At 50.1% G+C, this 69,787-nt stretch overlaps 2 protein-coding genes across 34 annotated transcripts; both read right to left on the bottom strand.

Moving 5' to 3' along the window:
- Window positions 1-3,150: 3,150 nt before the first annotated feature.
- Window positions 3,151-28,812, bottom strand: ZNF384 (zinc finger protein 384). 33 transcript variants are annotated; one of them, XM_054188669.1, is made up of 13 exons: window positions 28,480-28,812; window positions 27,897-27,945; window positions 27,107-27,202; window positions 26,778-26,967; window positions 23,994-24,060; window positions 23,600-23,840; window positions 22,923-23,253; window positions 17,971-18,051; window positions 10,336-10,560; window positions 9,500-9,682; window positions 8,592-8,670; window positions 7,548-7,706; window positions 3,151-7,381 (listed from the first exon to the last, which is right to left on the bottom strand). In XM_054188669.1, the coding sequence occupies exons 4-13, from the start codon at window positions 26,828-26,830 to the stop codon at window positions 7,106-7,108; spliced, it is 1,695 nt and encodes a 564-aa protein (XP_054044644.1). In that variant the 5' UTR covers window positions 26,831-26,967; window positions 27,107-27,202; window positions 27,897-27,945; window positions 28,480-28,812; the 3' UTR covers window positions 3,151-7,105. The 33 variants fall into 33 exon arrangements, with proteins under 33 accessions (XP_054044644.1, XP_054044650.1, XP_054044639.1 ...); XM_054188675.1 differs by having other exon boundaries at window positions 17,971-18,048; window positions 27,053-27,202; XM_054188664.1 differs by having other exon boundaries at window positions 27,053-27,202.
- Window positions 28,813-52,902: 24,090 nt separating this feature from the next.
- Window positions 52,903-54,541, bottom strand: PIANP (PILR alpha associated neural protein). The gene is made up of 5 exons (XM_054188710.1): window positions 54,525-54,541; window positions 53,812-54,383; window positions 53,560-53,641; window positions 53,077-53,304; window positions 52,903-52,924 (listed from the first exon to the last, which is right to left on the bottom strand). The coding sequence occupies exons 1-5, from the start codon at window positions 54,539-54,541 to the stop codon at window positions 52,903-52,905; spliced, it is 921 nt and encodes a 306-aa protein (XP_054044685.1).
- Between the last annotated feature and the right edge of the window lie 15,246 nt (window positions 54,542-69,787).

Genomic DNA, 69,787 nt, shown 5'->3' on the forward strand with positions numbered 1-69,787 from the left:
GAAGGCCTACGCATCTCACAAAGGGAAGCTGAACAGCCTACCCAAGTAGTCTAGAGTAGTGGTTCTCAACCTTTATTGATCTACAGATGCCTGTGTATTTTCCCTTGGAAACGTAAACATCTGCATACGAAATTTAAGCCTCCAGCTTTTCAGTTCCCTTACAGACCTCTTAAATGTTGTCCAAGGACCACAAGGCGAAGGCCAGTGCTTGACAGGGATACTTATGCATACCCCAGCAGGAGGCCTACCACTTCTGAGTCTTGTTTGGTTCCCTTTTTGCTGTAGAGGTACACATTCAGCTCTTCTCACTCTTTAACATTCTCAGTTCAGAGGTCCCTGCTCTGCATTTCCTTCTCTTCAGGAAAGCCCAGATGTACCCACACTTCACCATACAATTGATCGGCAACACTTGCCCCCGAGGTGGTTAATCAGCTTTACAAATGAAAGAGGATGCCAAAGGCACCAGATTATAGCTGTGTCCGCGTTCCAAAAACATATCCTAATTCGGTAGCAAAACTAGGCATAGACTCTAGTTCTTTGGTGTCATGATTTCTTTTCTTGCAGTTTTTTTTTTTTTCCATTCATTACACAGACACTACATGAAATCGAAATGTTTGTTGGACCAAGTTACTACATCTCTCTAGTACTTTGGTGTTCTACTATACAGAAACAGGAAACCATGCACACAAATTTTATCTTTTGTACCTGAAATGATGATTGAACAGGTACCTGTTTTGTAGTTAAGGAAGTGTACAGAGCAATTTCATTCTATGTTCTGAAACTGCACTAGTAAACTTGGGCAGCTTTCAGGTACATTACCTGCAAAATATTAGAAGAAAACCCTAAACATGATATATATCCTTTAGTTGATATAAAGATGATAAAATAATCAATAAAAATATAGAAGACAGGCAGAATCTCATAATTATATTCTATATTAGGAAGAAAGTTGGACGATGTAGACAAATCTCTGAAGTAATGAAATATTACCTATTGCCAATGAGATTTAGGAAGATGTTTAGTTCTACCCATTAAATAATACATCCTAGAAGTTGCATAGCTAGAAACTGACAATCAATAATTTTAAAAGAATTATCCGGCAAGCAGATGGAAGCGATGGGCTTTCTTTTCCAAACAACTTCGGAGGTCTGAATGTGTTCCAGAAGACCAGCAAATACTTTTACTTAAAAAGTATTTGAAAAGTAAATGGGATCATCCAGGTTGCTGTACGCCAGTTAACCTAACACTGATTTGGCAAAATCACAGTGTGATTGATATGGGTCGCACTCAGCTAAGAAAAGAAACATAATGCTGTTTGTTTCAATTTCAAGAAAAACATCTAATTAAAAGAACTACATGTCCTTTTATCGCAATGTAGGTTTGGTGGCTCACGATAACCATCTAGGCCTAATGTAGCAAGAGTTATAACTGAACACTGCACAGTTTGGTCATTCATAAAGGAAAAAGAAAAGCAATAGGTAAGTACTACATGATGGAGCCAAGCCTTACCGTGAGACACCTAAACCAGCTCAATTTCATTTAGCTGTTTGGAAGGATGAATACAGTGACTTGATTGCGGTCTGTGATTCATTACAAACGAAAAAAGACTTCTTATAGCAGAAGACTTTAATGTACTGAACACAGACATAACAAGACCCTATGGATTAAAAAAAAAAAAAGTAAAATAGAATGTCAGTTTTAATGGCAGTGATAACCAACAAAAAACTCTAATAAGGGCCATGGTTGATTAACCATAAGGCTTTAAATTATGAAAGTCTTAAATCTTTCTTGAAGATTTAACTGAATTACAGACCAGCAATACTATCATTAGTCACGGCTGAGATTCAGTTACTGTTTGTGGGTGACTTTTCTAAATGATTTCCAGCCTACATGATGTTTCCTTTTAAAGCAATGATAATTTGCAAAATCCAGCTGAGAACAGACAACCAATTCAGTGAAGGACAAGACGACGACGTGCTACTGACTTCCAGCAAAGATACAAGATGCAACCTAATACAGAACTCCAGAGTCATTGTCAAGTCTTCTTGGGTACAGACATATAGAAACAAATGGATTGGCATCACAAAGAAAGCGCAGGATCAAAGAATTCAGGGAGCTGAAGAGAAGCTGAATTCAGGAAGAATTCAGGAAGCTGAAGACCATGGGATCTTCTTAGAGAATCTTCCACCCTTGTGAGTGGGAGTTAAATAATTGAACCCTTGTTTGCTTGAGAGCACAAAGCTGAAAAGCTGCAGACTGTGGAACCTGAGGCTTCATCTCAACAGGGAACGATTTTATATAGATGTTACATTTTGCATCCCGCAGGTAGCAGCTATACTTTTTAAACCACCTGAAGCACTTTGAATATGTTAAACAGCTTTGGGAATCCAAAGAGGAAGACCTAATCCAAACTCAAATAAGTGACAAAGATAATGAGAGTCGGGTATCTTCAATTATTTCTACACCAGCAAAAGGACTCTGGGTAAACAGAGAAGTAAGAAATTCTCATTGATGAGAAAAAAAGAGGCCTGGAATAAAGCGTCATTTCTGAAACTCGATGGGAAAGCCCCTTAGTGAAAAATCATTAGTTTCTTCCTGGGCAACAGTAAAAGCTATAGGAGCAGTAGCAAACTGCACAAACACAAGCAATAATACCTTTGAAATAACTGTTAACACAGGAATTGTACAGCCTCAAATACATATGGATCCCATGCTAGGCAACAGATTCCAAGAAGGAAGAATAGCAGACATTAGAAAAAAAACACATCAAACCAGGGACCAGGAGAGGTGATTTCAAGCGCCTTTAACATATAAAATGAAAAAACACTGCAAGGAATTTTAACTTGTGAGCCACTCCCCAGGGAATTCAACCAGTTGGCAAAACATCTTTCCAACTTTTAAAACTGTAGCTTTCTTAATACAAGACACTGCACCCAAAACAAGTCAATTTTTCAGACTTCAAGGTGATGCATACAAGACAAGATAATAAATTGAGTGAAACTCTCAATTTTGCCCTGTTCATATGAAATATGGACATGCAGAAGAGAGCCACAAGCAGTAATAAACCTGGGCTGAGTCTGTGCTAATTTCTAAGGTGAGCAAACTATAAACTGAGTTGTCCATGAGAAAAAAAGAAACAAGACAGAAAAATGTGAATGAAACTCTTCTGTAAGAAAAGTTTATTATGTGGCCATAAAAAGCCCTAATTCCACAATCGAGAAAGAGGAAAACTTTTGGTAAAAGCTCATCCTGGGTTCGGTAAGAAAGTCTGTGAGCAAGAAGAAACAATTTAAAAAAAAAACCCCAAAACAACAAAAAAACCTCCCGAAACATAACACAAGGAAAATGGGAAGGCCAGACAGCAACCGACATAAATTAGACATTATAAAATAGATAAAAAATGTTAAGGAAAGCTTTGTGGCTAGCAAAACTACTGGTAATAGGAAAGGGATTTTGGATCTTTCAATCCTTTCTTTAAATAAAAAATAAAGAAATCTTAGCAATAGTACTGTTCCATGCTAGCTAAAAATGGTGAAAGTGCTAGTGACACAGAACAGGGGAAAATCAGTCAACAAATACTACTAATTCCACATTCAGAAAGAAACAGGATGTGGCAGTCATATGAAAATAGCAACTTCTATCCAGTACCTTAGTATCAAAGTAGGAGATTAGACAACATCTACTAGTGATGTGTATTTTTAAGTCAGCAAAGAAACAGGAGTCCTAAAAGAGTTCACTAGCAAGCTCTCTAGCCCATTGATTCAGATTTTAATTAAACTTGGGATATTAGAGAAATACCTTAAGACATTCATGACAGTATTCCCAAAAGGCAAGTGAAATGACTCAATGTGAAGTTACGGAAAAGTTGTTGAGATGAAGAATTAGCGAATGAAAAATAGAACCTATAACCCAAAGGTTTTATGAAATACAGATTTTTGTAGGAAAAGGAAAAGAAAAAACCCAAACCCTAATTTCATTCTTAGATGACATCATTATACATTTGGTTTAACAAAGGGGACTGCATAGGTGCAACATACTTAAATTTTTGTAAGGCATTGACCTAGCACCATAAGTCAAAAAGATTTACTGTACATAATCACATACTAAGAGGATTAAGAAATGCCTAGCCTGCGAGTCTCAAAAAGAAGCTAATAAAAAGTTACGCTGAATGATGCTTTTCAAGTTAGTGTAGGTCAGACGCAATATAGCATTTTCAACCCGGATCTGAAAGTAAAAAACAACAACTGATACAGTTTGGGGGTGACAGAACTGGGAAAGCGGCGAGTAGCCTGGTCCATGGGTAAGCCAGGTCCATTCACACAAACTGGACTTCGATACAGCCTCACGTGAAGTATCTAGGAAATAAGAACTCAGACCATACCTGTAGAAAAGGGGGAAACACTATCACGGAAAGCCGAGACTTCGGATGATGTAAGGGTCACACCAGACAAGCAGCTAATGTGAGCTCCCGTGTAATGCTGCGAGAAAAGGGCAAACGCAATCCTCCGCAGACTTAAGGCAAAGGGCAGGGGAAACTTGTCCATGGCACTGGGGCTTGAACACTCAATTCCGAAAGGAACGTTTTTACAAGGTACCGAAAAAAATTGACAAGATGTAGAAAGAAAAGACAAGAATAATTCATGGGCTGGAGGAAATCCCTTACAGTGGAAGATTTAAGGAGTTCCATCTATTTAGCTTGTCAAAAAGTGGACTGAGAAGTGATGTTACAGTGTTTAAATACCAGTCCAGGGGAAAAAGCCCCACTGTGCTCTAAGGCTCTCTGAAACAGCGGGATGGACGTATCCAGAAGTAGTAACTGGAAGCCAAAGCCAAACAGATCCAAAGGAGAAACCGGGATTAAGTATTTACACGGTGAGAACACGAAGCCCTTGCAGCAGGCTACCAATGGAAGGGATTCTCTGTGTCCCAGTGCCTCAAAATCAAGCCAATGCATTTTGTCAATACATACTTCAAATACACATTAGTTCTTGGGGCTCAGTACAGGATAAATGGGTTGAAACGTCACCTGTAAAATGCAGGAGTCAAATCAGACAGCTTCTTCTAGCCTAACCTATGGATATACAAAATACTCCGACTGTTTGCAGCCAGCCCTGGTGACTAAACGCAGAGAAAAAGGCTTCTGCCACAGGCTCTGCAGACGCAGAGGGCAGAGCTCCTCACTTTTCTTGTGGGAACCGCAAGGCTGCCCAAAAGCAGGGATGTGCCGACCCTCGCGTCCGCCCACACAAGCCACTCGGGACTCACAGCAGCAAGATGCTCGTGCAGGGGTCTGGTGCAGGGGGAAGGAACACACGTCACAGGGGCAGGGTGCTCGCAGCAGCACCTTCAAGGAGCCTTTTACACCAATTTATTTCTATACAAGGTGGTTAAAAAAAAAAAAGCGCCCCTATTGTTTGTTGATACAGAAGTCTGGGATTCTATAGGCTTTGGGTGGGTGATTTGATTTTAAATCCCAACAACACATGCTTTTTCCCTTGCCTTCTCATTCTCTTCCGAGTCAGCCTCCACGATCCAAAGAAACTAACAAGTGACACACAAGACTAGTAGTCATGTGGACCAAAAAACAAAAAAAAAAAAGGGAAGGAGAATTGAAGACGAAGAGAAAGGGAAAAACAAACGAAGAGTGAAAATAAAAATTCGCCAGGATAATGCGTTTTATAAACACAGAGATAGAAACAGTTACAGCAAGGACAGAGCGGGCCAGGGGTGGGGAATAGATATTTATATATATATATATATATAAATTCAAGGGGCCTTCAGTTTATTCTTGTTGGCTCCCCCTTCTCATTAGATTGGTCTCTCTGTGGGGATCTTCATCCCCTTCTCTCCACTGTCCACTTTTTGGGGATTCTCTCCCATGACCAGGGTCCAGAAGAGGCCACCACTGCCATGTGAGTCCAGCCCGTCTTGGCAAGAGGGAGCCTGGGAGAGCACTCTGACGGGAGGTGAGCAGGAGAAGCTAGCCTTTCCCTGCCTCCTGCCGGCTCCTTGAAAAGACTGGTCTATTCCTCCTCCTCCTTCCCTTTGGGAAACTGGGGGCAGGACAGGCGCGTGAGAGTCAGAACTGCTGTCGTTCCGCTTTTCAGGAAAGGGAGTAGAGAGAAGGGTGATGATTATTTTGGCAGTCTCTTACCCTCCCTCCAGTTGCTTTTTGGTTTGTTGTTGATGCCTGCAGGCTTTTCTGAGGAGGTGGGTGGGGCGGGGAGCAGGAGGGAGAGGAGGACGAGTACAAGCTGCTAGGACATCATCCACAACGGGCAGGAAGAGCAATGAGCACGAACCCACATTCCTACAGGGCCTTGGCCATCGTGCTGCTCAGACAGCTGGGAGAGAGAGGCAGCAGCCAGTTCAGACAGACTCCTCTCTATTGCTCTCCACCAAGGGAGGAGAAAGAGTGCAATACTCCACAGCCCTCAGGCAGTGTAGGCACCTGTCCGGCCCAGAGAACATGCCTCGCCTCTCCCCCCCGTCCTGCCACTGGTCTCACCTTCCACTGGGGAGAAGGAGGTTTCTCCCATCCAGTCCTTGGGGCAGGACGAGCGACCCCTCCTCCCTTTCACAAGCAGGAGGGACAGGAATGGATATTTCTCTCTTAGACACTCAAGGAAATCCTCAAAAAAACCCATCCAGCTGTGAACCCTGCCACATTCTTCTGTGGCCTGCTGAAAACATGTGTCCGAGCCCCTGTACGTACAAGGACCGTCTCTCCATCCCATCCACCATGCATGTCTCAACACGCACCCCCCCTTCATACGCATCCTACAGTGAGAGAGAAGGCAAAACGGGGGCCTTTCTTTGGGTTTGAAAGGAGGGGCTCTTGCATGAGGAAGTGATCCCGGCACAGGAAAGGGGCTCTTGCACAAGGAAGCATCCTCCTACCAGGCAGGCTGTTGCACAGAAGGAGCACCCCCTTGAGACAGGCTGTTGTTCAAGGGGCTGCCATGAACAGGGTTACACGGCCAGAAGAGGCTGTTGCAAGGAGGAGAGGCCGGAGACTGTTGCACGAGGAGGGCCGCTGCACAAGCGGTGGCCCTGGGCGCAGGCTATGCACAAGAGGCTTTCTGCTCCCTGGGTTGAGGTCTCTCTAGGAGCTGGAGAGGTGCTCCACTTGGATGGCGCTGGTGCTGACAGTGAGGCAGATGTCCTTGTGATGCTCTGAAGTCTTGTAAGGAGTCAGGTCAAAGGAGCACTGGGGGGGAGGGTTGGGTTGGTTAGTGTCTCCAGAAGGGCCCCCTGCTGCCCCCCCGCCCTGCGGCTGGAAGTGCTGCTGCTGCTGAGAGGCCTGGGCTTGCGCCTGAACCACCTGCTGCTGTGGGTCAGGGATGTTGTGTTTCCGCATGTGCTTCATCAGGTACGTCTCCTGCAACGGGAAGAATGGCGTGAGAGGAGGGGACAACGTTCGCAAAAGCCAAAGCCAACAGGGAGGGACATGACAGCTCAGGGGGCTGCTCCTGTTGGACCTGAAGGAGCTACTCCCTGGGAAGTGTGTCCACTTCTGCTAACCCCCGGGGGCGGCAAACACTCACCGAGGTGTAGGCCCGGCTGCAGATGGAGCAGGTGTAGACCTTGGCGTGTTTCACTGTGTGTGTAGCCAGGTGTACCTCCAACGAGGCGGCATCCGTGTATGCACGGTGGCAGTTGTGGCACTTGAAAGGTTTGTCTTTGTTGTGCTGCCGTCTGTGGGACTGCGGGGCCGCAGCAGGGTGGACGACGGAGAAAGCAAGTGCAAGGAAGGAAGCAAGTATTAATACTAGAGAAGGCTTTCCCTCCGACACCCGCTTCCAGCCAGGCCCCAAGCTCCCCAGGCTCCTGTCTGCTGAGGGACGTACGCCTGGCTCCTAGCGCAGGGGACAGAACTTCTCCTTCCAGCCCACTGCATCTTCCCTACAGATGCCCTTTTTTCTCAGGCATAACAGCCATTTGAAGAGCAGAGTCCCCTAACTCTCCACAACCACCATCTTCTCAGCCTCCACGCAACTCTTTCTCAGTCTTTTCCTTTTCTCTCCTCCCTGACTGCACATTTGCTCCCCGCATCTGTCACTGCCCTTCAGGGCAGGATCTCCTTTAACTGCTCGCAGGCATTTACAACTCTTTGCCATTTGGCACGCCTTACAGTTCCCCTCCTCCAGGATACTGCACCAGGACACACCACCTCCGCTTCCCTAAATCCGTGCTCTTATGCCCGCCATTTTCTTGTAAAACAAACCAAAAACCCAACCAGATACACAGATTTTATTCTGTGTGACATTTAGCAAAAGTCTTATCCCAGCTAAGTTAGAAAACTGCAGAACAGATGGGAGGAACTTTACCAAGGTCTCACCGCTTTCAAGTGAAGTTTACAATTTTACAGGATGCGACTGTTTATGTGAACTTCTTCGGGTCACTAGTGCCACAATAGCCAGAAATCTCTCCCCCACCCAGGGCTTCAACAGCTTTTTTGTATTCTTTCTCTCTCCTCCCAGCTGCCCCAATTTCTCCATCTCCTCCACCACAGGCAAGTAGTCTCTCCTCCTGCTTGACAGCCGCCCTTGCCACCCCCACTGGTGAGCAGGACAAGCCCAGCCCCTTACCTGCAGGTTGGAAAGCTGGGTGAAAGCCTTTTCACACCCAGGGTGAGCGCATTTGTAGGGTCGGTCCCCGGTGTGGATACTGTTGAGGAGGAAGAGCACAAACGGGAGGCAGTGAGCAGGCAGGCAGGGCAGACTGCCAGGGCCTGATGCTGTGATCAAATCTCACAGCCACTCAGGAGAGCAGGGAAGGGGATGATGTTGCCTCCAGATGCTGTTCTGTCTGGACAAAGAGAGCTCTGCCCAGCTCCTGTGTCCAGCTAGAAGTTAGAGAAGACAGGCAGTCAAGCAGATTCAGAGAGCGACTAGGACTGAGGAGCAAGAGCTTATGAATGCCTGCCCAGCTCAGCATGTGGGCCACCTGAAAATGGGTTGGGAAGGGGTCTGGAGGTCCAGGCTCCCTGCTCCAAGCTCAGGAGTCCTGTATGACCAGGAGGAGTCTGTTCTCCTGCTTCCGCAGTATCAAGAAAACAGCTCTGTTCCTTCTCAGGACAGACACTCCAACACTTTTCCCTTCACATTATCAGGCTGAGACCACCTACAGTGTTCATCTGTCCCTGTCCCCCTGCAATGCCAGGAGAAGCTTCCACACACTCAGTCCAACCCCCATGGTGCCAGGCTGGGATCCCCTACGGCCAATGCCTCTCTCTCTATCGCTCTCTCTCTCTGTGCCCCCCGCGGTGCAAGACCAATGATCCCCAGGGACAGCACGTGCCCACCTCAGCCCTGACGTGGTCAGTGTCTCCTGCGCAGCCTCCACTCCGTCCACTCTGGTGGGTCACCTCCTTCTGTGGGTGCAGCCGGCCGCATTCCCCGCCCGCCCCCCGCATGCTTGGCGCGCGTGCTCCACAGGTGCATGCCGGCAGCGCGGGGGGGCCAGGGCCAGGCCCCCAGCCTCCTCTGGCCCTTACCGTGTGTGCTGCTGCAGGTGGGAGAGCTGGCGGAAGGCCTTCTGGCAGTAGCGGCAGGTGTAGGGCTTGGCCCCCGAGTGGATGCGGAGGTGCTGGGCCAGGTAGGATGTGTTGGCGAAGCTCTTGGAGCAGTGAGGACACTTGTGCGGCTTGACAATCGCCGTGTGGAGCTTGGAGTGGATCCTGCCGAAGAGGAGGAGGAGCAGCAGCAGTTGGACACGACCGCCATCTGGCTAGTGCTGATGGAATGAGGGCACAAAGGGGGTGGGACAGCACCACGCTATCTGCTACACGGAGGAACTCCAAACACGGCATGAGCTTGCTCGGTCTCAAGCCGTGCTCCCCTTGGATTCAAGAGACCATGGTCTGTCCGCACCGGGGGAGGATCCAGAGAGAGGAACTATAGAGTTTGGACCGAGGGGCATTGGCAGAGCTGTGTGTGGGAAGCCTATGGCTGAAATAGCGGGGGGGCTGCAAGCCTGGACTGAGACGTTTGGCAGAACTATGCTGGGGTGACAGGGAACAGTCCTCCTACGCCCACTCTACTCTCTCTCTGACACAACCAGCCCTACCTTCCGTCAGAAAGCGTCACTCCATCGCAGACGCCCTTAGGGTGAGCAGCGCTAACCTCTGTGCACACCCAGCCCCTCACAGTAAGTGACAAGCCTGACGTGTTGGATACCACTACTGCTGATTTATCGTGTGCGAGACCTGACGAGCCTGCGGAAAGCAGCAAGGTCTCCCCAGGCAGTCGCCCACCTCGGGTGCTCACAGCATGCTGGGATGACGGCAACATGCAGTGCAGAAGAGGGCCCCCAGCCTCCTCTGGCCCTTACCGTGTGTGCTGCTGCAGGTGGGAGAGCTGGCGGAAGGCCTTCTGGCAGTAGCTGCACGTGTAGGGCTTGGCCCCTGAGTGGATGCGAATGTGCTGGGCCAGGTAGGAGCTGTTGGCGAAGCTCTTGGAGCAGTGAGGACACTTGTGTGGCTTTGTCTCCGTGTGGGACTTGGAGTGGATCTGCATCTCCGACTTGGAGTAGAAGGTCAGCGAACACATCCGGCACCTGGGACCGGGGTGAGGGGAAGAGACAGTGTCACAAGGGGGCAAGCCCCAATATGTACCAACTCTAACTGAATAGGGTCTTTTGCACTGAGTGAATAAGGGACATTTTCTCGCTATGTGGCTCTGGGGAGGTTTCACCCAGGACACTGTGCTCGGCTGTGAATACTCCAGTCCCAGGGGGACATACTTAAGCCAGTAACTGGCAGAAGAGACCAAACAATACCGTGCAGCCAAACAACTAAAGGTCTTGGAAGAATCAAAGAGGTCAAAACAAGGAGTAATGGCTTTAAACTAAAAGAGTAGATTTAGACTAGCCATAAGGAAGAAATTTTTTACAATGAGGGTGGTGAAACACTGGAACAGGTTGCCCAGAGAGGTGGGAGATGCCCCATCCCTGCAAACATTCAAGGTCAGGTTGGACGGGGCTCTGAGCAATCTGATCTAGCTGAAGACAGCCCTGCCCATGGCAGGGCGATTGGACTAAATGACCTTTAAAGGTCCCTTCCAACCCAAACTACCCTATGATTAGGCTTACAAGGGAGACAGGGCAGCACTTTCAAAATTTTCCAACAGCAATCTCAAGGAGACAGGAATAATAATTCCCAGACAAAAACCTACTTTGTTCATCTATAATTTATTTCAGTAAAAAACAGGTTGGAAAACCCGGAAATCCCAGGCTAAGGTTCATCTTCATAATAAAAGCTAATTCCAGGTACTGCAAAGTCTGATCGAACTCACTTAACTCTGCTCCCATTTTTGGAAAAGACACTTGAGCGTTTGGAATACAAAATGCTGAAAATAACAACATTGCTGCTTTCCTAGTGGGTCTCATAAAGATACTCTGGATATCAAAAGTGCTATTTCACTGGTCTATCAGGCTTTCATCATTTCTACCTTACCGATGTGATGCAAAATGTTTTGTCTGGGAGCTTGGACCCATCTGTTCCCATAATGATCAGAAATGTATTTGGTAACACACAGACTCTTTGAACAGGAAGAAGCAGTTGGCATCTATCTGCTATGGATGCTGCTGTTAAAAACTGTTCCTCCATTCATGACACCAGGCTGTTAAGAGAAGCTTGCGCTGTTATACAATTCAAGATGGTAAAAGCTTTTGTCGTTGATAATTTGACAGGGAGATAAAGGCCGCATCCAAGTTACTGGACTTTTGGGGGGCTTTTTTGGTTTTGGGTTTGTTTTTTAAAAAAAAAAAAAAACAAACCACACCTGTGCCAACCAAGGTTAAGGTTTCTCTGAACTTAGTCTTCCCATTTGCAGACTTTTCAGTTAAGCAAGACAAAATTGAACCTGCACTTGGAACTTCCAGGGTCACATTTAAGAGAAAAAAAAGCCACCTAGAAGTCTGGCTAACATGAATTCAACCTTCAGAGCAGGTTGACTTATGTTTTTGTCTGGGAATTTCCTTAAGTTTTACAAGTGTTTACAGAACTGCTCAGTGACAAAAGTCTCTGCAGGTATTACAAGCCACAGAGAGTTGTTCCTACTCTTCTCCATATCCATCTCCTCCCAGGAGGATACTTCTTTACATCTATTATTGTGACTATTGACATTGGAACCAGAAGCTTTATGAAGTGCAGAGTCTGATTAGCTTGTGTAATGTAGGCAATATTTATCCAGCACCTACCTTAACTTCCACAGGCCCTTCCAAGCCACAGTTTGATTTTAAACTATTTAACTATTTAAATTTTAAACTATTTAACTGTATGCAAGGTCTCCCTAGCAAACACTCTACCATACACCTGCCATAACATTTTTTGCCTCTCCATCATTGTTCTTTTACATTCATTGTCATCTCTAACAGTTGTTCCCACATTTCCTACCTTCATCTTTCTCTTAATCCACTTTAATTGCAAACCCTAACAGAACACGCAAGCTAACACATCCTTACATAAATCCCTCCTCACACACACAACAATCCCTTCTGGAATCAACAAACAGAAGCAATTCAGCTGTTTATCCCTAGGCCTATTAGAGATACGAGGAATAAAAAGGAACATCAGAATCATCTTATAAAAAAGTGGCTCTTGGTTTATAAACCAAACTTGTGCAGTTTGTTCCAGACTTTCTGAAAGGCTTTAAGCTAGACTTGAATACAGCACATGCATTTTGCAGTTATCAAGTCATACCTGCAGGATGAGGATTGTATCCTTGAATGCAGCAACGCTAGAAAGAACTTTGAGGTGAATACTGAACTGAAAAATACCTCTGAGTCGCCAAGTCCAGTTCCTTCCTAATGCAAGCAATTATGGTATAATCTCATGCATGACTTCTATCAGGCTCCTTCTCAGCAGATGCTTACTTCCATTACTCTCAGCTGAGCTCTGTTCCACAATATCAGTTCTCTGATAAGGAACCGTTCAATTGAGAACAAGCTCCCAGTGCGATGCTGTGCTAATATGGCTAACAAAGGGGAACAGCAGGTATCATTTTTGTATACAGGAATGGTGCAACTAACTATTCTTGCAACAGCATGTCTAATTCTGAAGTCCACGTAGCCAACAATTATTGAAAAACTCAGACAAGTTCAGCAAACTTAAAGAATGACAGCAAGGAAAATTGGCTTCACAGCAAAGATTCACTGAGCCCAGTCTATCTAGCTTTGGAGAAAAGCTTAAAAGACAGCTTGGTCAATACCCATATAAATTATGTAGGGATAAAAATATCAATTACTTGGGGCTTGTTTAATGAGCCAAGAAAGGTATAACTAAAACCAATAACTGACAGCAGAAGTTAAAAAATCCAAGCGGACACAGGATCTTTCCAATCGTGAGAATAACGCATCTTTGGAACAACGCTCGGAGGCTATAGTATGGTCTCAATCACTTGGCCCCTACAATCAATATTTTGAGAATACAGCTACCTTTCTGAGAGAAACATCTTTTTAAAAGTTTTGCTCTGGCTTAAATACAGTGCTGGGCACTAATCTCTTCTGTGCTGTACACATGACTATATTTTAAGCAGTCTGTTCTGAAAAATTCATGAACTTTACTATGTCATCAAGTCTAAGTGGTCCCATGCACTAAATCTGTAGTGCCATAAAGCCATCTACTTTATTTTCCATAACTTCTGTGCATCCTTTCCTTTACTTATTTGCTTTGTCAGACACCTGCCTTCAGGTCAGAAATTCCCTAGAAAAAACTATAACGAAGAGAAACAGACTGAATGTCCTTTTCCATTTTCAAAATGAAATTATAAAGAAGGTACTTCAAAACCTCTCCAGCACTTGCATAAAAATGGAAGATAAATCTGACTGTTGGCAAAAACACCCCTCCTCTCAAAAAACCAACCCCCTCTTGTCTGAATCTAGCAGCTGTAGACATTCCAGAATTGTTTTTCAAACAATATTTAAAAAAGAAAGTCTTGCAAGGACTCATTTTCCAATCATCTAATTAGCATCAGCCCTGAGAGGGCAAGAATGTTATGTGGCATTAACAAATTCATGAGCCTTACGAGTTAAAAAAAGCACTGGAATATAGCAGAAAGCTGCATTTCAGAGTTTCATATTGTGTGGTCTCAGGCATTTTCAAGGGAACAAATGATCCATTTAATTAAGGGCTTCGCATTCTGCCTCAGACAACATCAAATATTAAAGGGGAAGATGCAATCAGCCCTCTAGTGGGCAAATATGGATTCAAAAAAATGTTAAATCTATATGGATAATGATGTGGTGTGTTGAGAACATTGCATCTGACACTAGCGGCGTTTCAGTATTCTACTTCAGTGAAATTCTCCTGGCTGGGGAGAGGAAAAGTTGGGAGTGCTCCTGGCTAACCATGAACAAAACGATACATGAAATAATTGATTTTTTTTTCCCCCTCTGTTTAATATCCATTTTTAATCTTCTCTCCCCACTGTGATTCTAAACTACCACTACTTCCCCTGTATTCTTTCTGAGAACAAGTAACAGAAATGACTGCAGCGTTCCCATTGACAGTGTGACACAACATCCCTACTGCTGCTCGTTATGGCTCTGCAAATTTAGACAGCCTAGGAGAACATATTCTTAATAACACAGGGGTGTATCTCTTCATATAAATAGTTAATTTAGTACCCAGCCATATGCCAGAGATCAAAAGTAACCTCTTTCAATGTTTATAATCCTTTCTTTTTATAGGGAAATAAAGTGAGACATTCAGAGAATGTTCATGTTAGACAGGAACACCCTCAAAAATCATGAAATGCCAGTAAAAGGTGGATGTACAATTCTAATTCTGCTCCCATATGAAAGTCATCACGATGAGTCATAAACAAAATGATGCTTATAGCAACAAGAATACAACTCTGTGGCATAGAGTGCCATATTTTTTTCCCACTTTTCATGGAACGTTCCGCCTCATTCATCTGATGCTGTTATGAGATAAAATACCATGTGAACTACCAGCTCCTAGTAAAATTTGCCTAACATGGATTAACAGCATTTTTCAATCAAGTGCTTAATTAATCAGTATCACAGTTGTGGAAACTACGTAAGCTTTTACATGGCTTTGAGAATTCCATTTCCTAGTATCTACTGAGATTAGTCTTGGAAGTTAATTGAGCCCTTGCTCCTTCTGTTAGACTACAAATATAAGTTGGATCACAAGTTAAAAAAAAGTCAAATCAGAAAGGTCTGAAGTTAAACTAGATGATTAGAGTAAGTTTAGGCTGTCAGAGTCAGCAGTTCATTTAGCAAGGAAAGAAATGTACTGTCTTTGCAATGCAGAGTTAATGAAGTAACTAATGCAAGCATAGCGTAATAATGGATGCACAGTTCATGATAAATTCTAATTTAACCCTCGCATTCCCCAATATTTTTTTTTAAAGCTGAAGTTACAAACATTTTCGTGCTAATATTTTGTAAGAGGCAGGGAAAAGGAGACAGAACTAACATCCCAGATACACAGCTAGAAAACTCAGATCTCTAAGACCAGTGAGTATGAAGATGCCAACTGAAAGCATATGAATTGTACCTCTGCTTCCACACTTCTACACCCAGCATCAACTCCTCTTCAAAAATTAACACTACGCTTCCATTTACAAATTTATACTACTGGCATATATACTATCAAATCTATCGGCTACGCTCAGAGATCTCAGTCAACTCATTTCCACAGTCCTTCAGTCACTTGATGGCTTGATAAGGCTACAGAAAATCATCCTCTCCTGGCAAGGCAGCAAGCGTTTTTAAATGCTCTCACCATATAGCACTTTTCCAGTTCTACAGTTTAAGGGCATTCCTGCATTTTTTTCCATTTTTCCAAATGATCTTTTAAAAATACCAGACCCAGAATTTTGTGTATTTCAGCATGCTTCACAAGTTGCCTATTCTCTTTTAATGACTCCAGCATTTACGCTTTCAACAATTCTGTCACAGCTTCGCACTGGGAGCTCCCATGATATCACTTAATTCCTCAAAGTCTTTTTCACAGTCATTGCTTTCCAGGATGCTGTTTCCCCATATTCCTTATCTTTAGATCAAAGACGTTCAAGAGTATCCAACAGGACACTTCTGTCTGATATTGTTTTCCACTGCGTTCAAACACCTAGGTCTCAATCCCTGATTGCCGGAAAAGTCACACAGTATTACCCGAAAGGCTAAGTCTTCCACTGGGCTATACTAAAACACATTTTGTTTGAATAGTTCCAGTTTGAGAACCACATAAAGCTTCTCTTTTTTTCTATTTAGCTATCCACCTGTAAATTATCAGCCACGACTTTTGTTGACCTCCAAATCATTGAACAACATCAGGCCTAAGACCTTGTCTACCAATTTTTGAAATCAGTCATCACTAGCAAAAAGACCAGCAAAACAATAAAACGTAACAAGGGGGTTCCTAGTATAGTGATACCATGCAACAGCTAAAATTAAAAGAATACAAAAGGCCCACGAGAAAGCACTAGCAAATTCGGAAACGCCAGAATTAAGGTCATCTATGTCACTATAATTTGGCTCCGCAATGCAGGTACGCTCTGATACAGCCTTATTGACTGTTTCCACAGAACTGCATCCTTATTATGTTGCACAGACAGATACTTAACAAGCAAGCGTTCAGATTTTTTTCATCACCGCTCTGTGTACAGCCTCAAGCCTCGTCGACCACATGCAATTCCAACCTCATGAAGCAGAATCACTCATCTGTTGTACCCATCACAGAAGTATCAGTGCTTCATAAGTACTCATCTATCCTCACAATGTCCCTGGTTTATTTTTTCCAAGGGAAGGGAGTGACAAAAGACAGAGGAGTGAAACACAGTAAGACAGACATACCCATGAATTCTGAGTGATCAAACTGATACCTGTGACCACTTTTTTTCCTTTAAGGGAAAATTCATATTGTATACATTCAAATCACAGCTCCTATAGATTTCTATGCTACATCTATGTGATGCAATGCTTCTGCAAAGCAAAACAGGGTCTGACACGTAACAGAGGACTGACTATTCAATGATACTTGAGAAAAGATTAAGGTTTTGGGAACACCAAATGTTAATTATTTCAGGATAACTGTCTGTGGTCATTTTTAGCATGTGGCAAACGCGAATCCACTGAAGACTAGACCTAACTCATATTTACATCCACTTCAAGGCAAGACTATCTGCAGGCCTGAACCACATGGCTGTAGGATACCATAGCAAATCTGGGGCAGAGGCAAGCGTAATCTAAAATTCTTCAGACTAGCAGTCAAATGCCTTCCCCAAATCATCCTTCTCAATTCTGCAACCTCATGTCAAAATATATATTTTTTTTTTTTTTTAAATAAAAGACTACTTTCAGGTTCTCTGAGTAAACGTGCAGGACTCTGACATACCATCACATACAAAATAACATGGTATCAAAGTGCATTGACTCAATAGGGCCCAATTAAAGTGTGAACAGATAAGATGTGCAACAGAATAGTTTCGAAGTTCTCTCTCCCCAGTCAAAACTGTAACTGCCCCCCTTATTCCCTTGCACACACTCATTCCACTGAGGTGCAAGTAATATGTGCTAAAATTAAAACTCATGACTGCAGAACCTTTACTGTTATTTCCTTCTGCTTGGCACTATGATGAACTGAGAGCGCGCACGTGCACACACACAGTGACAACACGCCCAGCAGAAGGGGAGAGAACTTTCCATAATGCAAGTTTTTTACCTTATTATATCCTGAGGCATGCAGTCAGTCTTAATTCTGCCATTTTCCAACCTCAAGCACAGCATTCATATACAAAGCAAAGCTTACGTGTACAAACTGCATGTGTATATATGGATGTGCACATGCACCTGTCCTCCTCAGAGTTTTGAGATCGTAAGCCAATTTCAAGGGGTAAGGATCTTAAAGCCACCACAAGTCTCACAAAAATATGCAGCTGTGGAAAGAAGAGAGACCCTCTTGGAGCCCCCTGCTGAGGGAAAGGCTAGTAAGCTCACCCTTGATTAGACATCAGAGAATCCACACAGGAGAGAGCCGCTGGAAACCAGGCTTCATTAGTTCCGCTGCTCACGGAACTACTTGTTAAAAAAAGCAAACAGAAATTCCAACGTGTGGCATCATACTGACACCCACGTTGGTCATCAGCAATCTTAAGATCCATTGCATAGACCTCTGCCCCTGCAGCTAGGATGATAAACGATAGCAACGGTAGTCTGCCACCTTTTTCTAGCCTTAAGAGGGGGATGAGGTTCTTTGCCAGAGGAGGTCACATTCTTGTGCTAACATCAGAGACACGACAAAATTTAGAAATATTTGGTTTAACATTTCTAGGCTTTGGAGGGAATGTGGTCAAACTTTCTGCCTGACACTTCAGACTTGATTCCCGCTTCGCCCTCAGCCTTCTAGCCTGTTGCAATCACCTCTCTCCCTTGCACCAAGACCCAGGCCCAAGTTCTTTACCCACATGCCCCAGCCTCTTTATCCTCTACTGCAGTGGCTCTTCCCTATTTTATTCCTTCAATTACCTACCATTTGTCTCCTCTCCCCCATGCTTCTATTTGTCTGTCCACGTCCCACGCCCTTGTCCCTGCCTGTTCTGCCAGTCCTAGGTATCTCCTCGTTTCCTATCCCCTAGCAGATCTGGTCGTTTCTTCCTCCCCTCAGTCTTGGCCCTTCATAGCTTATCTCCATGCCATGTCCCCCTTGCAGATAGGCTCCCCATCACATCCTCTGCTGCCTTCTCTAGTTTGTAGGCTCTTGTCTTTTCTCCTTCCTCCTGTCCAATTCCCATCTCTGCTCTACCAAGTTTTCAGACTTCCCGGACAATCAGCTCTAGGCCGTGCCCATATCTCATGCTTGTCCCTACTCCGTTTGAACCAAGCAGTGTCTTCACGCACCTTGCCTTCGTACCCATGAGAAGGGGGAGGTTACTGTCAACACTGGGCAGAAAACACTCCCTTCTGAAGCAGAAGAAGGAACAGTTGTGACTGAAGGGAAAGCATGCTTGGCCCTTCAGCGCTTGTCTAGAAGATGCTTATCACTGCAGAAAGAGGACACACGTAGTCCAGCCTCATGAGAGAGGTTAGAGCACATTCATCTATTCTCTGGAGATAGGCAGTCTGGCCAGTGCCTGGAGTCACACAAGCTTCAAGAAACATCAAAGAGGAGATAATTTTTTGCATATTTCAACTACTAAACTATAAAGAATCTCCAACCATGCTTAATACATTTTCCCAAGCTTACAACTTGGCCAAGTCTGACCATATTTTCACAGATATATATGGCTTACAAAAGCCATAGCCACCAGATTTCAAATCTATTCAAAACCACAGGAAGTTCACCAAACAGCAACGCTAAACCCAGTACAGGGCAAAAGAAAAGGCTTGAAATATAGACATGTCTGATAACATGCCTACCTGCTGTATTCAAACCACTGCCTTCCCTTGTGTCCCTAACTTTCTCACTAAAGAGAGCCTCCCATCCAGCTTCTCTGCACTCTACAGCTCAACTCTGCTTCTTGCTAAGCCTTCTAAGGTTTATGTGCACTTTTTCACCCCGGGCTTACCTCAGCAGCTTCCTATATCTCTCAACTTCTTATTGTCTCCCAAAACTCCTGCTGTTCCTACAACCTTAGTGAAAGTAGGGAAACTCAGAACTAGCAGTGGAGAACAGAGACCTTGTTGGTTATAGTATGATGGCAAAGCCTCCAACTTTTTTGTTGGTGTCGTATGCTCCAAAGCAGTTTGCAAAACCATTCCAGACTATAAACTGGTACTCATCCTAGTCTGTACAAATATAATACTGGAAACAAGAAATGCCTATAAAGAGCTCTCTTCCTCTTGTAAAGAAGAAACTGTTTGGAGAACTGTTTGTCAGAGAGGGAGAACTAATCTAGCCCAGATAGGCTGAACCACTTCATCAAAGTCATCCACTGATCACATCACACCACGAACTGCTAGAAGTGCACAGGTACAGGCACCAAAATGCTACTAAGAAACAATATCACTCTCTCCAGAACCTACGCTTGCTCTTCAGTGCCTTTTAAAGTACTGAGAAGAAGCCACGCGCTTCACACTGCCAGCATCTTATTAGAAAGACTCTTGATGCCAATCTCATTTTCCACAGAAAAAAAGTAAATTCTACAAAGATGTCAGGGAAGATTAACAAAGAGCTGACAATGAATCCAGACAAGACTGAAGTGACATTACTCATGAAGGAAAATGCTTCACAGGACTGGTTTAGATGCTGTCCCCTGCAGGTGCAAGCATTCTTCTATTAGCACAAAGCAAAGCAACAAGGACTCTGCCAAACTAATCCTAAGGCTAGATGTCCAAGATCTGCAAGCAACACCATCATTAGCAAAAACCTCACACCTTTTCTTACAAAGAAAAATCTAGTAGCAAAGATTCTCACACCGCTTTCACAGCTCACTACTAATTCACTTCTAGAGATGATACAGCAGCAGAACGACTGCCATTTGCTGGAGCAAGAATCTCTACATTCAGCAGAAAATGGGATGAGCTGCAGTATGTCTATCACCTTTGTGCTCCAATTCCTTCCAAGTCTGCCTTGCTGTGCTGCCCATTCAAGGACTTACTCTGTCTTCATCAATACACTAGGAGTCAGGAATTACGGAAATCAGCCACCTGCCCAGGCACTCAGGACAAGAGAGCTCACAGAGCTCAAAAAGAAACCTCAAACCAAAAAATAATTAAATTTGATAAAATAATCCCAGGCTTTAGAAATTATGTATTAAAAAAAGGTATATAGTACAACTCCTTTCAGGCATCTGACTAGATTGTCCTCAGCGTATCATCATAAGAATCAGCGAACTCATACAAATGTAGACAGATGAATACCACAAGCAACTCCTCCTCCAGCCTCAAAAAGGAGCAGGAGTAGATGAACCTCACCCACAGTCTTAATTTAGCTAGGATATGTCTGCATACTGTAGTAACGGGAACTACCCAGATCATCCTCTAGAATGCAGAAGCAACCCAGCAGTCCTCAAAGTTTAAACTTGCAAGTCTATTCATATGTATATTATGGAGAAACAATTTTAGTGTATTTCACAAAGGTTTTCTCTCCCACAGCTCCAAGTGAAGACAACATTTTCCTTTATTTTTTCAGCAATTATTTTTAGTTCCAAGCTTGCACGTGGAAAGCATCAGCCAAAGAGGAAATCCCAAAGAGGGCATAAGTACTCCTTGGTGGTCTTCAATAAATCTCTATTTAGCTGTCTTGCACCTTAGCACTGCGTAGAGGGAGGCCTGCTTGGGATGCAGGCTAGAGGATGAGGCAGAGGTATCACACTCGGATTAAACATGAAGACAGGAAATCTTCCTGATTACATGTTCCTACATATAAACTCATTCGTTTTTTCCTGCAAAGTCTTTTTCATGAGCTGTTACACAGACTATGTGTGTTCATAAAGTTTCTGCTGAGTCACTCCACCTGGTCTTGGGCATTTTTTTTCCAAACTTACAAGTAAACAAGGAGCTATAATTAAAGCCTCGGTTCAGCTTTAATTCTAGTGTTCACTGCCAATTGTGTCCCCTGTAAATACATATTTAACAACCTAATTAGCAACCCAGACTGTAAGCAGCTTGAGTAGTGTGGAATTGTGGCTAAGGCCCAAAATAAATGGTGGGATTACAAATAGCAAGCTACCTAACACTCCCACCCCTCTTCGCCATACGCTGATTGTATTTTCAAAGTGGAAGAACTGGGACATTGGATAAGAGAAGAAAAAGGCTGATCCAAGCTCTGCTTTTATACCCATTTAAACTGTATTGATTTAAAAATGTAAACATTTTTAAAATGCTATAGTTAAAAATGAAACAGTGTCTGGGGTTGATGCATTGATTCTGTGTTGATGCCTTCATATTTTTATGACTTAATTCCAGAAACATAACTAAATCTGTACCAAAAAAAAAAAAAAAGAGGGTCTAGGATGGTTAAAGGCAAACTGTTTGAGACAGGATCATGGGCGCACAGTAGGGAAGTGAGAAGAGCTAGGGACCATCTCCTATTTCTGTTTCCATCTGGCTACTACTTTGCCTCTTATTGATCTTAATCATCCTTCAGAAACACCTATCACTAAATTATCCATACGTGCTCCCGCTTCCCAACTAAGGCAGACCATCACATTACCTCCCTAGCACTTGCCTGCTCTGTCCGGTTCCCACCTTCTCTAAAACACCCACACTCCCTACCCTCTTGTTTAAGTATTCCCTCCTAGTTAATCTCTCCCTTTCCCACCACTTACTTGTAAACTCAAGCCACAACCCTCCAAGCTCAGAAACCCAACCTCAGAGCTCAGAACTCTCCCCCTCTTATCTGATACCCCTAGGGCTCAGAAACACTCTTATACCTAGTTCAGAAGTACACTTTTTTGGGGGAATGCTGAAATAGGAGACGACTGCAAGGGGCAACGCACACAGGAGCAGACCCTACCACCACAGTTCACTTCCTGCTCTGTGTGCCTCCAGTTTGTAGTCTTTACGCTGGACAGACTGGAGTCCTAATTCAGGAGCACCTGGGCACACTAGGGCTCTCAGCTACACCAAAAGCGCTCCAGTTGCACCAGACAGTACTGCAGCCTGCAGTACACCAGCCATACTACCTGGCTCTGGCATCAAGGGTACAGTTCAGCCTCCATGACAATCTAGTCATTAACTAACCTACTAACATTAGCATCTGTATATTCAGGAAATCAAGTTTGTCCACTAAGAAGGAGATTCTTAGTTTTGGGTCAATCCACCAGCTTGCAAATACTCCCGAGACAAAAAACTCAACTCTTTCTGCAGCTGAAAGATTCTCTTCTCAGGGACTCTACAGGGAAAAGGCAGAGATCTCTTCTTCCCCATGTAACCCTCTGAAGGGTTAAAAACACCCCAAGCCCCATCCCCATGCAATGTTACAGTCAAAGTTTAACCCCGCTCCCCACCTGTATGTCTTGCCATCCTTGTGCTGGTCCTCATCATCCTCGTTTGACAGCACAAAGGGGTCGCTCATCTCGGGCAGCCCTGACTCCTGCAATCGTTTCTTCTTCCGGCCCCGGGGTGGTTTGGGGGCAACTCCCCCACCCCCGCCACCCCCACCACCTTCAGAGAGGGTGGTTGTCCCTTTCTTGGACAGGTCAGGAACCACCTGGAGGGCTGCCTGGGAGCCAGGGGGTAGCGCAGAGACAATCATGGGAGCTGAGATGGGAAAGGTTTGGGCAGAGGAGGCTGTGGTCACCAGGGAACCTGATGGGGAAGTTATCACCAGACCAGGACCTGCAAACAAAGAAAGATGGCGGAAGTCACTTGCTACATCTCTAATTACATCCAACCTCCTTATCCCACAGAAGCGAGCTTTATACACCTACTTTTATCTACAACCCAAACTGTAGCTTACCCTCCCCAACACATACCCAGTCTTCACTGCTGGAAGTCAAACTTTCATAAAGAGGATGGACGTATGGAGTGCCTAGAGATTCACAGTGAAACCATGCCAAGGCAGTCCATACCATCAGTAAGGCTAGGAATAATCTACAGCCTGAAAAGGATTCTCCGGGAGCCCCTGTCCCCCCATCTCAGAGTCTCCACATATGTTGCCACATATGTCTTTGGAGTCCACTACCTGCTGTCATGAGCCCAGCAGACTGCACTGGTACCACGGTGATGTTCTGAGTCACAGGGGCTTGGCTGTGTGGTGTCAGCTGCTCTGGTTTGGTGTCCGAGTCCATGGAGATACCGGCGGGTAGGGCAACAGAAGTGGGTACTGTCAGCAAGGCAGGGTAGTGGGGGGGAGCCAGGCTGCAGCCCTTCTCTGTGGGCAATAGCTGCTCCTTCATCTTGTTAATAAACATGGTGTTCTCGATCTAAACAGGTAGGAAGAAAAGCTTTTAGAATACCCTGGCACAGCTTCACACAGCAGTTGATTGAGAAAAAAAACGCAACAGAAACACTTATCATGCATGAACTTCTAACAGGAAGCAAGACCAGCATAATAGGTTGGAAGACAAAGATCTTACCTGTCCCGAGACGGTGGGCACTGCTGGCCAGAAGTACGGGGAGGAGTTGAAATGAGATTCTTCCATCCTAGCTGGGCACAGGGGGGAAGAGGAAGGGGGAAGGGAAGAGGAGCGGAGGAGAAGGAAGACAGACAGACAGACACACACACACAGAAAGAACATTAAACCCAAAGAGACTCCAACATGGAACTGACTCAGTCTAATGCTGTGACAGTTCCTTAATCTCCCCTTTCTTACTTGAGCAACTTGTCCCCACTTTGAGTTATCTGCCCAAATCCAAAAATTATTTTCAGGGGGAAAAGGGTGTCTGCTATTCCCACAGGCTTGGGTCCACCTGAAAAGCCTCTTGCCCAGTGATCCTCCATGCAAAAAAAAAAAAAAAGAGGAAAAAAAAAAGACTGCCTGCAAACCCAGAACACCTCCAAAATTCCCCAATTATCAACCACCCAAGTACATGGCATAAATGATGAAGTCTGTGCATCTGCAACCAGGCAAATACAGCTGAAAATCATTTTTCACTGTCACAGACAGTCTGACCCCACAAGCAGTGACAATTTTGGACCCTGCCTGTCCCTCCACCCCAGCTCAACACTAAGGACCCAGATACAGCAAGGGGACATTAGCATTGTGTTACGCAGGAAGAAAGACAGGCAGAAAGAGGGAAACAGACTTGCCCAAGATAACAGACAGCCACAGCAGACCAAGAAGTCAAACTCAGGGCTCCTAACTTCCTGCTGCCCACTGCTCTGCCCACCCCAGCCCCACTCTCGGAAGAAACCCGGAAATATCACTCAATATTCCTGACAGACAAGATCCTCCTCTCTCATCCAATGAGACTAGGCAGCAGGAAAACAACCTGACTACCCTGCTCCTGAGATACCGTATTTCCAAGTGAGATCATGTCACAGCTCTCTATTGCCCATTTCATTCCCATCTTTGGCACAAGATTCTGTAGGAGTCTGTCCCCAGTCAAGTGCCCACTGCTCCATTTCAACTCTCCATGCAGTCAGAGGACCAGTTACCCACCAAAAGATAGCCCTCTGAAGATAGAGGTGTAATCTCTTAAGGAGCACCCGGCTGAAGAAGCCCTTTCCATTCTAATCCTTACATTCCTCTGTGTAATAGCATTAGTGGGCAAAGTTGGTCACACTCATGAAAACGCTATTCAAAAACTAAAGAAATTCACAAAAGAGTATTTCCTGAAGGAGAATGTGCACGCATGCCTGAACAAATATGGCAAAACTGGTAGGTAAAATACATGTGGTAAAAACTATGCTCAGAGAACATCTGTCAGAGCAAGCTGCTTAGAGGAAGCAAGCACTCTAGGTTTCTCGTGCAGCTACCTGCAAATTGTCCCACTCCTATTTCTGTTATGATGCGGCAGTAGTCTAATTAATGAGTAAATACTGTTTCTGAAGGGCCTATCTCAATCATCAGATAAGCTGAGGAGCATGCCCGGAGTAGCATGAAACACTTACTTTCCAAAAGTATATTAGGGCAGAATAAATACATGTGGAATTGCTGCGTGTGAGCCAAAATGCAAAGATCATTTTCCTCTATGTAGAGAAGCAGTATTTAAATGAACCAAATTACCTGATAATTTTGTTTTTATGAATTGCTCACGCAACAGCAAAGCCAAGTATTCCTGCCTCACTCACTCACTACAAATCAACCAATAAACACACTTAAGGATGAATTATTTACCTTGCAACGGTGGCATGCAGTCAGACTGCCAGCTGCCTGACTGAATTACTCTGGATTTACACTGCTGTGATTCAATCAGAATCTGATGGGGCAAGACTTTTACCTTCCTTCCTCTGCTTTCTTTTCTGAACCAAATTACACTGCCCACAGCAAGGCCCTATGTATGTAAAGCTTAATTACATGGCTTTTTTTCTTTCACAGGATGGGCACATGTGAAGAGATAACGCATTCTTGGCAATTGAGCACCATCTGAATCAAGAGGGGTTTTTTGTTTGGAATGTCAAGTTTGGGTTTTGGGGTTTTAGGGTTTTTGTTTGTTTGTTTTTGTTTATAAATACACCCTTATTTGCTTAGCTTCCACATCAAAAACATCAAAGTGAATCTGATTCTATAAAAACATAAAGTCTCATATAATAATCAGATGCATTTTTCCAAATAAACTTTGTAATTGTCCAAGACTCCCTTGGATTTAACTGCGGACTTCAGGAGTTAAACAGAAAGATGCCAATTTAAACAAAAACTTCACAACAGCTCTCTTATTTAAAAAGTACAAATGATGAAAGGCGACTCCATTTCCAGACTCTAAAACCCACACTAGCACAGGCGAGGCTATTCAGTGGCTCCCTGTCTCCACCTAGTCCCCTACCTGAACTTCACAGAGCATCTAACTTTTGTTTGCTCAGTTTACAAAGTGCATAAGTCAAAGTGAAGCTCTTACTGATTCTCAAAAGATGACTACACTGTTTTTGTTAAACTCACTTAGAATCCACCTCCCCATCCAAAAAAATTTCATGCTTGAGCAGATATCAGGCCTCAAAACTTTTGGCTTGAAAGGATGAAGTGTGACGAAGTTATAAGAATGTGGAGGAGAAGGAGAAATGGTGTAAAAGTTGAAGCTTTCATGCAATCTCACTAGCAAGCCAGACTTCCAAAGGGAGAAAACAAAGATAAGATTCCTCCACCAAACTACTGCCCTAACACCCCCAGTTGTCCCTCCCCTACCCCACTTTTAGGCTTAAGGATATTTTGAAAACATGCACCCCTATTTGCAGCCCCCACTTGAACGCTGCTCACACTTACTTTACCAGAACTCTGCACGTAACCCTTCCAATTGCTCTATAACTACCAGACATGGGCTGGAGCTTCAACCCTGTACCACAGCACGTTCCCACTGCAGTGCCTTCATCATCCCAGCTTCCACAAACAGGCCAGAGATGGGACCTTCTTCCTATTCACCAGTCTAGTATCAGACAGATGTCAACGTACCCTCCTGATATAAACCAAAAACACCTTCTATGTACAGACCACAAATGTACATACACCAAATAAACAACCGAGTGAACCAGAGAACTCACAAGGGACAAGGAATCTGGAGTTTAGATCTCAGAGTACTTCACAGAATCACATACTTAACGTGCTGGACTTATACTTCTTTGCAGGTCATCACTTTAATCATAAACAGATAAAAGCACGTGCAAGTATACGATGAGGTAGAGGCTGTGTTTCTGGAAGGCACAATCAAGGTTGGATATGCAGGTATTTAGAGGTTGACTTTTAATACCACTTTCTTTATTCTCCAGATATCTAGCTTTTATTTTCTATTTGGTGTAGAGTTTTCATTTGACAAAAGGCCCTGAATATGACACTCAGGAATGATTTACAATGTCATTTTATGTCTGCTCAAGATCTTTGTTCAATATCAAGGAGCTTTTAGGTTAATTGCGGTAAAATACTAAGGATGCTGAAGGCCACGCAGGCTATTAGGTCAAATTCAAAAATGCCTCCACGAAGCTCATAAGCACCAAAAAGTTCAAGCGCTGCTACATCTTTAGAACAAGCACATCTGTATGCACATCAGGAATACCCCAAACATGCCGGCCAAAGTCCCAAATCCCAGACCCGCACACCAGAGCCAGAACAACTTTGGTGCCGTTCCCCGACACAAGTGTAGCCTCCCAACGGACCCTCCGTCGGAACAGGTGCCTGGCAGGGGACATACCCTGCGCCTCAGCTTCTCCCAGGTAGGCAATCCCCTCTCCCACACCACTTCAAGCCCCCCAACGCCGGGACCTGCGGCCCATCCCATCCCGTCCCGTCCATGTACCCTCCCCCCTCCCGGTGCGGTGTGGCCGGCGGGAGCCCCCGGCAAGGAGTGGGGTGGGGGGGGGGGTCACTCACGCAGCTCCGGGAGCTCCTTACCCCTCTCACTCTCCCTCCTCTTGCATCTCTCCTCCTTCCAGGGCCGTCTCTGCAAACAAACCGCCAGGGTTACGGGGGCGCCCGGGGCCCCCCATGACAGCGGGCAGCGCAACGCGGGGCCCCCAGACCCGCCGGTCGCCTCCAGCCCCCGGGGGAGAGGCCACGGGTGGGGGAGGGCGCTCCCCACGGGGACCGTCCGGGACGGGAGGGGGGCCCCGGACCCACCTCCCCCCGCGGGGCCCCGAGCGCACACGGCGGCGGCCGAGGACGGGGCGCGCCGCCCGGTCGCCCCCCGCGGGACGGGGCCGGCCCGCAGCGCTGCTCCCCCCGAGCGGCGGAGGCCCCCTCCCACCCCCGCGGCGCGCTCCGCACCCGACAGCGGGACGGAGAGACGGGCGGGCGGGCGAGCAGGCAGACAGACAGACAGCCCCCCTCCGTTTCCGCTTCCGGATCGCTCCGTCCCCGGAAGTCCCGCGGCCTCGGTCCTCCCTCACCCCCCCACCCGCCACCCGGCGGATTACCGGGCACCACCCCCCAGCGGCGACCCCGACCCCGACTCCGGCGGCGGCAGCGGCCTCCTCACCGGAAAGAGGAGCGGCGAGTCCCTTCCGGATCAGGGGGCGGAGCGCGCCTTAGCTCTTCCGGGGCGCCGACCGGAGCGGAACGGCGTCATCGGCGGCTTCGCTTGAAAAAGAGGCGGAGCGGCGGCGGCCACCGGCCCAGGGCAGGTTTCCCCTCCGTGGGGTCGCCGCGGCCGGGCCGGGCCGAAAGCAGAGACCGAGCGGCGGCGGCGGAGGGGGACAAGTGTCCGGCGCGCGCTTACCGGAAGTGCGGGGTTGCCGGCGCGCGGGGGAGCCCGGGCTGGAGGAAGGGCGGAAGTGGCTGTGCCGGCCGGGGGCGGGCGCGCGGCGTCCCCGAGCCCGGCCGCGAGCCCGCTTCCGGCCGAGGCGGCCTTCCCGGCGTGACGTGCGCGGCGCGGGGACAGCTGCCCTGATGAATATTCATGAGACCTCATGAATAATACCGCCGCCGTCTCCTCAGCGCTTCACGGATCCGGCTCTGGCCTCGGCCTGTCGCCCTCGGCTACCGGCCAGTGGGTGTCGGTGGCCCCACTAAGGCCGCTGACCCGGGTGTGAGGGTGTGGCCTGCGCCTCCTATTCGGCCGCTGATGGCTGCCCGCTGCCTTCCCGGCCAGGCCCGAGGCGCTTCGGCCTGCCGAGCTGGCTGAGAGCCCTGGCTTTGCCCCGGCCCGGCTCCCCGCCAGCCCCGGGAGTTCTGTAGGGGCTTCGGCTGGCACCGTGTCTGGCGGCAGTGCAGGAGGGAGCCGCTGGGGTGGCCACACCAGCCCGCAGAGACAGGGCGGCTTGGCTGGTGGAGATGAGGTGGCCCAAAGACTGGCTGCCACGACCTGGGGCCGTCCCTGCCCTCCCGTCGCCTCTGCTGCTTCATGTTTGCTGTGCCAGCCTGGCAGAAAGGGCTTTCAGCAAGGTGGTTTTCTAGCCAGGCCTGGCAAAACGGACCACCCCCAGTCGTGTTACAGCTGTGGGGAAGAGGCGAGCGAGGGCAGGCATGGAGGGGAGTGGGGTTGACCCTCTTTCCACTGTCACAAGCTCAATGGAACCACACCCAAACACTAATATTTTTTTATTTTATTTGTAACTGTTCACATACTTGACCTCGGAGGGGGCTGCAACTTGCCCTCATCCTTGCTCATTTAGAATTCAGTTTTGCAGATCCAGCCCAGATAAGTTTTGGCTGGCAGTTTCCCGCTGTTTCCCGTGTGCTGGCACCACCAGGCGCCTTTGGAGTGACAGCGCTCAGAGCAGCAGGCAGTCCCTCGAGTCCTGGCGATGGCACAGGAGAAGGCATGAGGCTATTCCTGGAGACGATGACCCAAGATTGCTAAACCAGGTTGGCTGATCACCCCCACGCCAAATTTGAGGCACCTTGCAAGATCACCAAGTCAAGCTGGCTGTTGCAGCTTTGCTCTGTCTTAGTCCCAAGCCAGATGAGGTTCCTTCCTCACCTGTGGTGTTCCTGGACAATTGGCTGAGCTGTTTCAGTGCTGTGACTGGGGAGAGAAATATTTTTCTTTTTTTTTTTTTTTTAATTGTTGCAGGAGTTTTCTGCTAGCTTGGCATGCTGGAACAGCTTTTCAGAGCCAGCATGAGTAAGAGGGTGGGACCAGGGAGAGCACGACTATAGCAGCCAGCGGTTAGATTGGCTCGGGTGATCGTGAAACCGCAACATCCGGAGCAGTGGGCAAAGGGAAATCTCCCGGCGGCGGAGAGACAGGCGGCTGCAGCCGCAGCGCCTGCTTGTCCCCAGAAGGTGCTGGGGCATTGGTCATCCCAGGCAGCACAAAACTTCCTCCTGGGAGGAGCCAGGATTAGCTCTGCGTTCTTCAGCAGGAGTCACATGAAGGCAATTGTTGATTTATTTAAATAAAAGGAGTTGGCAGCCTAATCAGTTTGGAAATTAATTTCCTTGTTAATTTGGGGGTTTTGACTTGCTCATGAATATTCACAAATGCTCATCTTTTTTTTTTTTTTTTTTTTTCCCCTCTATGTAATTTATTTTTGTGATTGTCAGATCACCTCTGAAGGTGACATTTCTCTCCTCATTCTGCAACGCGGCAAATGTATTCAATCTTATGCCTTGGAAGAGGAACTCTGGCTTGGCACTGACATCTCTTTTGCCTCTTCTTTGCTCCAGAGTCCCCTGTAGCCTCTCGGCTCTCCTCCTTCCTCTCTGTATGCTGCCTAGAAAGAAAGAAGTCCGAGAGTCTCCTCCAAGAACAGGGCTGGCCTGGGCTTGGTAACTGGGAGAGCTTGTTAAAATACCCTATACCGGACAAAGAAAATTTGTAATTGCCAGCTCAGGAATGGGACAAAGTGGTTAATTTTTTCTACCATGCCTGGAGTTTTCTGCTCCCCCTCCCACCCCGTGCTGCCGAGCACCCTTCAGTAGCACGTGAGGCAGCGTGACTAACATCTGTCACAGACACTTGATTTCTCTTATCTCCTTTCCTTAGGAGGAGGCAAAATCAGAGGAATAGGGGTGTGCGTCTCTGGAGAGTACAGATGATCTCTTCACCCTCTTTCCCAGCACTCTGTTGCCCGCCTTTACTTATCCTGCCTGCCCTTGCTCCTTCCCTGCACCAGGGAGGAGCATCCTGGCTGCCACCGCAGGTTTCTCCCCAGTGAGGTGTGCCCGTATCCCCACATGTATGTGCTTACAGCTTCTCGCATCAGCCGGCCCCTGGGCAAGGAGCAGGAGGCATGCCCAGTGGCTGCTTCCAGACCGGCTCGTTCCTTTAGAAAACTCATCTTTGGTACAGTTCAAAGCGTGGCATCTCGGGGCTCGGAGGCATGCGAGGAGGGGGCGGCCACGCTGCACCAGCCGTGGGGTCCTCACAGCGGCATGGCCAGCCCGGGCTGGTATCTGGAAAGGGGGTGACTGAGAGAGGTTTATGATTGTGCAGCAAGAAAATAAGCCAGCAGCAATGTGAAAGCCACTGCAGGAGGTAACTGAGCCCTGGAGGGGGTGGTAGGTGGAGGTTAGTGGGGCCTCCCTCCTGGGAGCAAAAGCATGCAAGCAGCACAGCTGGGTGCCTGCCTCCCGCTGAGGGCACCAGCTCCTGGCAAGCTCAGAAAAGAAAATGTGTGGAGAAAGCCAGCTAAGCCCCAAGTTCCTCTCTCGCAACCTTTGTAATAAGCTCTTCTACACAGCTTTGACCCAGGAGGGTGGCAAACTCACACCTCCACGCTGCCTGCCTGCCTTCCTTCTCCATCTCCCATCCTTGTTACCTCCTCCACAGTCACATCTGACTGTCACGTTCCCACCTCAGCTCTTCCCTGCTTTTTCAGCTCGCCTGATTTCTTTCTCTCTCTCCTTCCTCGCCACCCTAACACAAGGCACCCACCCCTGGACCTTCAGTAATGAATACAGACCATCTGCTTGTGTTGTCACTGTACGTTCTTTGCCTGAACACCTTTTGTCTGCTGCCTGTGTCTAAACAGCGCTGTTCATGGTGGCCATCCCATTAATATAGGTGGTACTTTGTGTCATGGGATCCTGCTTGGCTGGCTTCTAGGGCTGGTAGACCTGGCCTGACATGTTCAGTGAGTTGCCACCAGTGGCACCTGAATTAGTTGTGGGTACCTGAGCAGTAGACAGAGATGGGTAGATGGGCTTGGAAAAGCGTGATGATGGAGCGACACACATTTTAAGGATGAAGGCTGTTCATTCTTGCCCAAATTTTCATCTGCTTGTGGGACAATATTAGGTTTATCCTGAGGCTGGTATTTTAATCCTGTGAGTACATTTCTCAGCAAGGCATGTTGTCCTCACTCTTTCAGGGAACTGACATCTCTTTGGCAATCGGCTGATTAAATCCCCTGGCAGCACACAGCAGAGAGCATTTCAGCACGTCATTCCTGGCTTTTTTTCCGCTGCATGGAAATAAATTGCATCTTCCCCTGCTTGGTAACTTCCCTGGTTAGTGTTGCTTAAGGTTTGAGAAACACACGGTAACGGAGAGTTATAGTGTGTGTTATCCTGCATGTGGCTGCTTGCCTGAATCATTGCATTTTAGTGGTATCTCCTCTCTTACAGGCAAGGAGCAGAAACCACACAGCTGGGATACACTTTGGAATTAGCAGCATGTGGGACAATAATCCACTGCTTTTTCAGTGAAAGAAGTAGGTTGCTCTGGAACTGGGGGTGTGGGGATCCCTGTTGGGCAGGAACGTGGTAACCTGGCATCGATCCACCTGAGCTACAGACTGAGTTCGTTTGGCCACTGCAGTGAGGGCAATTAGTTACCAAACCTTCTGGCCAACGTGCCACAAATGCAAATCCCGCTATCTGAAAGGAGGAAAAAGTGTCACCGGCTGTGTCAAGAGCAGCCAGAGGGGCTGCGCCTGAGGACCTTCAACATGGGGCAAAAATCACAATGAGCTCAGAAGTGCCTGAGGGTGATCTCTCTTGCGTGGTCACAGCCACAGCACACCACACGTGCACGGGCAAAACCTGTGCCAGTGGGGTGGTAGCTTCTCTGCGGTGATAACCTCAACAGACTTAAACAAAAAAGGATTCTATTAGATCACCACAAAAAGTCTCAAGAAGCATTTTGAACATGATTCAGCAGTGAGCCCTTCAAGCAATGAAGGATCCTTGCAGCTTAGGCTGCATTAGCAAAAGTGTAGCCAGCAGATCAAGGGAAATTATTATTCCCGTCCACTTGAGAGTTGTGAGGCCCCATCTGGAAGGTTATGCCCAGGGCTGGCTCCTCAGTACAAGACAGATGTGGAAAAACTGCAGCGTGGCCAGAAAAAGGGCCCCACAGTGGAGAGCTGGAGCACACAATGGGCAAGAAGGCTGGAGGAGCTGGGTTTGTTCAAGGGAGAATGCCAGGAGGGCATCTAATCTCTGTCTGCTACTACCTATAAGGAAAGTTGTAGAGAGATGGAGGCAGACTCTGAGAGGGGGGGGGCACAACAAAAGGACAAGGAACAACGGACACAAGTTGCAACAAGGCATATTCTGAATATATATAAGGGAAAATTTCTTCCCCTTAAGAGCAGTTCAGCAGTGGAACAGGTGTCTAGAAAGACTGGGGAATCTCCACCCTTAGAGATATTCAGAAGCTGTGTGAGCAAGGCCCTGAGCAACCTGGTCTAGCTTTGGAGTTACCCAGCTGTGGGCAGGGGACTGGACCAGAGACTTCTGGATTAGACTAGAGACTTCTGGAGGTCCCTGCCCACCTGATTTTTTTTCTGTGGATCTGTGCTGCTGATCTGCTGTGAGACAACGTTCAGTGTCTTCTTAATGCTAGGAGCCAGAAGGGTGGTATGCTTGCTTGGCCCTGTGGAAATGCATCTATGTTGACAGCAGCGTTAGCAGCCCTTCCGCATGAACATCTCTTCTCCAGCTGGCTTGCCACCCTCTGTAGCCCTACTTGACCCATCTTTCTTGTGTTCCAAGTACAGGTGAATCTCCTAACAGCAAGACCTGTTTGGTTTGCGGGTGACTCCCTAAGCTGTGGTATCCATGTTCTTATGAACAGCAGCAGCCATTGAACGTCATTGAAAACTTTATTGCATCACCCGGAAGGTTTTTTTCCCCGCCACTTCCTTCACCTTTTCAGAAGCAGAGAAACTTTAATAACTCCTTTATGTTCTTGGCTTAGGTGTCCGCGTGTTTCTGTACAGCCAGAGGATACGTGGTGGGTTTCAGGGGATCTCTGTTCTCATTCAGAAATTGTACAGTCACTTCGCAAGTTCCCCCTTTTTGAGAACTGCGCCCGTCTGCTAGCCTAAACCATAGCATTTAGTCCACCAGGAGAGCACATGGCGGGTGCTTGGCTGATGCACTCCTCATGCCACCTTCGGTGCTCACCACAGTGCTGCTAGAGCACCTCTGGGTCTTTACAGCTGCCTTGCATCATTTCTCAATAAGAAGGATGAGGCTGAAAAAGGTGGGAGAAGAGGATAGAAGAAAGGGTGGAGAAGAGTAAATTATGGTTTTAAGGCAGAAGCAAAACTCGAGAAGCTCTATCGCAGCAACACTGGAGCTCGCCAGCTCACCTTCATATTTGTGGTTCTTTTTTCAAAACTGGCTGCGGAAACTGCAGTTTTGGGAGCAGAGATTTGCAGCATATCCATCAAATTCAGGGTAAGCATGCCAGGGCTGGAAAAAGGGAGCTATATTTCAGGAAGAGAGAAAACAAAGTACCCTGGGCAGCTGCAAACCCATTAGTCTAGTCTCAATAGAGCATAAGGTTAAGAACAAATTACAGAAGGAAAACAAAATTAAAGCTACAGCAGTAAGTGGAAAATGGAATCAAATACAGAATGGGTTTATCAACAAAAGCACTGTGTGCCCTTAACTTGATCCTTTTCTCTACCTCCTTTCCCTTACCTGGATGAAAAAAATAAATAAATCGGTAAATCTAATCTAGCTGGATTTCGGTAGTGCATTCGAACAGTAAAGGCTGGAAGGCAGCTAGATAAGCTAAAGTGAAAGGAATTAGTAGGAGACTTTTAGGTGGGTAAAATGCTGGGGAAAGGCAGATGACGTGTGGAGTCAAAAGGGAACTGCCACCGTGGAGGAATGTTACTGGCCTTGGGAATAATTCTGCTTGCAATAATGGCCCTAGCTCAGCAAAAAAGCAGCATGAAAAGGAAGTTTGCTGATTAAATGCATTTAGAAGAATTACTCACAGTCTGGAGTGGGGAAGTGTGAGGTCCTGTTCTTCGCCCCTGCTAACAGGAATGTCTTTTACACACAGAAATTCGCCGGTTAGAAATGTCAGAAGAAAAGACAGATCTGGGTGCATTCATCATTCACGAGGTGATTATGAAGCTCCGATGTGACGTGATCACAAAGACAACAGCCTTAAAGAGATCATGACGTTAATCTTATTTAGGATGCTACATACAGTTTGTCACCCATGTTCGGAAGTGGGCTGGGGGCTGGCAGCAGCGTGGCGAGCCAGAATAACAGTGTCTGTTGCCGTGCCTCCCCCTGCTCCCCATGCAAGTGGACGTGGAGAGGGCTTGGCTTCTTCAGCTTAGCGAAAGGCTGAGATGGGTGAACTTCTCTCTAGAAATCCATTTTATACACGGGGATGTGCCCAGCGAAATGAGCCGTTTTGGAAGGGAAGGAGCTCAGCCATGATCGAGTCAGGCAGTCCCTTCCTCTTCAGAGTCTGTCTCTTTTTAAGGCCGCACAGATTTACCTCTCCCTGCAATTTTGCCGTGCTTCCTTGGCAGGCAGAGCAGGTTAGCAGGACAAGCACAGCATTTATAAGAAAAGAGGTGCTGAGCACAGGCCTGCAAGCCCACGTTTTCCTGCTCCATCCCCTAAAGAGTCTTTCCTTAAAGGGTAGGAGATCAGTCCAAAGCCTTGTGTTCTCTACGCAGGCGACTGCTCAGTGTTTCTCCCATCACCTGATCCCATAAGCCCTCTGAGGAAGGAAATTTAAAACCCAGCGTCTCAGAAAAGGCTCGGTTCTTTGGAGAAATGCACAAAAGCCCATGTGAACTAAATGTACCACACATGCCTGTGCAGACAGCAGAGCCGAAAGGGTGTCATCGTGCTGGTTTTCAGCATCAGGGGGAAAAGTGATAGGTCCCCAACCTGGTTTACACCTGGACGGGGTGAGTGCTGGTCTAATGCCTGACTGGGGGGGACACAGCTTGCTGCGGCTTGCTTCTGCCAATGATTTCTGAGGTTTGTTTAATTTAATTGGGGGAAATGAAATTGGGACGAGACCTCGGGCAATCATCTAATTCATCCTTCTGACCCAGCGACAAGATTAAGTAAGCACAACTCATCCCTGACAGATATTTGTTGAACCTGTTCTCAACAGCCTCCAGTGACAGGGCTCCCTTGGCCAATCTAGTCCAGCATTTTATTGCTCGATACTTAAAAAGCTTTTCCTACCACACAGCTTAAGCTTTCACTGATAAAAATGAATCTGCCAATTTGCACAGCCCCGTTGTGGAAAGAGCCTCTCCACTCTAACAGTGCAATCTCCCCAAACCAGCTGCATACACTTTTTGGCAATTGCGTGCGCCTTTTGGCAGTTCCGACTGTGTGGGGTTTTTTCCCTATAGTTTGTTTATGAGAGCGTCATATCTTTCGCTGCATCAAAAGCCTTGAAGTCAAGACATATCACGTCTACTACATCCCCCCCAGTCCACTAGGCCAGTTACCCCGTCAGAGAGAGAGCTTCGATGGGCTTGACGTGATCTTCCTGATGAATTGACGTTGGAGGTTTGGTTGGGTTTTTTTCAGGTTCGAAGCACACATTGGAGGTGAAGCTAGTTCATACGAGCAGCTGCTGCCTGACAGGGATGAGAAAGGGGTTTGGGGCTGTAGCAAGCTGAAGAGGCAAAACCAGCCAGGATAAAATGCAGTGCCGGACAAGTGGTCTGCTGTTGGGGTTCTGGGAACAACAGGGTCTGCCAGGAGACCCTTGGGTAAGCGCCAAAAGCCTGGAAGGACGTTCTGCTACTAAGTGTTTTAACAGTGTGTAACATCAGGGATGCATCAAGTCTGTGCACTGTGAACCCCTCTGGAATTCATTACGGAGTCAGACACACTGAGAGGTTTTCAGAGTAACAGGCTTGGGCAGCATCACTCTGGGCAGCTCTTCAGGTTTCAGCAGCTCTTGCCCCTTTATTGTGTCCCAGAGCTTTCCCAGCGTCTGGAACAGATCCCTTTGGGCAGGGTTCCCAAGCTTCAGGTAAACATAATGTTCAGGGCGGTAATTTTTCAGCTGTGTTTACAACATCATCAGGGAAAACTCACCAGCTGCCTTGCTTCCTCTCAGTGTACTGCGGACATCTTATCTCCCAGGGTTACTTCATCGTCCTCCTCATGCCGTAGTTTCCAAAGGGCTAAGCTCAGCAGCAGTAGTGTTACCTAGTCACAGCACATCTTTCCACTGTTTCTCAAACCGTATCACATACCTGGAGACTTCTGATTCCCCAGCAGGCAAGGCGCGTAGCCATATGGCAGGAGGGGACAACTCCTGATGAGAAGCAGAGCAAGTTAGGGACAGCTTCCCCGCCATCATGTCCTTCTTCCCCATACCAACTCCATCCTTCCCTCATTCCACCTCCACCTGGGCCGGGGAAGTCGCCCTGCTCTTGTTGCAAGAAGGCACAGCTACCAACAGCCTCAGCCTGCCGTCTCCTGAGGTGGTCTCCCAGAAGCCACCGCTGTATTTGTGCTGCAGGATACACAGCCCCAGGACACAGGGCTGAGTGGTGACCTGCAACCACCCATTCTGTCACACCGCTGGTGCAGTTTTAGCCCAATCCAGCTACCACTGCTCCTGCCTGAGACAAAGCCCAGACACGGCTCAGAGTAGCACACCCTTCCCAGTAAGTCGTCTCACAGAATCACAGAGCGGCTGGGGTTGGAAGGGACCTCTGGAGGTCATCTGGTCCAACGTCCCTCTGCTCAAGCAGGGCCATTCGGAGACGCTTGCCCAGGACCATGTCCGGATGGCTTTTGAGTATCTCCAAGGAAGGAGACTGCACAACATCTCTGGGCAACTTGTGCCATTGGTTGGTCACCTTCACAGTAAAAAAGGGTTTCCTGGTGTTCAGAGGGAGCCTCCAGTGTTTCAGTTTGTGCCCATTGTGTCACTAGACACCACTGAAAAGAGCCTGACTCCCTCCTTTTTGCACCCTCCCTTCAGGTGTTTATACACATTGATACGATCCCCTGAGCCCTCTCTCCTCCAGGCTGAACAGTCTCTCAGCCTTTCCTCGTAGGAGAGACGCTCCAGTACATTAATCATCTGAGCAGCTCTTTGTTGGACTCTCTTCAGTATGTCCATGTCCCTCTCATACTGGGGAGCCCAGAACTGGACGCAGCACTCCAGGTGTGGCCTCACCACAGCTGAGTAGAGAGGAAGGATCACCTCCCTTGGCCTGCTGGCAATACTTTATCTAATTCATCCAAGGATACCATTTGCCTTCTTTGTGGCAAGGGCACATTGCTGACTTCTGTTCAACTTGGTGTCCACCAGGACCCCCAGGCCCTTTTTTGCCAGCTGTTTCCCTGCTAGGTGGTCCCCAGCATATATTGGTGCATGAGGTTGTTCCTTGCCAGGTGCGGGACTCTGCAGTTCTCCATGTTGAACTTCATTAAGTTCCTGTCAGCTCATTTCTCCAGCTTGTTGAGACATGGCAGCACAATGATCTGGTGTATCTTTTAGTCCTCCCAGTTTGGTGTCATCATCAAACTTGTTGAGGGTACACTCTGCCCCATCATCCACATCATTAATGAAGATGTTGAACAGGACTAGACCCAGTATTGACCCCTTAGTTAGAGGGGGTCAGTACTAGGTACTGGCCTCCAACTAGACTTTGCATCACTGATCACCAGCCTCTGGGCCCAGCCATTCAGCCAGGTTTTGACCCACCTCACTGTCTGCTTATCCAGCCCATACATCAACAGCTCATCTGTGAGACGCTTACGGGACACAGCGTCAAAGGCCCTGTTGAAGTCGACGTAAGTAATATCCACAGCTCTCCCCCTGTCTACCAAGTCTGTCATTTCATTGCAGAAGGTTATCAAATGCATGATAGCATTTGATAAAGCATTTGAAAGCATGACTTCCCCTTGGTGAATCCATGCTGACTATTCCTGGTGATTTTCTTGTCATTGATGTGCCTGCAAATGGTGTCCAGGATTAGCTGCTCCACCACCTTCCCAGGGATCCAGGTGAGGCTGACTGGCTTGTAGTTCCCTGGGTACTCCTTCTTGCCCTTCTTGAAGATAGGAGTGATGTTTGCTTCCCTCCTATCTTCATGTACTTCTCCCAGGTGCTATGATCAATCAAAGATTATTGAGAGTGGCCTCGCAATGACATCTGCCAGATTCCCCAGCACTTGTGGGTGCATTCCATCAGGATTTGATGTGGTTCTTCTGTTTCGGAGGCAAGCAAGTCCAGCTGCCTGTATCTATAAAAGTGTTCTGTCAAATAGACTGTCCTTTTCTCATTTTGTACACTCCGTCTTTATGTTCCTCACACTCCACAGTCTGATTTCTGGGTAGTTTTCCACTATTCAGGCTGAGCACACAATGTAGTTGCAAACTTGTTCATGGGGCCTCTTGAAAGATCCAAAAAGCTGGCCTCCTGGATTATTTACTGTTTCTCCAGGTGAAAGCACCTCTAACTTTAAATACAGCTTTAGGGAATCCAGAAGTTGCCAGGTTTTCCGCCCAGAGGGATATGGGACCTAGGGGCACATATTTCCCAGCCAGTCCCTCATCAGAAGAAGTCCCTGGGTCAGGGCAGGTGAGTCCAGAGCTGCAGCAGGTATTGCTCTGCAGGTTCAAGTGCCTCCTTCCCACTCAGCTGGCTGAGCTTCTCCTCCCAGACGGGCTGGCGTGATGATCTCCACATCCTCGGGGCAGTTCTCAGCCTCAGCTAGATGCTCAAGAGTTCCTGGAAAATCTTTTGCATCATCACCAGGCCTCATTTTAGCAGGGATGCTTGTGTTTTCCAGGGACTCCCTGAGCACCGCGGTCACCTGGGGCTTTGCTTCCTCCAGCCTCACAGGCAGAGCGAGCATCTGTCACAGAAGCCTTTGGCTCTGTCTGGGGAGCAGCTGCCACCTGAGAAATCACTCTGTGCTCATTACCTCTCTGCCTTTTCTGGAGCTGAGCCATTCAGGAGTGCCAGCTGCCAGCCTCAGCTTCCCCCAGACCAGCTTCCATCATCTACATGTGTTCACCATGGCAGGCATGGCCAGCTGCCCTTCTGGGTCAGCAAGGGGACCATTCTAGGCAGAGGGCAGGTCCTGCACACAATCCACATGTAAAAAGCTCCAGAAAATAGGCGATAAATTTAAGAAATGCTGCGTGACACCCCAAAACTGCTGGAGATCAGGAGGCCATCACTAAGCCTGGCTGGACAGAGGGACACCGAGCAGCCTGTCTAGGGCAGGACCTCATTTGTGGCTGCACTTTGTAGTGAACCTCCTGTAAGCCACTGCTTAGGAAATACGTACCCAGCAGCAAAGGCTGTAAGAAACTTTTTTAGATGTTATGAGTTTCTAAAGCCCTAATGCTTTAATACAGTGAGGAAGGTGAGCTGGAAATGGCAGCAGCATGGATAACTGGGGAGAGGTGTAGAGAGGGAGTCCTTCGGGCCATTCTTTGTTTCTGTACTTGAAGCTTCTGCAAGCACCGCGTATTAAAACTGCCAAAATTTTCAGCCCTGGCTCTTGCGCGCTGTACATCTCTGCAGCCCTGCTGGCAATCCTGACCTGAATTCCCTGCTCTTAATATGGAGAGCCCAGGACGGGGCTGACGCTCCTGGCAACCTCCGAGCATCCTTCACCTGAGACACAGCAGCCCCCATGGTGGAAACAGCATGACTGAAACCGCACGAAAGGGCAAACAGCTTGCTGCTGCCAGGGATGGCCCAAGTCCTCCACAGCTGTGGTAGAGTCGAATCTGCTGGGATAGCTAAACTTGCTGCTGGAGATGGCTCTCCCCAGCCCCGGCGACTTTGCAGCGCAGTGGGTCAGGCTGTGCCCTCCCGGTGAGCACTGGTGTTGTCCTTCCCAGAGCACTGATAACACACGGCTGCCTTTTTGGGAGCTGGCGCCTGCCAGAAAGTTTTCCCTTTCGGTCTGGTTGCAGAACGGAGTGCCTGGTGAAATCTTTACCCCAGGACGTCCTAATCACATATCATCTCCTCCTGTCCTTGAAAGTGCTGCATTTGAAAGTGCCTGGGTATCCTGCGGACAGAAACACTTTGCCTTTTGTTCCAGAGATGCGTGTGTCCCCCCCACCCCTGCCTGCCCCCAAGGGACTGGCTCTCCCCTCCTGGCTCACCCCCTCCAGTGCTCCCAGTCCTGATAGGTGTCCCAGGTAGTGCTCCCTCCGGTCATCGCAGAACACTTTATACTTGACGCAGTGAATGCAGACGGAGAGCTGGCAGTCCCTCTGGCAGCTGCCAGCTCAGAAGGAGCAGAAGTAAGGTTGCCTGGGCATGTACTTTAACTCCAAATGTCCTGTTTTTCCACAAGTTTGCGTTTTGATGAACATAATGTTCTGGGAAGGAACGAGCTATCACCAAGCAACATTAACTCCGTGTTAACAAAGGGTTTTGACATTGAATTTAAGCCTGAGGACAATGCTGGCACAGGAATGAATTATCACAGGCTGGGCCATGGGTACACTGAGGTTGGAAATTAGAAGGAGCTTCCCACCTGCCAGGGCAAGGCTCTGGAACAGCCTTTCCACAGCAGCAGCGAGGCCAGGAGACTGAACTTCTTTTGGGACTGGAAGTCTCTGAGCAAGAGTATGCGGTGGGGCTGCCTGCCACGTCCCAGGAGATCTCTGCCAGCCCTCTCTTCTTACGCAGCGGCAGGACATTTTCGTAACGACTTTGCTCTTAAAGCAGCACAAGCCAAGCCGGGTGCCCCCAGGGGGCTCACCTGGAAACGGCGCCGGCTGTTTGGGGCTGTGGGGATGGTGTCCTGGGGACACCGCAGAGTCCCGTAGAGCCCTAATTACCCAGGGAGGGCAGGACGTGCGCCCTGGCCGCCTCCAGCGGGCAGAGAGCTGGCACGGAAATCGGAGGGGATAGTATGTGACAGGCAGGCCCAGGACTGATTGCCTCAGGTGGCGGCTGGGTGTCTTGCAGATCCGAGGGGATTTCTGACGAGCAGAAGAGGTCTGCTCCTGCGGGGAGAGTGCGCCCTTGTGAGCTGGGCACTTGGAGGCTTTGAGGCCAGCTCCTCCACTGTCTTCGCTCATCTTGTTAACTGAGGCTTTGTAGCCAGCCTGGACCAGGGACCGCCATTCACCCCTTTCCTAAACAGGACAGTTGGTTGGATGAGACCAGCTTGCCACCGGGCAGCAAAACGGGATGTGAGAAAGGGATGCCCCAGGAGCATCATCTGTCAAGAGGAAAGATGACAGCAGCTCTCCCAGTGCAGCGAAACAGCGGCATCTGCCTCGGAGCATCTCCTGCCTCCCTCCCTCCCTCCTGCCGCCAGTCCTGGACACCAGCAGCGCCGGACACTAGCGTCCCAAGGGCACGGCACACAGCTCCCAGCCACCCTGGCCTCACGGCGCCTGCCTGTACTCCGCTGCCCAAAGCAGAAATCCCTGCGTGAAATACTTCACTGCCGGGTCACAGCAGATTACACGAGCCGGGGATAAAGTGGGAGTTGCAGCAAACTCTGTGGTTAACTGTCTCTTTTCTGTTTTTTTTTTTTTTTTTTTTTTTTTTTAACAGAAGATCAAGGCACTGCCGGAGTGACGTCTCCATCTTCCTCAATGATGAAGGTTAGGGGTTTCAAGCCCAGCTGCTGACTCATAACCAGGCAGAAGAGAAAAGGGAAAATTAGCATGAGGAATGTTGCTGAAATGGCTTGTATGTGTTCAGAGACTAGTGTAGATATTGTATTGCTGCCTGTGTTAGGGCTGGTGTGTTTAGTAGATGTTTTTAATGGAATCTGATCCTTTTAAGAGCATGGGGAACCTCTATGGAGAACATTTGCCTAGATCTGCAGATCCACCACCATACAGGGCGGATCTTTAAGAAACAAGCTCCTCCAGAAAGCAACTTTAATTCCTGACATTGTAACACCCTTGCTTTTTTTTTTCTAAGCCCGTATGCCTTTGGTCATTTTAGCAAGCTACTGAACTGCTGGATGGCACATCACTGTCCACAGTCTAGCCTGGCTCTGCAGGGCTTAAAAATCACTCCCTGTGAGTCCGTGTCTGCGGACCCTTCTGGGACAGGACTTTGGTGTTCCAGCTTCCCCGTTAAGTACTCGCTCTCCGACTGCACTAACTGTCAAGCTCAGCAGAGGCCTGGAACATGACCTTCATCTAAGCTGCGTCACCTCCAGCACACGGTGCCGCTGGATCAAGGCTGAGGCAGGCGGGGGAGGCTCAGGCTGCTGCTCCTGAGATAACTGGAAGGATCAGGGGAGCTGGGTGAGTGCTCAGTCTAAACAATGGCTTCGGAGTCAGAGTTGTGATCGTACTCAAATTAATTTCAAATATGCACAGTAACACAAGAAGCAATTTGCATAAGACGTCACATGGAGTTGCATACAATTTCGCATATTTAAACAAAATACAATAAAGCACAGCTCGGGCGGGTACATGAAATCGTTTGTGCAGCGAACCATGCAGAGAAACGACGTACAATTATCACAGAAGAAGAAAACAAATGGCAGCAACCGCCCAGGATGCAAAGTCAGCTCAAGAGTTGGGAAACTCCAGTCTCTTCCTTCATCCGCCATCCTGATAGATGCTCGGATTCACATCATCATTACATGAGCGTGTGCTACTTTTCCACCAGGCCCTTCTGGTGCAGAGGATGGTGCTCGCTGTATCATGCCACTACTCACTCCTTCACATTTGCATCCTTGGCTTCATCTTTGCAAAACACTCTTCTCATGCGTCATTCTTTCTGGGCTTTCTACTGCATTCATCGCCGAGTCTGAGGGACCCCTCTCTCCCCACGCACCGCTCCAGGTGGCACTGTTCTTGCCCTTTAGTGGTAAAGGCCAGAGGCCAAAATACTGTCTCTGGGAGCCCAAGGGCAGACGCTGACAGCCTCACTTTTGGCGGTGTCAGTGGTGTGCACGTTCAGGTGGCAATCCCTATAGCTTAGTTCTTGGTGCCTCTGTAGATCAGATGGTGTGGCCTCCATCTCAGCTCCTGGAAAATGACAACCGAACAATTAACATTCGAAAAGGGAGCTGGCAAGAAAAGGGAACAACATCCCGTAAGGGGGAACACGTCGTCCTTGGGAGCCAACATCAGGAGGGCTGAGACCTTTAAATCTGCAAAAGGGACTTTCACCCCCTGACCTACATTTTGTGCCAATCCTGCATCTCTGGCGCGTGGGCTGGGTCCGCACTGCAGCAGTGAGGCTGGACTCTGCGGGCTGAGCCATGAGCACATACAGTCGCCTCTGCTTCCCCTTCCCTCCCCAGGAGGCAGGGGAGGATCCAGGTGCTGCTCCCGAGACAGCTGGAAGGCTCAGGGGAGCTGGGTAAGCGCTCAGGCTGAACCAGGGCTTCAGCGTCAGCAGCACCCTGGTACCCGTGAGCTCCCAGACCCCTGCTTTACCCATCTTGTCTTCATTTACTCAGCTCTTTTAAAGCCCCCTGGCTCTGAATTTCCATCCCGATCCTATTTCTCCTTCCTGCCCCATCTTTTAATCCCAGCCACAATTTCTGGTTCTGCCCACTCTCTCTGCACCATGCCTTTTCCTCTCCTCCCTCGTGTTCCTGCTCTCTCATAACTCTGTTCTTTAAGGCTTCTGCTCGACAGCTTCAGCTCCTTGTGTTTTAGTTAGGCAATTTGTTTCTCTCTGCAGGACCGCCTGAGCATCAGCGAAGAACTGTCACCAAAACCCTGGAAGACGCAGTGTTATGCTTAGTCACCATTCCGTCCCAGCCCTCCTCTAACTTGCAGGTACCAGGGGAAAATCTGCCTCTTCCTCATTTGCTGCACTTAGAATTACTGCACCGTGTCGTTAGCTATAAGTAAACTGGCCAACATGAGTTGGACAACAAGAACCCCCCATTTAGCCAGGACGGTCTTTTCGGTCTTCACTTTTGCCATGGGGAGGTCCTGATGCTCGGAATAAGGGAAATCTCATGATAAAGGAGGGAATAACACCTCTCTACCACCTCTTGCGGCTCCTGCTGCGTATACAGCAAATGCAAGGTAACGCTAAGCGGAGCCTCGGACCTCACTTGTGTCATGTTCTCTCACATGCAACGAGTCACACAGGAAAGGAGTTGGCAAAGCAGAAAAAGGCATCGGAGAGAAACCATTTCAGGCTTAAATAACTCATCCTGGTGTCGCCACATGCATCTGAATCGATGTAATGAGACCGGCACAAGCCTCCACTGTGCGTTTAACCGTTGCACTCATGTTTTGGTTAATGAACAGGTTCAACCAAAACTGTGTGGGTACACAGTGCACTAGCCTGGCTAGACCGATTACCCTGACACTAGCAGAGGACAACCACCACCGACTGGCTCTTTGTTTAGGGAGGGTTGAAGAAGCTCCTACTTTCTGGATCGCTTTACCAAGTCTTGGATGGTCCCTGGGAGAATCACGATGCCTGTCCGAGCATCCTTCCTTAGGCAAACTAACTGGGAAACCAACCGTCTCTTCAGCCATGCCAGGCAGGCTGTAAAGCACATTTGACCAGTGCCTGCTGTAGACATCAAACTATGTTCCTTTGACTTTCAGAAGATGAGTCACCGCAGGCTTCTTTGCTTGCTTGTTTGTTGCACCCTTGCGGTATGTCCAGCAGCTGATGAATTCTGGGCTTCCAACTAGACTTGCTGCCCTAAAGCATCTGCTCTCCTGCCACTGGAACTCTAACTAGGAGCCACAGAGATGCAGGACAGGTCCCTGGAGCAGAGACTGGCATTTGTTTCCCTGCCAGATCCCTCGTAGGGATTGATCTGAAGTTGAAGATGGTTTTGCTTGTATTCTGGTCACTCCCAGAGAAAGCTGGGCTTTGGATCAATGTGGAATGCGTCACTGAATGGTCTATTATTCACTGAGTGCAATGTGCACTCGGAGACACAGCAGCCCTCAGTAAAGATTCAATTCTGCCTCCCAGGATCAAAGCAGGAATGAACCGAGGGAACTACTCAACTCCTTTACATGATGCTGAAATGAGTGGTTGCTTGTTTCAGGGCAATTCTTCATGGCAGTTTCAAGTTGTGCATTGCTCCTAATTAAACGGCCATCCACACAGCCACATCCCTTTAGCAGGGTGCAGAGATACCTCTAACTGAAACTACCCATCCCCTGCGTACCGAGGCTTGCACTTGAGTTGTTAGCGCAGCTGGTCCATGCTGCCATGCCCTGTCCACACTGCGGCCCCGAGGAGCCCAGTGATGCCCGCAGCTCCAGAGGTGCTCTCCCACCACTACCCTCCCGCCCACAGCGTTGGGAACACTGAGAAGGCACAACAGAGTGGCAATAACCAACAGGACAGGCCTGGGGAGGAGGGCAGAGCCGGAGCACATGGAGTCCTAACCTCCAGCCACAACTCTGGAGAACCTCCTTGAGCGAGGGAGGCAAGCAAGCGCTCTAGTTCACTGCCAAATCCCTGCATTGACAGGCGCTTGCAGCTGACAGTTGCCTGATTTTTTTTAGGTTTTTTTTTTTTTCATAATGGGATAATTTATTGCAGGTTATAGAAGGCACTCAGCTGGAGGCAATCCCAGCTTTGGGAGATGTTTTCATAATGTTTTTCTGAAGTACTCTCTTTCCTGGGAAATCACGGTGGTCAGCAATAGCTCATGCTTGTTTTTGACCACTTGTTGGGGTGATTTTTGTGTGTCTTGGTGTGGTGGCACAGTTTTTAGGTGTTCTTTGATTTAAATGATTGCATCCATTCCTCCCGTCTCTGCTGTCCTCATTCAGCGTGCAGCTCCCCATTCTAGCTCCCTGTCGGAGAAAGGATGCAGAGGAGATGCTAGGGAGGGAGGCAAGGCTGGAGACCGGGAAGAACAGGAGATGCCGGGGATGGAGGCAGGGCTGGGACCAGACTGGCAGGGTGGGAGATCAACATGGGCATGTGGGCAAGAGTGATGTAGTGGGGAGTGGTGATGGGAAGGGACTAGAGCAGGGAGTCAGTGTTTCAGGAAGCCAGAAGAAAAAAGGGCAGCTCGTGGATCTTCTCCTGTGAGGCAGAGAGCGAGTTGTGGCAAAGAAAGGGAATGTTTGACTGAGCGCCTGCAGCCTCAGCCTCTGCCGAGAGGGTACCAGAGGAAAAGCATCTGATGACAGGGAAGTCAGCAGGAAGGGCTGAAGCTCTGGCTGGAAGCAGACGAGGTTTGTGCAAGACATTTCACAGCACTGATGAGTACGTGAGTCTGTAATTTCAGCACAGTGAGAATTTATCGCCTCCTCAGTCGAGTCTCTCCAGCCTGCCCAGCCCCAGAGCCGCCGTATGTGGTCGACTGGGGAGGATCAGCCGAGAAGACAGGTGACCGGCCATCTGAAGCAACAGGGGTGAGGGATTCCCTCCTCCCACACTCAGCACAGGGGCAGAAGAGGTGTCATTCAGCCTTTTATTGCGTGCATGCCCTGGGACAGATACTGCAGGCATGTGTCTGCTCTCCAATGGGCGTGGGGCCACCTCAAGCCCACAGAGATCCAGTCCAGGGCACAGGGTGCCATGTGGAGAGGTCTGGCCCTGCGGCAGGGCGTGGTCGTGGGTCCTTCCAATGGGAAGAGATCCCAGGACAGAGTCCGAGGTGAGGTCGGGGCTGGAGATCCTGCTCCTTCCTCCGACAGTAAAGCAGCGGAGCAGGAACACCTCCTATGCCTGAAGGACTCAGACAGCGAGTGTGCAGAGGGCACAGGGGCCAGGGACCATTCCCAGTGCCTGGCAATCCTCCTACCATTGCTGGGGAGCAGCCCTTCAGAGCGGCCACCCTGTCTGGTGCTGGTCTCCAGCATCCCCTCGGTGCCCTCCCCAGCACCGATCACTGCAGGGGCTTGCGAAGTGGGGGAGTTGCAGGAGACAAGGATGCTTAATTACAGAGCAGCCCTGGAAACCAGCAACGGCAGCGGCACTGTGGCCAGGAGGGGAGGCAGCAGGGCTGTAAATAGAAATTGCGGAGGCAGCCGCGGGGAACAGAGTGAGGGAGGCTTCTGCGCCTGCATCGCTCTGTCTCCCTCCCTTCCCTCCAGCTTCTCTCACCTCTCCTGGCCACGCTGGCTCCCAGCACAAACTGGCGTGTGACAAGCAGCCCCAAAAGCATGGCTGGGAGGCAGCAGCTCCAGAGGCAGAACAGCCACCCTGAGTGGAGAAGTGGTTGTGCAAGATCTCCTCCATCAGGGGCCACCTCCCATGGAAATGCGTGAGGAGGCTCAAAGGGCCTCTTTGGCCAGCAAGGAGAGGAAGGCGAGATGGGCACTGGAGCAAATCACCCCATCTACCCCTCCAGAGGAGGCTGTGGGATGCCACATGTCTGAGACCCTGTCCCACAGGGGTCTGCCCAGGGTGAAGTCCCTGTCGTCCCACCCTGACATCTCCATTACGGCCTCTTCCACAGCAGCAAGAGCTCTGCTTTCAGTATTTTGCAAAGGTTTATTTAAAAATGTTGAAACTAACATCCCACAAGAATTGAATATTTCACCACGAGGAGAAGAGAAATCCTACAAAAATATATATCACAGCGCACAAGGGCAGGGGAGGGGGAAGAGCGAGACTGAGCAGGGAAGCAGGAGGGAAGACGGAGGGGAGGAATGGGAGCCGCAGCACAACGAGACCGAGTGGCGAAGGGAGAACAAGAGAGGAGTGGGGAGAGCGAAACAGCGGGAGGGGAGAGATAACCGGGAGGGAGACCGTGGTACAGGACAGGAGTGGGAAGTGGGAAAACAGTGGGAGAGGGAAGACAACAGGAAAAAAGGAGTAGAGAGCCAGCAGTCGGTGAAGGAAGGGGGCCCCCCTCTACGGTCTTGCCAAGGTAGGGCCAGGACTACAGTGAGACATCAGCGGGGGTGCAATCAGGGAGCTGGAGTTTGGCCCAAGACTTTTGTGCTGCAGGACTCGGCTCTAAGGCTGTGCCATAGTTTAATCCAGAGCAGTCTGAAAGTGATTGTGTTCGAGAATTTGCGGGGAATGAACAAACTGCTCCTTTCCAAGTACTTTTCCTTATCAGGAAAGGGAGTGGGGAACGAAGGGACCAGATTTGCAAGGGCACTTAGGTGCCATTGAGGAAGAGGTAGATAGCCCTCTCTGAAGCTGTGGGATGCTTGGCTGGAGGTGAGTCCCTGTAAAATGGACTGGAGGAATGTTGTGGAAGCACAGACTGGAGGTCTGCTCCCGTGCTTACCAGCTGCAACTGACCAGATGGAAAAGCCCAAGCAGGATCTGGCCTGGTGGTCATGCCAGTCTGCTGGGTAGAGAGAGGGAGCCTCCAGTTCCCGCCTTGAAACAACGCAGGGTGGAGGGGAGAGGTTCTCCCCCAGACCTTCCCTCTTTCCCACTGCTCTCACAGAGAGACCACCCTTGTGTTAACAGCCACGTCCCTCCAGGAGCTCAGCGCAGACACGGTGCCTTCCACTCACCCAGCCCACCTGGGCGTTTTCTTTTAATTGCACAGAAACGTTGGGCAGGCTCCAGTCCAAGGCTATGAACATTTTCAGTCGTTTTCCCCGCACACTTTTCTCTCTGTAAAATTTCCACTGGGAAAAAATAATCCAGATCTTTCTCCTCCAGTCACCTAGAAGACAAGGAAACCTGATGGGCTGTGACTGAGAAGATGCTGGCCTCTGCCCTGGCTTGGTACTCGGTGCTGTCAACCTGTCTGTGTGTGCATCTCACAGAATATTAGCCTGGGCCAGGGAGGAGACTGCAGGCACGCTCTGGCTCCAGTCTGCATAAGGAAAGATGGTTTGTAAGGCTCCAGCCATGGAGAAAAGAGACCCAGTGAGATTATTTATTGACTGGACGAAGCTTGTGTGTCCACACGTGCTTTGAGTGTTTTGTTCCGGGGACAAAATGTTGCAATGAAAGTTTGGGCAGGACAATGAAGTTGATTCCCATATCTAACCTGTTTTGTGTCAGAGAGTGAATGACTGTCTTGAAAACATATTTGGTTAGAAAAATTGGTCTTGGAAAAGATGTTCAGCATATCCAAGTTTCTGTCATTGTAAGAGTTTTCTCTACTGCGTTCCCCAGCTTCCCCCTTACCACAGCATCCGTGAAAGGCTTCATTCCCTGGAGATACTTTTAACAAAAACAGAGACGTGTTAGAGGGGAAAAAAACCCACCCAAAACACCAAAATCTGATTTTTTTGTAGAGTTCACAAAAGCCTGGACAGCAGAGCTCAGGGCTTCCCCACATCAAGTGTTGGAAAATGTTTTCACTACAGCTCCTGCTGCTTTCTTACAGACCTTCTCTCCGTGCAGCGTGTAGAAAGGGAAAGTCCAAGGACAGCCCTTGAAGTGGTAGAGTCTAAACTCTGGCCTTGTTTCAACAAGCGCTATTGATCAAAGAGAAATCTAATTAATCTGGCCTGGAAGATTACTTAAACCTGTTCAAGGCATTATAGCGTAAACTGCCGGCAATAAGCAGTGCAGCCTCTTGCCAGGCTGTCTGCAGATGGCCTTCCCCAGCGCCGATGTGCCAGTGAGAGGGGGAAGAGCCCCCAGCTGCCCTCAGCTGGCGGGGGCCATGGTGAGCGGGGCAGCGGGCAGGAACAGCCATCTGCCCCCTTCTCTCTCCATCCGCCGCTTGAATGCCCACCAAAGCCTCAAATGGAGCCGGAATAAGGAAAGGCTCGGTAATAGATCGATCTAGGGTAAAGCAATAATATCCCCTGCTATAAGCGGAGCCTCAACCTGTGCTTAGACTAGAGACCTCCGGAGTCCTTTTCCATCTACATTGTTCGGCCGTTCTGTGCTTTTAATAAGCCAGTAATTTTATTTGACCTGTCATTTTCTCCAAATCTCTACTGTTTTTTGCAAAGCTTATTGCAATTTACACTCTCATTTAAATGTCCTTCACGGTGAGTCAGATGAGACCCGAGATCACCTAATAGTTCAGCTGGGTAAATGGGCAGAAACAGGCCTCTTATGAAATTCCATGTGCTTTGTCCTATAAAGAATAGGCTTTTACTGCACAGATAAAGGATGAAAGGCCCATTTTCTTTTCTCCAAGATGACTTTTGCCAGAGATCTTGTATGGCGCATTAGGGTCTTCAAATTGTGGGTGAGTTTCCTGTCTCTGGCCACATCAGTCCAGCAGCTGAAGGTGTTCGTACAGTACAGGGGCAACTTTACCTAAATCTGCATCATTTCAGCTCAGTGGCTGTCAATGTGGGGTCTGTGAATTACTTTAAAGGTGTCTGCAAGAGCCAAGGGAGAGCAACTATTATCATTAAGCTGAAATTTGCCATTTTACACTTCCTCAAAGCGACACCCATGGGTCCACACGTAGGAAGAAGGTTGAGACATGCTGATCTTGCTCACACAAGTAACAGACAACGTGGCTGCCTGTCCTACAGACCACCACAGCCCCAAAGTACATGCTCAGGCAACCAGATTGCGCCGATACCTGTGCCATTGGTTTTAGGCCCCAACCAGCTGTGACAATACACTTACGAAGGCTGGCACCCCAGATATCTTCTCTCTCATGCCCTTGATGAGCATTGCCTCATGGGTCTCCAGTCACCTTGCATTCCAGGAGAAACCTACCAGCAGCACATGGCAACCCCCCAGATGCTCCCAAGGTCAACTCTAAATTGTTCTTTGTCATCCCAGGCACACAGAGTCATATCTGCTGCTCGTTGCCTGTGGCATGAGCGTCTGAAAGCAATTCCCTACCTCAGGCCAGCAAAACTCAATTTCCTCGTGCCCAGCTATATCCGCATGCCATGCTTTAGCTGCTTCGGCAGTATCCCAGTGTACAGGACGCTTGCTAAATAACATAATGAGCAGAGGGCTTCGCCTCAGATTTTCTGAAGAACATCACCAAAGACTGATGTTCATCAGAAAAACCTTGCTGAAGGAGACTGAGGGGACAGAGGGGGACAGCAAGGAGGCTTCCAAGGGATCAAAACATTTTGAAAACTAAAGGAACTCTTCCCAACTTTAACTGGCAAGAGAAGTGGTGAGGGGAGGAACTGAGGGAAAACAACTGGGGACGGAAAGATGAAGAAAGATACAAACTGAAGAGAAAAAAACAGAGGAATGTTAGGCAGAAAGAAAGAAGAGAGGTGTGAGTATCTTCCATCTAGTGGGGAGGTAATGTTTCCTTCAAGGAAATGGGTTGCTGAGGGGACCCAAGTGCTGCGTGAGCCTCTTCTGCCCAAGCTTCACCCACTCTTGGGACCCTCAGGAGAGCCAAGGCCTTGGGAACAGAAGAACCTGCCACCACCTCAGCCCTGGCTGAGGGGAGAGCGAGCCCCGGCGGGCAATCCTGCAGACAACTGAACTCCAGACGTTCACTTCAAAGCACACGACATGGGAAGGGACACACAGAGGGGTTAGGGCCCACGGGGACAGGGGTACGCCTTTCCACCTCGCCTACCCCCGATGTCAGGCATGCACTGGTGAGAGAGTCATGGAGATCCAAGTGTGTGTGTGTGTGTGTGTGTGTGTGTGTTTGTCTGCGTGTGTGTGTGTGTGTGCGTGCTAGGAGAGGGGCCAGGGAGGCCAAGATTTCACACCACCACCAGCTGTCTTCTCTCCCACCAGCCTGCTCTCTCATCACCCTGTCCTGCGTGGGCTGGGGGGGGTTCCCCAGCCTTCCCCCAGCGGGAGGCTAAGGAGGCCCAGCTCGTCCATTTGCCCAGGCACGTCCTGGTGGCGTTAGTTAATAATGGTGGTGGTGAGCCGTGGCACAAGGAGGTCGTTTGTTCCCCGGGGTAGCAGAGGCGGCGGGAGTCTGCGCTCGCCGGCTGTGACGGGAGGGTGGGACAGCCAGCTCTGCTTCTCCTGTGAGCATCACAGGTTCACCAGTGGGATTCTGGGGGAAAAGGGAATTGGAAATTAATTAGCCACGGGTGGTTACGCCGTCCCACCACCCCCGCTAACCAACCAGCGCCTTTGCCCTGCCTCAGCCTGCTTGTCCCCCTGTCCCCCGCCGCCCCCTCCCTCCCCGGCTCCCCGGCCACTCACCGGTTGAGCTGGAAGGCCGTGTTCTTCCCGTGACCCCCCAGTTTCTCCACACCCTCTTGGCCTTGCCTAGACTCCTCTGCCTCGGGCGTGGGGGCCAGGGGGTCACCGTAGGGCCCCAGGATGCTGACTGTGGTGGGGGAGAGGTCCGTGAGGGGCTGCTGGCTCTCCTGCTGCCTCCCACCGCTCTGCTGCCCCGAGTGACGCCGGCGTTTCTGATTACGGTCCCAGCTTTGGAGAGAGGCGATGGGTGAGACAAAGAGTGACCTTTAGACAAGCCCCGGCCCTCAATGACAGAGGGGTCCATGGGACCCTGCTACACCCAGCACTCAGAGCCCAGCACGGCCAGGTGCCGGACCTCCAGAGGGCTTCCAGCACCAGATCCACACCCTTGGGACAAACAGATCCCAAGCCCACAGTCCTCCTGCCCACCCACCTGCAGACTCTGCTGTGGTGACAGCCTCCATCGGCCCAAACCCCACTCACCAGAACTTGAATATGATCCCGGTGGCAACCAGGACGATGATGATGGAGATGGTGATGGTGACATACAGCTGGGGGTCCACGCCTGCGAGAGAGGGGGAGTGGAGGGGGTGTGTGTGATGGCCACCCCCACCGGTCCCCAGGGAGCAGGAGCGCAAGGGGAGGTTCCCACGGGGGGCCTCGTGAATTTTGCAGAAGGAGATGCTCCTGCGGAGATGGGGCAGGGGGGGTGAAGGAAGGGAAGGGCAGATTTACCTTCCCCCCGGGGCCCAAACAAGAAGGGCCGCAGGGTGGCCGGGGTCTCACGCAGGTTGAGCCCCGCGTTGTGCAGGAGCGAGTGGGAGTTGGGCTGCGCCGTTGCCATGCCGTGTGGCGAGACGAAGGTGTAACCCAGCGGTGGGAAGCCTGGGTTGGCCGAGTTGGCGTCCCCTCCATCCTCATCTGACACCGTGGGGCCCCAGACGATGGCCCAGGGGTACTGGGAGGAGGGCATGCCGTCCTCGAACCCGGAGGGGGTGGCAGGGCGAGCCCCCGCCGCCTGGCGCCGCAGCCGCACCACGTGCCGCAGCTCCGACCCCCGGGGTGCCGGGGCCCGCTGGCGCGGCAGGGCCAGGCGAGAATCCCTCTCCTGCGGCAGCGAGGTCCTGTCCCAGATGCAGATGGGCCGCGGGGCCGAGGGGCTCCGACGGGTGCAAAGGGGTCGAGCGGATGCTGGGCCCCGCGAGCGAAGAGACCAGACGCCGGGAGGAGGAGGGACGGCCGAGACCAGGAGGAGGAGATGCCAAAGCTGCAGGGAGTGGACGCAGGAGAGGAGCGGAGGCATCCTGCTGCGGGGTGGGGGGGAGGAAAAACAGAGCCTTATCTGAGATGTCCCTCCTGATGAAAGGGCAAGCCCCGAGCAGCCGGGAGCAGCCCGCCACCCACGCTTCCCCCGTCTCCCCGGTGAACGTGGGATGCTGTGAACCTACCAGGCACCGGACTCCATCGCAGATGCAACAGCGTCTTCGCTCAGCGAGGATCCCGTCTCATCTTCTTCACTGGGAACCAAATGGGAGAGGTGTCAGCATCCCCTCGCCCAGGGGCCACCGCTCTCTCCCTGGAGGCATCGTGGGCAAGCCTCCATCCCTGACCAGCAAGGGCATCGCAGCACCCACACCCCCGCTCCCTCTCCTGTCCCCCCCCCGTGCCCACACGCTGTCCTGCACGGAGGTGCATCGTCCCCCCGACCCTGGCACCCCACAGACACCAGCCGTGTGTTGGCACAGGCAGACAGGAGGAAGGAGCAATCTCTGGAGCACACGTGCAGAGGCACATGCGCAGCTTCCCTGGGGACTCTCCTGTCTGAGGGCCGAGAGGGGGATTCGGCATCTTTGTTTGCTTATCGCTGGAACAAGTTGGAATCTTAATTCCTGTGTTTATTTATAGTGTAGAGTGTGTAATCCATTTATTAAAAAAGAGCCTCTTCATTGTGTGCCAGAGTGAGGGAGCGAGAGGGGAAGCACGAGAGTGATAAACCAAGAAGACTGAGAGAGTGAATCAGCGAGAAAAGTCCAGCCTTACTAAAGAATTTAAGAGCAAAAATACGCCTATCAAATATTTAGTATTTACTTTCCTCTTAGCTAACATGGAATTACCGTCCCACACTCCTTGTCCTAGCGTCCTCCGCGCTGTCCCACGCCTCTCGTTCTCCCCTGTTCCTCCCCTTTCTCTCCCACCTCCCATGGCCGAGCAGCACCAGGCGGCAGCGGTAACACAGAGTAAGGGCTATTCCCCCGGGCTGGACCTCTGCACCGGCCACACGCCACCCCCTGGCACCAGTCCCGGTGGCAGCACAGCTGCCCTTCATGCTGTCTGCCCCTTCCCTTGTCCGGGCACAGCGCAGCGCCGGCACGGCTCTTCCCTGGTGAGCTGTTATGTGCCCGACCCGGGATCCTCTCCGCAACAAAGACCGCACGCAAGCACACAGAGAGAGAGAAAAAAAAAAAAAAAAATCATTCAAGATATTCAGCTCGCTCCCGCATCGTGAAGGGGAAAGCATGAATGCCGACAGCCCGTGGCCGTGCCCTTCTGTGGCTGCCGGGTTGGAGGAACCGGGCTGCTCAGCCGAGGGAGTCAATGGCCAACCGCCCTGTGCCTCCAGCCCCCAGCCAGCTGTGTTGCACCTCCCGGCTCCCAAGGGGTTACTGCCAAGCCCTCCGGCTCAGCCCATGTCCCCCACTAAAACTGCAGCCCTTCCTGAAGGAGGGAAGAGCTTGGTGCTTGCTCTTGCCGTGGGTAAGGGGACTCACGCCCCTGATGTACACCTGAGGAGAGGGGCTGGGAGGAAGGGCACCCATGAGTGAGTAGCTCTCTAGCTCCTGCTGCATTAACTGGGGATATTTTTAGTTTCCTTCTGTTAAATATTTAAACAAAGTTCACAGAAAAAAAGGAATTGTCGGCTAATGTGCCCTGCCCTTCCCTCCGGGGCAAGACCAGTCTCTGGAGGGATCCTGAGATGAAGATGAGGAAAAAAGAGCAGCTATTCTCAGCATTTCTTTGTACTTTGCTCCTGAACCTCTAAGCCTTAGAAAGGACCCAGTATTAAAATGCAGCTCTGCAGAGAGGCAGCCGAATGGAGCAAGTTTCTTCTGAATCTCTGGCGAGATCCTGGCCATCTGGATTATGATCACGATGCCACGGAAGACCACGTCTGGCAACACAATCTTGAGATGACAGAAATTCTTTTGGACTTTGGAAAGGGAATTGCATGTGTCAGAGACCTCCACGTGTGAGTCCCTGTGCACATGAACTGCCTGAGTGGTTTCAAGATGGCCTGGGGCGCCTGGGGCCATGGCTGGGACTCCCCATGGGACATTAGTTCCCTGGGGTGAAGAGCTGCTCTGCTTGTGGCACAGCGTTACCAGTTACAGCTCTGGTCTTGAGGGGCTGCCAGGGGTTTTGCAGCAGGAGATGTGGATCTGGACAGTACCACCCCAGGAGAGGAGATCTTCTCCAGGAGCAGGTAGACCTCAGTGCCAGTCCCACGGTGCAGTGTGGTACTTTAGGGGTGCGCATGTAACCGCTAGCACTCCTCCTAACTTAGACGGCTCTGCCGGCAGAGATGTGCCTGGGTGTAGGTGCTCAGTGCTGGATCAACCAGCTCACTGCGTTCTTCTCGCTTGTTGGGATGTCTCATAATGGAGACCTCGCTGTCCTTCTCGGCTGAGATTGTGAGCTCCACCAACAGCACCCCAGACTGTGGATTCCCAGGGTCTAAAGCCGGGGAATAAGAAACCCAACAGAGCCAAATCCTGAATTGCTTACACACCCAGTAGCCTGAATTTCAGCCCTACGGAACAGGTAATGGCTGTAACTGGAGCTGAGGGGAAGGAGTGAGGCACAGGGCTGGCCTCCTCGTGTACACATAACGCTGTGGAAGTGACAGCCCAGACATCGGGTGTAAGCCTCAGACCAGAGACACCGTTGTGCGCAGCTCCCGCTGCCAACAGTGAAGAGCAGGTGACTGCCAGTGCCCCTACCCCAAAGGTGGCTCCAGGTGAGCGCAGGAATGACGCAATGTCAGTCGGTGTGAGTCAACACGTTCTGATTTGCCACTCATATCGTGGCCAGAGACTGACAGCGTGTCCCGCACCACCCAGGCGTGGTTGTGGAGGAGCTGAGAGAAGCACAGAGATGTCTCCCGCTACATGAATGCCATGAGAGCAAAGGAAGGTTTCAGGTGGAAACGCCAGCCAGCGAGGGCTGGACTCCACTGTGCGTGGAGCACGCACGTTCAAAACAGAACACGGATGTCCCTGTGGCTTATGGACAAAGCAGCGGATAAAGCGTGTCTAGGGCGCTCTGCAGTTAGCCAGCGGCAGTGGGGATTGCGTCCTGGCCACAGACCCTGCTGCGTTGGAGGGCAAGTGTAACAAACGCCCTGCATTCAGCTCTGTCTGCAGCTCCCAGTGTGGATGCTGAATAAACTGGTAGATCTTCAGAGAGGAGGAGGGGACGCCAACGCTCTTACTATCTGGAGGTATAAATCCCAGTATCCACACACCTTACACCATTCAAGAGACCTTTGTGTGCCAGAGCAGAGAGACTGGATTTCTGCACCAGTGCCAACACGGCATGGCTCTTGCTTTCAAATCTGTTTCCCAGGTCTAATTGTGATAAAAACAGACTACTGCTACTCCCAGGGTCCAAAGATGGACCCGTGCATTTTCACTCGAGGTACAGAGCCTTCATCGCAGAGTTCCAGTCCTGTGATGCACAGATGACAGAGTATGAATGACAAAGCTATTTCCCTGGGGCACTTCACTGAACTCAGTCTGTGAATCTTGGTCCTTGGAAGCCGTGAGTGAGAATTACACTGTTCTCTGCTATTGCACATGGACCCCACTACCGGTCCAGACCAGAGATCCCTGGGGCTAGTCTGTTAGTAGCTGCTCCCATTGCATTTGCAGGATATGGAAGCACAAATCCTGCTGCTGTTTCCCAGCGTCAGGGACCCGACTGTGCTTCCTCCCTCTTTGTAAGTCTCTCGCAGCACGAACCTACTGCTGCCGGGACATGAGAGAGCAGATCTCGGTAGCCATGCCCCCAGGTGTGTATCCCGGTTCACCAAGGGGGCTGGGAATTTACATCCTAAATAACGTCTAGGAGCAAAGCCTGCTGCACTCCTGCTCTGAGCAGAGAGCACAGACTAAGCCCCGAATGTGACACCCTGAGATCCAGAGTTCAGACACTACGGCGCCCCAGGAAAGCCCTAGGATTTGCTGCCAATAACTCCTTCTCCCTGTCCAGGAATCTTGTACACAGTGGTCCCAAAGATAAATCCTATCCAAATATAAAAGCCGTCACAGGAATAAAAAAGCCGAGGTGCCAGCCGTGCGCAGGCAATACCCGCGCTGTAGCTCCCTCGCATCAAATGCAATCTGTAACCTTCTGTTACAAAATGCTGAAGTTTGACAAATTCAAATGAGGAACAATACCATTAATAAAGAGGGTCACACACTAGCACAATTCACCTAGGCAGGTGGTGTATTCCCTACCGCCTGAAGCCTTCGCGTGGCCGTATTTCTGAAAGAGAACGCCACAGTTCAATCAGAAGTTACGGGCTTGATGCAGGAAATGAAATTGGTGAAATTCTCTGGCCTGTGCTCTGCTGTAGGTCAGACTCGATGATCAAAATGGTCCCTCTGGCCTTAAAATCTGAGAATATCGCAGCTTTCTCGATGCCTAGCCGAGATCACCTCCGACTGGAGAGCAATTGGATGAAGCCGAGCACACAGATGCCGCGTTAGTGAGAAGCGGGTAGAGCCTCCTTCCATCCGGGGATGGGAAAAGAGTTGCACCCGATTCTGTTTGGCTCGGCTGGCAGATGATGATCTATCTGTATTTTCGTAACATCTCGAGCTTGACTGCTGTGATACTGTGCCTCTAGGAATGAAGCCGTCTGCTCTCAGATCGCTCCAGCTAGTTCCGAATGCAGCAGTCTGTTTGCTCGGCAACTCAAGCTGCCGGGAATGCATCACCGTGCCCCTCTGCACCCCACATCACCTCGCTTTTGAGCACCGAGTCCGGTTCGAGGTCTCCAAGCCAGCATTCAAAGCCCAGCATGGGATAGGCCCCAGTGACCTAAGCAATCAATCACCTCTCCTTATGCAGCGATGACCTCACATGACGGATATATTCCACTGGAACAATGAAATTGCCAACCAGTTTGGGGAGAGGGGGAAGGGATGGAAGAAGGGGAAAGAGGCTCACGACCCTGAGGAAAAGAACATTCACAGGACCTGGGCCAAAATTATAAAACTTACTGCCGGCTGAAATAATGCTCGCCATTAGCAACCCTGCAGCACCGAGAGCTTCATGCAAATCCTTTCTTCGCCCAGCTCCCCCACGGCAACGATCCCACTCGAAATAGTGATAAAAAAATCAAAACAAACCTGAGGAGGACCCAGCCCTCCTCACAGGGGAAGAACGCTAGGTTGGCTGTCATTTTTTAACTCCCAGCCAGCATTAAGGGCTACGGTGACAGCTACCAATACAAGGCTGTGATCTGGGACCATGGAAGAGAGCAGCTACCTCCAAGCATCGAGCAGAGCGAGTTTAGGCATTGACGGCAAGACCCACACACATGCTGCCTGGTGCCCCAAGCACCCCACACCTATATTTTTCTCAGTGGCCATGAACATCCCGGAGTTCATGGTCCAAGCAGCAGAGATGCAGTCATTGCTGGTTTGGTAGCAGGAAGCACGAACGCCGGTGCAAAAGGGGTTGTAGATATGTCCCACTGTATTCGGCTGGGTGAGGATTGTGAAAGGGAAGAATCCCAGAGCAGCTGCCCGAGGGAGGTAATTCTGCTGCGCTTGGAGGGGTTTGGGCAGCTGGGAGCATGAATCTGAATGCTGGTACCCTGGGGTGGGAGATGCCAAGCCCATCTGGGGAAGGAATTCCCACCGTGCACGGGGCCAGGGGTGACAGCTTGCAGAGCAGGCTGAGTTCGAGGGCTGGCAGTCTGAATGCAGTGGCTGCTCTACCTGATGTCTGGGGCTGAAAGGGCTGGTGGCAGAGCCCAGGAGGGTCCGGCAGGACCCCAGAGGGGCTGACACTGCTCGCCCTGTGTCAGCGCGGGTCCTGCAGCATTGGGTGTCCGCCGGGGGGAATTCCTGTGGCAGGATACCAAGGCAAGCACTTACAGGCTGGGTATGGAAAGCCTAGGCTGGGGCCGAATCGGGGCTGGAAGGGTGATGGTGCATTTGTCCATTTCGGTAGCTAGGGAATGGGCTTATGAAGCCCATCAATGGTCCTCTGAGCTTAAGTCTCCCTGCATTTGGGAACTGTGAGTGTGGCCCCATTCCAAGCAGCACTCTAGGATGCCGGTCCCCTGCCATCTAGCGCCTGCCTGCAATACATGTCATGAGTCTGCCAATCTTCTGCCTCCCAGTTTCCTACTGTTCCCGGGCATCCAAGTGCTTCAGGTGCTGAGTCTCCACATCTGAATTGCTCTCGCTTGCATGGTGCACCCTTGGCCAGGCGGGAGGAGGGATTGACCCCTCCGTTTCCTTTCTCCAGCTGCGCCAATTTGGCTGAAGTCGCCTTGCACAGCACAGGCTCCAGCACAACAGGTCTGTGATGGAGCCCAGAGCTGGAGGACAAGAGGCAGCGATGCCTCGGCTGTGCCCCCTCCTTCCCAGCCCCTCGGGGCATCCCCTGCCCCAGACTGAAAGAGGAACAGAAGGCGGGGGGAGGCGGGGGGGGGGGGGGGAGAGACAGCCGGCTAGAAGGAGACAGAGCACCTAGATGGAGAGAGGGAGAAGAAAAAGGGGGAGCAAAGGACACAGGGAAGGAGACGGGGAGAGATGACTTGGAGAGGGGCGCACAGCCCTCCCTGCCCCTCGCCCCTGCAGCCCCATCCCCACCCCGTCCCCCAATCCCGAGCGGAGAGGGTGAACTTACCTTGCGGGGAGACGAGCGGGGCGCCGCCGGGGCGGCGGAGCAGGGGGCTGGGGGAGCACAGCTGCCGCTGCCGGTGCCTCTCATGGCCAGGACGAAGGAAGGAGAGGAGGAGGAGGAGGATGAGGAGGAGGAGGAGGAGGAAGGTTTGATGAGGCTGAGCCCTGGCTGAGGGAGAGGGAGCGAGAGATGCCTTGAAATAAACAGCTGCCGAGGACTGGTCCAGCCCCTCTTTCTCTCTCTCTGTCTCTGTCTCTCTCGCTCGCTGCCTCCCGTTAACCCCATGGCTGCTGGCACCGCCGCGTCCGGCACCGGCGCCCCCGCCGCAGCCCGAGGGTCGCGCCCGCCGGGGTGGTGGTGGGGGGAAAGGCGGGGGGGGGGTGTCACTGAGTCCCCCCCACCGCCTGCCCCGGGAGCCCCCTGCCCCGGCGTCCGGCTGCTGCTGCCCAGGCTCCTCCCGCTCCCTGCCCGCCCGCAGCCCCGCGCCCGCCGGACCTGCCCCCCCGCTGCCGCCCGCCGCCTCCCCGCCGCCGCTGCCCGCTCGGCTCCGCTCCGCTCGGCTCCGCTCCCCCGTCTCGTCGGTTATTTCGGGATCTTCACAGGAAGCGATTAGGTTGCCATGGAGAGAGGTGTCTCCAAGGGACCCGTCGCTCCACAGCTCGCTCCGGCGAATGCCACCCCCGGACGGGTCCGTCCTTAGGGGGCGGAGGCCCCCCCACCCCTCACCCCCGGCCCGGGATCCCCTTCCCTCGGGCCGCCCCCCGGGCTCACCCCCGCCGCCGCCGCCCCGCAGCAGTCCCCTTCGGGGAGATGCCACCCCCCGGCCGCCCCTCGCCGCCGCGCCGGTCCCGCCCCCCGTCCCCGCATCCCCGCATCCATCATCCCCGGGATTCGGGCCCCCGGGCCCCCCTGCGCGCCGCGGTACCGGGGGGAGGGACGGCAGGAGGGTGCCCCCGGCGGGGCGCAGCCCGGGAGGGCGGGCGTCGGGGTCCTCCCGAGCCTCACAGCCCACGCGTGGGGCGGGTGGGACACGGGGGCGCTATGGGGAGCAATGGGGGGGGGGTCAGTCCGACGTAGGCGTCCCCGTCGAGGGGTCACCCAGGTCGTTTGAACATGTCCCCAAGCGCGTTTCTGGCAGGGATCGATGGGATGTGTCTGGAAATGGTAGGGATGTGACAGCGAAATTAAAGAAAGAAGCCGACGTGCCTTTGAGGGGCCGGGTGTTTTACAGGGAAAATCTCCCTCCACCATCAAGTACCAAACAGAAAGCACAGTCCAAATCAGAAGGGAGCAGCCAAGCAACCAACGGGCAAGAGAAGAAAGTCAATGACAGAAAGACAGTTTCCACTCCAGGGTCTGAAATATGGGGAAGCAAGAAAGTAATTTTCTCAGATCCTCAGAAACAATCAAACTTTTCATCATAAAGCGATGAGGAAAGACTGTGACTGACCCTGGGAAAAGAAAAAAACAGAAAGAAATAGTACAGACAGCAACCAAGCTGTAAAGCAACCTGCAACCGCATCAGGAATGGACACAGATGACAAATGGACACACAGTACTAAACCCAGCCATGGCAGGATGCTCGGAACAGGTCATGCCAACCTTGGACAGACACCTGAGGGGGCTGAGTCCGTTATTCTTCGTCAGGCCTCCCACCAGCTCCCGCACTAATAATCCAGGCTGATCCGAGCTTTCCCGTGTCGGGATGTTTGAGTCTTGCCTGTGTTCTTGTGAGTGTGTTTGGGAGAGTCAACAGGTTTTTCACGTGTTTGGGAGTAATTTCAGTGTGCGTTAGGACGTATTGGCACGGGGATGTGGTTTGTTAAGGCTTATGGTCACTGGGAGGTGGGGGCGTGGGAGGACGGCACTGCGGTGGGAGATGTCACAGTCTTGGGTTTGTGTGAGAGGTGGCGCCATTGTGTGTCAACAGGCGCGCGCATGGCTGAGCCCCCCGGCTTTTGTCCCCCTCATGTATGTGGGGAGAGATTATCTAGGCTTCTGTCACATTCTCCAGCCTTTTCATCTCCAGCCCTCGGGACTTGTAGAAACAATCCGTGCAAAACTCATGCACTGACCCCTCGCACCCTCACCCCAAGTGGCCTCATGGTCAGACACGGCCGTGGGGACCATGGGGACCATGAGGACACGGCCCTACGGCACAAGCCGGTGGGCAGCTTGTCTTGCCTTCTCCTGCTTCTCCTCCTGCCTTCTCACCTGGGGGTAGTGGAGGGTAGAAAGCTCTGGAAGGGGCGACATCACCCACACGGGCTCTTTCTGACCTTTTCAAATCCTGACGAATGTGTTTAGTATAATTGGGAGGCACAAAACAGACGAGAAATTTCAGACGGGGAAAGGTCAGTTAAAGGGCAAAAATCCAAATGACGCAAACACCGAAAATCCCCCTGAAGAGCAAAACTACAGAAGGAAGCAAAAGGAGCCAGAGGTATGAGAGACGACAAGGAGGAGGATGTTGTAGGGACCAAGGAAACCCTGGGAGATGAGGGTGTGGGGGGAAGCCAGGAAAGCCATCAAGGTGACGGGAACAGGGAGTGCAAGGGCTGATGTCACTCTTACATCACTCTTACGTGATATGAAGGGAATGGGTTCCTTGGTTTGGAGCACAGGTTTAGCCAAGCAGAGAGGCAACTGGAGGTCCTCTGGGTGGGGGGGGGGGGACTCAAAGGAAAGCTAACGTAAAATTACAGGGAAATTTGAGGGGAGGGGTGGAATCAGGTGGGCTGACGGAGGAGCAGTTGCGTAGCTGCAGAAAGAGAATACACGAGTGACTAAGTATAAAGCTAAGTATAAAGTATTCCTCTGAAGGCGTTAAAGTGAGGGTGATGCGGTGATGAGAGGAAGTCGGAAATGTAAAAATCACCTCTGTCTGGCCAGGATTTGGACCAGGATCAGTGTATGTTGTGTGAGGACAATGAAGTACCTCCCTGCCTGGCCATACCTGGGAAGGATATGAGGCTGTTATTTCTGTCTGGCAGAGTCACTTTTAAATCCTCACGTACAGATCATTTACACCCAAGAGTCCTGAGGCCAAGCGGCGCGCTGCTGCTGTTTTTAGCACTGTTCCCTAAGGGCAGAGACCCATGTCATTGCCCTGCTATCTGCACAACTTTGTCTGTCCGTCTGTCTGTTAGCTGACATGGGTTTGACAAAAGAAGCACAGTCTAAAAGGTAAATAAGCTCTAATAAGTTGCATGAAAACCGGCAGCCTGACAGAGGAGAGAGATGCTATCGGTGCCTGTGCTGGAAGGGAGCCCATAACCATGCTGCTGGGCAAAACCCCACGGGTCGGAGCAATCCAGCCAGCAGGCCAAAAAAATTAAGCAGAAAATACTGGGAAAGCTGTGCATGTTATGTGTATGTGCGGTGGAGGAGGAGCCTGGCAACAGAGACTGTGGACCAAGGGGAAAGGACTCACAGATGTGGCAGACTGTGGAAAGGGGTGTCATTGAGAAACCCCGCTTGAAGGTACGGTAGTGGGAAGGATGGAACATATAGGAAAGAAGTCCGTAGAGAACCCAGTTTCCTCGGTCCCCGCTGCTCACCGAACAACTGGTTAATAAGCTCTGGAATATCAGAGACATCCCAGAAGACTGGAAGAGAGCTGTGCCCTGCCAATATTTGTACAGAGCAAACGGAAAACCTGAAAGTTTCTAGGCAAAGCAACAAAGAGCTGATATGAGATTCTCTGGTTAATGCCAATCAGCCTGATTTGGAGGAAACCGATCTTGCTGCATAAACTTGTTTTGTTCTTGTCAGTCTTTGATGTGACTACAGGTTTGTTTGGAAAAGGTGATGGCTTAGATCTATCCAGGCTTCTGGAAGCATTAATATCCCAAAGCATGCTGATGAGAAAAAAAACAGCATTATGCAATATTAACAGAGCAGAAAGTTAAGTGAGCCGGTTAATTCCACTTAACGACCTGCAAACGCAAAAGAGGTCATCCCTGGAAGCCCACCATTGAGTGGCAGCGTTTCTTACACGGATGCCCAGGAAAGAGTCCTGGGTCAGGTATGACTCACCATTTTATTCAGTGCTTGGTGAGCAGATACAGTTCATTCTGACACAATTTGCTGGGGACACAAATATTGTTACAGTGTTAAAAATAATGAGGGTAGGACCAGCACAGAATGACCTACTGCACCCGGTAAGGTGGTCATTCTCATAAAACTTCTTCTAAGATAGTGGAGAGCAAATTGTACAGCCAGCTATGAACAGGGGAAAAAAAATGTCCATATCTACAGAGAACAGCTTCCAGTCCTGAAAAGACGTGATCTGAAAAGGATTTAGGGATCATAACAGGCAGAAAACCCAACACAAGGCCGGTGGGCCAGGCTGCAGCAAAGGGTCTGAAGTGATCCCTGGCTGTGCAACGGCAGAAGTAAGGAAGAGAAGTGAGGAGATGATTAAACCTCTCTCTGTGTCTGGGTAAGTCCCATGCTGGAAAACTGTACACTGCTTCATGCTCCATATTTTAAAAATAACTTTGAATCAAAGGTGATCCGAAGGCAGGAGATCTCAGTAATTTAAAGAGGTCAACCTGTTTAATGTATCAAAAAAGCAGAACGAGACATGACTTGCTTGCAGTATCACTTCCGTCCCGGGGAAAGCTCTACCAGGTATTCTGGCAGAGAATAACAAGAGCCAGTCACTGGAGAGCGATTAATCACAGGAACAAACTACCAAGTGAAGTGCAAGATCCTCTCTCTTCTGGAGTCTTTGAATCACGACCGGAGGCCCGTCTGGAAGACAGTTCCTGGTCTGCAAACTCCTGAGGGCTACGAGAGCAGGCCGGGGGAAGAGTCACCGCGTGGCTACCGTCTTCTTCAACTCCTCTGCAAGCAGCTGATCTTGGGCTGCCTCTAGATGCAACGGGGTACAGGTCTTACGACCCTGTGTGCAGTAGCCTGGTACAAGTTATAGGGTTAAAAGCCTTCTGGATCATGTTGGTACCCAACCGATTCACCCCAGCCTCCTCTGCCCTTATGGTGTTTTTGCCTCGGAGTCTGTGTTGCACACAGCCGGGAAAACATGTCTCAGAAGATGTGACCCTAGCTATGTTTGGAGAAGGACTGGGGAAAAAATACCACCAGCGCTTTGACAAGTTATTTGGATTCTGCGGTGGTGAAGAGAGGAACAGCCTAGAATGAGACAGTATGGCTCTACTGGCTTTAAAGTGGGACAGTGAGCGCATAGGAAAGAAGGTGGTTCTACAGCACGAAGATCTCTTTCTCCTTCTGGAAAGATCAGAGAGAGATCACAAGACAGGGATGATGCTAGGGGTGGTCACAGCAAGGATTAGAAATCCCAAACATTCAGAAATAACAATGCTGAACCTCCCCGTGTCATGAGATTTATCTTAGAATTATGAAATGTTGTAAAGACTTGCTTTCATCTGCACTCTTCGCCTCCTATTTGCGGCTCTTTAGGTTACATGAAAATCACATTTCACAGTTTCCCTATGACCACAAAGACAGGCGGTTTGCTTTGTGAGCAAAGTGAAAGCACGGGAGTCAATGACTCCAGGAGCCCGGAATTTAATCTTGACACCCAGCACCCTGATCTAGGGACGAGGCAGAGACTTTGCTAAGTTATGGGGGTGTTACCATGCACTCTCCCAAGAGTTTGCGTATTTTAGGAGAGACGATGACCTTCTCATTTGGAGAGCTCAGGATCTGATTTGTTCAAAGGAGTTTCTGGTCTTTGCCCTTGTTTCAGCTCTATGCAGGACAAAGAGAAGGAGCAGACAAAAATCTGGGCACCCAGCACCCAGGGCACAGGGCCATGGGGTCGGCGTGGACGAGGAGGACAGAGGGAGCATCATGTAGCTGGGATGCTCGGGCTGCCTGGCTTTATCTGACTAATAATGAAAGGCAGCAAGCGTGTCAGAGAGTGTGAGAGAAACAGATCGATAGAGAGATAAAACTGAGATGGAAGGAGCTGGCGAGGGGGTGGGGAAGAGAGTAATAAAACACTACAAATCAGCAGGGTTACGCCTGAACCTGATTTGAATGCGCGCTGCGCTGGTGTAAGTGAATACAGCAGGTGTAAGGCCGGGGTGAATCAGACCCAAATACAGAAACAGAGAGGGGAAAGTAGGAAGGAGATAGTCTTCTCGTTAATACTGCCCTGCAACCTGCCTTCACAGCCCTGCCTCAACCTTACAAGCCCTGCCCCTCCTTTAATCCTGCTGTATGGAGAAGCCCAGACCTTGCTGGCTCTGAGCATATACATGGACAGCCTTTCCCTGCTTCTCTGGGCCACCACGATCTTCAGCCTGTCCTGAAGATGTGTCTGTTGGGTAAAACGTGTCTCGGTCACATTTTACCCGACCGAGTGCAGGAAATGCTCCTTACCGCCTCGTTGACCAAGGACTGAGGGGCAGGACAGCTTCTGACAACGCCCTGAACTGGTGGGTTCGGCGCAGTTTTCTGGGAGAGATGATTGACTGTGTCCACGCGTATGTACCAGCAGAAGCTGACCAGAGAAGCCTCTTTGTTCAGCTCCAGATTTTTGAGGCAAGTGAGACGGAGACATCCCAAAGCGAAGCAGGCATCAGAGCATGTGAATGAAAACGTGCTCTACCAGAAGAGGACTGAGGGCCTGGGTACCTTCCCCTGTCAGGGCACCTGTTTGCCTCCCTGGCCCAGGCACTCGGAGCTGTTTTGCTCCTTCTGCCTGGAATCAGTTTTGAGTGATGTCCACCTAATTCCAGTGGCACAACCATTAACATTAGAAGTTCAGTTTTCCACACTGGCCATCACTGTCCACACTTCTCCCTTCTTCTGTCAGTAGCCCTGTCATGGAGACCAAGCACTGAAAGAGCCTCAGGGACTGAAGGGACCCTGAGAAGGGGTAGGGACAATACATGTGGCTGTTCAAATGAGCTTGGAGCAACCTCTCACTGGGAGACACAATGATCTAGCTCCCCAAGGCAGCCACAGGTTGTATTTTCTAGCTCTAAAATTGTGTTTGGAGCAGCAGAGTACCCCAAAGGAGCCTTCTCCGCGACTCAGCCACAGCAGCTGCGTGAGAAGAACTAGAGTCAAAGCAAGTGATGAGAAGAGAGCTGTTGATACTGGCAAGTAAAACCTTCCCAAGCTTAGACTTTACCCAGATGAAGATTTCAAGATGTTACGCTTGCTCCAAGATGTTACACTTACAGAAGTCTGGCAAAGCACAAATCAACTGCCTTTAATACGTGCTAAACTGATCAAGCTGACGACCGATTCTCTTGCTGGCAATCATGTGCTGGAGCGCAAACTCGCCCTGACGGCACTAAAGTTTTAACACGCTAAAACCATGCTGCCTGCACAGACCTTAAGTGGGCTCCCATCAGTTTGGTGCCTCCTTTGCTTTCATGGAGAATCATCACCGATTTCGAAAGGAGCCAGCCATGAGGAAGCTGATGCCGGGCTGGAAACTCTTGGCCAAACAGCTTAATGCAGCTTATTGAGATGAGCGTTCGCTGACTGCGCTCCTCCCAATCTCCCTCACAGCTCACCTCCGCCTACCACACGATTTGTGCAAGCCAAGAAGGGCTATGAAGGTTTTTTTTTTTTCCAAAATGATCCTCACTTTTTAGTCCCATCATTGTAAAAACAGCTCTTTCACCTAGCACGGGGAAGCGTGCCCTCGGTGATGCCTCCTCACCGCATTACACTAACTCATTTGCCCATGAAGAGATACTTAAATATACCATAAACATTTCTGTCCTTGTGGAGTATTTAAACTATCTTTTTATGGGCATACTCTGCCTGCATCGGGGATGCATTTCTTGACAAGTGTGATGGTTAATGATTCAGCAGATAGTAAAGCCATTTTTTTTTTCCTAAAAATTAATGCAGTAGAAGAGGAGATGCATGCAGGGATTTAAGAAACGTACGTTTGAAATACATAAGGACAGCGCTTTGCAACATAAGATTTTTTTTTACATTTAGATATCCCCAAAACACTGTGCGAAATAGTGAGCTCTTAATGGTGTGAAAGCAGAGCAAAGCCGGGAGCGATGTGTAGGCATACGCTAGGTATTCTACGCCTCTCTTTTAACTCTGGTGTGATGCTTATGGAGCACACCATTGAAATATGAAAAATACTGTGCCATATAGAGGCGGATCTGTTTTCTCATGAGCTATTTTAATATGAATATTGGATGGATTAAGGGTAGACAGTCACCAAAATGTACGGGAAGACCCATAAAGATACGGATATTCACGTGGTGTCCGTGACCACTACGCCAGCTGCGGCTTGTGGGCCACCTTCCAGGATGATGGGGCAGCTCAGGGGAGTCACTGGCAGGTGGTGGGTGGTGGAGACGAGGATAACGGTGGGCAGGTGAGTGGGACAGGGCATGGAAAAAGTGGTGGAAAACGCAGATATGGCCGGCTGGTTCCTGTGACCCTCACGGCCAGAGCTGGTGACAAACCGGTGGCCACTGTCACCCTGGGGGGAGGCTGCCCCGCCACTTCCCAGGCAGCCCCCGCGGTGGCCAAGTCCCAGCTGGGGCAGGCCCAGCCGCCGCTTGAGGCCCGGAGACCCCAACCCTGCCCTGCCGGGGGGGGGGGGGGGGGGGTGGAGGCTACCTGGGCCGCGACCCCGCCCGGACCCCGTGGAAGGAGGGCGCCGCCGCCCCGAGGGGTGCCCTGGGGGACGACCACCCCGGCCGGGGCCCGCCCGCCCCGGCCAGGCCTCCCCCGCCGCCTCACGCCAGGCCCGGCCGCGCCCCGGGCCCCACGGCACCGCCCGGGCCGCAGGGGAGCGGGGCAGCAGCGG

Source organism: Rissa tridactyla, chromosome 1, assembly GCF_028500815.1.
Source record: "Rissa tridactyla isolate bRisTri1 chromosome 1, bRisTri1.patW.cur.20221130, whole genome shotgun sequence".
Taxonomy (NCBI): Eukaryota; Metazoa; Chordata; class Aves; order Charadriiformes; family Laridae; genus Rissa; species Rissa tridactyla.

Bases quoted from the DNA above. Each gene is read 5' to 3' on its own strand.
- ZNF384 (XM_054188670.1), bottom strand. From the start codon at position 26,830: ATGTCTGGTAGTTATAGAGCAATTGGAAGGGTTACGTGCAGAGTTCTG. The intron at 24,061-26,777 runs GTAAGTGTGAGC...GTGCCCAGCTAG, and splicing joins ACGTGCAGAGTTCTGGTAAA to GATGGAAGAATCTCATTTCA. The intron at 7,707-8,591 runs GTAAGGGGCTGG...GCGGCCCCGCAG, and splicing joins CCCAGCTTTCCAACCTGCAG to TCCCACAGACGGCAGCACAA.
- PIANP (XM_054188710.1), bottom strand. The intron at 53,305-53,559 runs GTGAGTGGGGTT...CTCTCTCCAAAG, and splicing joins GGGATCATATTCAAGTTCTG to CTGGGACCGTAATCAGAAAC. The intron at 52,925-53,076 runs GTGAGTGGCCGG...CTTTTCCCCCAG, and splicing joins ACGGCCTTCCAGCTCAACCG to AATCCCACTGGTGAACCTGT.